This window comes from Vicia villosa, linkage group LG5 (assembly GCF_029867415.1).
Source record: "Vicia villosa cultivar HV-30 ecotype Madison, WI linkage group LG5, Vvil1.0, whole genome shotgun sequence".
In the NCBI taxonomy this organism is placed as follows: Eukaryota; Viridiplantae; Streptophyta; class Magnoliopsida; order Fabales; family Fabaceae; genus Vicia; species Vicia villosa.
The window spans coordinates 33,066,490-33,138,578 of record NC_081184.1 but is presented as its reverse complement, the minus strand read 5'-3'; the positions used below and the strand labels follow the sequence as shown (position 1 = coordinate 33,138,578).

The window sequence follows — 72,089 nt, the reverse complement described above, 5'->3', positions numbered from 1 at the left end:
TGAAGCTAATTTTTTTCATGAGTTTGCAGATTGATTGTGAGCCGTGTTTGGAGATGATTCACGAGGCGTTTTAGACAAAGCTTGTGTTTGGTTACAGGTTGTGTGGTTAGATCTTTTGTAATGGGTAATGGATGTAAAAAAAAAAGTTAGAAAGTTGAGAACAAATGGTCTTTTTCACGTGAGAAAATGCTGTGAATAAGGATTGGTTTGTGAAAGTTATTGTGAAAAATATTTACAAGTTGTTGTTGTTAACTTGGCTTATGGTAGCAACATGATGATACAATTGAAGCAGGGTTTGAGTTTATGAAATTGTGACAACCAAAAGCTCGTACGGGAAAAGGAGGCAGATACTATGTATACGGGTTATAATTGGTGGCCTCCCCTAATGTGTACAAAAAATGTTCCATTTATATTAGTCAAATTAGGGTTTTCTAATCTAATGGGCCTATTGCCAAACTAATTAATTTAATAAAAATAATAAAAGGATAAAAATCCTAATAATACTAATATTAAAATTAATAGTAATGATTCTAATTATATTAATATTAAATAATAATATTAGTTAGTTAATAGAATTGCAATGGATAATAACATTTAATAAAATTACCATAATAACCAAAAAACAAAAAAACAAAAAAAAAGTGTTAGTAAAAACAATTATATTCAAAAACAATAGAACCCTTGTGGTAATTGGGCCCAATTGTTTAGATCCCAAAACACCTGTTAATTACGCCCTTGTTTTAACTCAACCTGATTTATAAGAGAGCGAGTTTGACAATAGAAATGTCAAACCCTATGGCTCTTAATTCTGAACCTTGATGGGTTAACGGACGTAGATTCGATCGGGAAAATTTTGGGGTATGACAGCTGCCCCTGTTCAATCTTCTTAAACCTGAAGAGTTAGATAGGCACGTCTGCCTATCGTGATCTAAAAGGTGGAAGATGATTGAACACTGAAATGCCCTGAAATTTGCCTTTGTTGGGAAAGAATTCCGCAGGAAATGGGCTTAAAGATGCCATCCAAGGTAAATGTCGTTTTCCAGAGTGTGGAGCAAACGCTTTTGAAAGGAACCACTGTGTCTTGGTTGTAGCACGGCCTAGAAAGGCAACCTGAATTTTATGCAATGTTATGATGCATGCGATGTATGATGCAGTGAACTTCTCAAAATAAATGAGAGCGATGTATGTATATGCATTATGTATGAATGAGGTATGTTATTTAATGATGCATGACTGTTAGTTATGTTAATTGAAGTATGTTAGTAATTCTGAAAAGAAAGATAACACCTTTGATTGTTATTGATGATGTTTTGAAGAAGATCACTGTCGAGGGACTAACGTGATAAATCCAGTTGAGGAATAGTTTGAAAAACCTTGTGTGCCTGGAAAAGCTCCTAGAAAGGACGGAATACGTCTTGAAGAAGACTGCCTGGAAAGGTTCCTGAAAAGGACTGCACCATTTAGGATAATTTGCTATGCTTATAGCAACTTCACCTGCACCATTTAGGATAATTCGCTATGCTTATAGCAACTTCACCTGCACCATTTAGGATTATTTGCTATGCTTATAGCAACTTCACCTGCACCATTTAGGATAATTTGCTATGCTTATAGAAACTTCACCTGCACCATTTAGGATAATTTGCTATGCTCATAGCAACTTCACCTGCACCATTTAGGATCATTTGCCCTTGTTCGGACAAGTTTACCTGCACCACGGATCATTTGCCCTAGATCGGACAAATTTCACCGAGAAACATCAATCAGGTGATTGGAAAGAACATCTCAGTAAGGTTACTGGCATCGGTAAGGTTACCGGAAAACATCAATCAGGTGATTGGAAGGAACATCTCAGTAAGGTTACTGGCATCGGTAAGGTTACCGGAAAACATCAATCAGGTGATTGGGAAGAACATCTCAGTAAGGTTACTGGCATCGGTAAGGTTACCGGAAAACTCCAAGTTGTACGATTTAGGGAATGGACAATCAGTGAGATTACTGACAACGATAAGGTTACCGGGAAGTAGGTGGGTGGTATGGTTTAGTACCAGAGTGATGACTTGGATGTTTTGATGTACGGGATAATGCTTATGCTCATGCATATGTTGAGTGGAACGAAGTAATGTCTTCTATAAGACTAACTGGAAAGGTTTCTGGCATGGATATGAACATTTGTCTTGAAGAAGACTACCTGTAAAGGCTTTTATCAAGGATGAGGAATGTCTTAAAGAAGACTACTTGGAAAGATTGAACAATGTCTTAAATGACTACCCAAAAAAAAAAGGTTCTTAGAAAGTATAGAAATTTTATCTTAAAGAAGACCACCTAGAAAGGCTGAAAGATGTCTTAAAAAGGACTACCTAAAAAGGAATGTCTTGAAGAAGACTACCTAAAAAGGTTCCTGGAAAGGACAATGAATGTCTTAGGAAAGACCACCTAGAAGGGTTCGTAGAATGTCTTAAAGAAGACTACCTGAAGAGGTTCTTGGAAATGATGGTGATCGTCTTAGAGAAGACTACTTGAAAAGGTTGAAAGATGTCTTAAAAGACTACCTAAAGAGGTTTTTGGAAAAAGAATGTCTTAAAGAAGACCACCTGAAGAAGTTCCTGAAAAGGGTGACAATTTGTCTTGAAGAAGACTACCTAAAAAGGTCCTTGGAAATAGCGATGATTGTCTTAGAGAAGAGTACCTAGAAAGGTTCTTAGAAAAAGAATGTCTTAAAGAAGACTACCTGAAAAGGTTCCTAGAAATGATCGTGGGATTTGTCTTAGAGAAGACTACCTAAAAAGGCTGACAGATATCTTAAAAAGATTACCTAGAAAGGTTCTTGGAAAAAGAATGTCTTGAAGAAGACTACCTGAATAGGTGTGGTGTAATGTAACCCATGTACGTAATGCGTGATTTATATGTATTTGTATGATGCTCCAATGATAGGTTGTCGATAACCAAAGCGTATATAGCTCGCTGGAGTTGTAGGTTTGTTTGATGCCAGTGCGATTTCCCAATCCCCGTTTTTGAACTTTGAAGATCGTATTTAGGAGAAAGATTGGTTCGAGGTTATAAAGTGTGAGAACTCCTTTTCCTTTTGCTGTGTGCCTTGCCCCAGTTTGGCTTTGTCGTATGCTTCGACTCTTAGATTGAAGGGTATGCCCTTGATCTCCAGGATGTGGAGGAATATCCATAGTGTTCTATCCTTTGAATTTGAATTCTACCCATGTTTGACATGCCCCTGCTTGCTGTTGCTTCGAGGTGTGCCCCGAGTCGATTGAACCTTAGGAAGAATACCCCTAGTAAATAAGATGTTTGATTGTATGCCCCTGCGACGCTTGAAATTTTGCCCCTGTTAAGGGGAACCCCCTAGATGTGATTCCCCCCATTCCAGAGTCTTTATTAGAAAGGTCGCCTTTGATTAAACCAATTTCAAGATCTCCTCGATGCTAAGTGTATACTCGCAGATGACGTTGTACCATTTGAGAAGTAACTCCAATGCAATGTGTATGCAAGTTTGAAATCGAAGTCCGTTATGAATTAGGACTGGATGGTTTTGAAAAGAACGCTTGAAGAAGCGCAGTGGTTAGAAATAGTTTTAACAAACCTTAGGAGTTAGTGATAACAGAATCCTGCTTAATATGCTTTCATAGTTAACCTTGCCTCAATTAGGAATTTTGAATGTTGTAGCTTGGCCTGGTTCACGGTTTTAAGAAACAACGGATATAAGGCTCGAAATTTATTTAACCCACCCCTTTCTCCTTGATGTTCTCTAAATCCTAAAAATTCGCCTAATCCAACGGATGCGCTTTGTTTGCAAGAGAATCAGTTTTGAGTTGTTATGTTGAGCAGAAGCCATAGTAGAGATCCAAGCATTGATGAAAGTGTCGTGAATATCCAAGCATTGATGTGAAGCTTTGTTGATTTAGCAGTCACATGATCATCCTTTGTATTTTGCCTTTTTTTTATCCCTTATTTTTGCATGAACCAATTCCTTTGAATTTGATCCATCGGGCTGCCCTAATTTTTGCCTAAGTCGTTTTTTCATTTTGACTTAGCGGGCGCTTTTCTCCTTTTTCTTTGAATACTCCTTTGAAGATATTGCTTCTTGGATATTGCATGTTGTGACTGCCATGTTGATTCGCAAGCTTCGACTTTGATACGTCCTCGATCTTGAATGATATATTGAGGAAGAAGATTGTTGTGAATGTTATCTCCATTGCTTCCTCAATCTTGGATGAACGCGAGGAAGAAGACATGCTTGAACCTTTGCTTTGCCTGATCCTTTGCTTGAATCACTGCTTGACCTTTTGCTTGAATTGACTGATTCTCTTGACAACCAAAACACGCCATTGAATTAGTTGAAATCTACCCTGCCCCTGGTTAAAATCAAGGTTTATTTGAAAAGTAGAAACAAGCTCCAACTCCTGGCTCGAGGGGGTGACGAGGGATTAACATCCTTATGTCTCCACTGTTTGGGAATTGAAACAATGCCTGTACATCCTCGGTTCGGTCTTACCTTGAAAGCATATTGTTTAGCGAGACTTAGTTATTTGTATTCGTCATTCTCCCTTGAGTTTGTTAATAATCCTAAATTTGAAATTGAAAATTGTAGTGCTGAGCGAATGAATTGACTCCAAAACCTATTAATCTTAGGGACAATCTCCTTTGTAAATCCGTTGACCTTGTTTTACTCCTTAGTTGATGAACTTGTAGAAGTGAAGGATAACCTCGAATTCTCCTTGGACATGTCAAACCTGTCGGGAATAAAGTGTAAGCGGTGGGTTTTTGTCGTATCGGAACTTCATGAGTTTCCTTTGACTGAACCTCTTTTGCTTTTCCTAAGGATAGTATCACACCATTCGTAACCTCTAGAGTTTGTAGATTGATGGAGAGAACCTATGACCCTTTTTCCCTTGGTGTGGGGTTGACATATGTCGCATTCTCTCCATCGTAGTCATGCATCTTTGTTCAGGGTATTTCCCCAGTTGGACTGACCCTTGCCCCCAGGTTATCGTAGAGCGTCCTTGAAAGTTTGATATGTTCTAAGATGAACCCCTTTATGACTAGATACATCTTGAGTGCATCTATGAGGGAACTCTTTGTTGAACTAATCCTTGCTCATTGAAAACCTTTATTGTATTTATAATCTTGTTATGACAAGGCATGGACATGCGGATGGCATGGTGAAAGACATCCCTTTTTCTTAGTAAGGCTTATTCCTCCTTTCTCCATAGTTTATGATCCTCTTTGGTCTTCTTCGGGAATTTCGGGAAACCGGCTAGCACGGTAAGTATGGACGCGGGCGAAGATGCAAATGTAAATGTATGAATGCATGAAAATGCAAATGCATGCGTATGCGAAAGACTCCTTGTATTATAACTACTTGTATGCAATGCAGACGTGTGACGTATAATCCTAGGGATAGCCTTAGAGGCGACATTAGACCCATGTGGAATCTTTGCAGGATAGATGTCATGACACGCCAATGGAAATCCCTTAGATTAGGGAATATGTAGAAGGTAGCGGCTGGTGACCGTTCAAGACAATCACCAAGTCTCATGGTCATCGAGAGGCCAATCAACGTGTACCAATGAAGTTGTCCTTAGTGGGAAGGTTCTCTATGCGGAACACAACCTATATAAGGATGATATTGGATGAAATGAAATCCCTACAGGCTAGGGATGAAAGATGTACATATGGAAATCCAAACCCTACAAGTTAGAGGGTGCGCGGAAACAAAGCATGGAGTGACCGTTCAGGACAGTCACTAGATCGCATAGCCATCGAGAGGCCAATCGAACGCATGCTAATGAAGTTGTCCTTCGAGGAAGGACGCGTCATTGTGAAAACACATGGATGTAAAAGAAAATCCCTATAGGCTAGGGAATACGTAGGAGTAAGCAATGGTGACTGTTCCAGACAGTCACTAGATCGCATGGCCATCGAGAGGCCAATTGACGTATGCTAACGGAGATGTCCTTCGTACGAAGGATGCGATTTTGGAATTAGAATCCCTACAGGCTAGGGAACGCGTAGATGTAGGCACGAGGTGACTGTTCAAAGTAGTCACTAGATCGCATGGCCATCGAGAGGCCAATTGACGTGCGTAAATGAAGATATCCTTTGTGGGAAGGACACGTAGTTGTAAGAATACAAAGATTTAAGAAGAAACTCCCTACAGGTTAGGGAATGCGTAGATGCAGGCGCAGAGTGACCGTTCATGACAGTCACTAGGTCTCATGGCCATCGAGAGGCCAATCAACGTGCCTAAATGGAAGTGTCCTTCGTGGGAAGGACATGGTCTTAGAAATGGGGTCCCTGCAGACCAGGGAACATGTAGGAACACCTGCAAAAATAAAATTGCAAGACATCCGCAGTATATAAATTGCATATATATAATAAGCACGTAAGCACATAAGCCCTAGGTTCATAGGTTCGACGTAACGGCTTAGGGTGCCTACCCTTCCCAATGGTATGTTCTAGAAGGTCTCATGGGATCGTTCGTAGCCGCCGAGACTTTTTGTCTCTTTGGATTTTAGAACAACTCATTTATCCATGAGGTTCAAGTTTTAGGGGTAGGTTCCCAGAGAGATCAGCCAAATACCAAGTCCTGCCCTCAACAAGGTCAAGCCTCGTATCAGACATTTCCGGATATTCAACCCACTCTGAGTGGAATTATAATAAGACTCGTAGGCGATGTATTTCCCCTCTGGTCTTAAATATAATTCCCACGCTTAGGTTTGACAGCAATTTATATATCCCAAGAATGCGATAAAAATACCAAATATTCAATTAACAAAAATATTTAATCGAATTGATATAAATGAATGAAATTGTAAATGAATAAATAGATAAATAAAAATTTAAATATTTAAACATAAAACCCAAAATCCATAGAAATTATAAATAAATATATAAATAAATTTAAATATTTAAATATATAAAAAAATAAATAAACCTAAATCCTACTCCAAAACCCTAATTTTGGCAAATTAGCCAAACCCTAAAAAAAATTCGCCAAACCCTAATTGATTCGCCAAAACCTAAACCCTGCCAAAACCTAGGAGCATAACAATTCACCTATAGTGTATCCCCAGCAGAGTCGCCAGCTGTAGCAACCTGCCCTAAAAATTAAGCTTTTAGAGTCGCCACCTATTCTGAAGGGCGAATAGGAAACCCTACGCAGTTTAGAGATCGGGGTAAGTTATTATAATCAGGTTGAGGGAAGGTATTAGGCACCCTCAACCCTTTCCTATGGCTTTGAATCTAAGGTAACAGTCTTATGGCAAATTACAGAGGTTAATAGCTAAGGAAGTGAATAGGGGGAAAATTGAGATTTTAAGTGAATTGAGATTTTAGGGAGGGGGACTCGCCTTGGTTATCCAAGTGCCTACGTATCTCCTTAGGGAGAATCAGAGTCAACGTAGTTCGGGCACAGGGTTGTACGCCTTAGAATTGAATTTGATTATGGAGGTGTTTGAAGTTGTTTTGAAGTTGTTTTGAAATGCGAAGTTCGAAGGTATTTTGAATTACCTTATCGTAGTTGTGAACATCGCAGTGTTTGAAAGGATGTAAATCCGTAGTATCGTGGTTTAGTGTTTTAGATGTGGTTTTGGGCGTACAACCCTGCTTTAATATGGCACTGTTAGATGCGGTGATCAATAGATTTGATCAGTATAGCTAACAGATTAATGGGCATTGCTGGTTACTCAGATCGATAGATTGATCGTCGCGGGCAGCAAATTAAATATATTTTAATTTTTATATATTTTTCATCTCTTGTCTAATGCGACTAATAGATTTAGTCGGGTCGAGGAGAGAATTAATCGTTAATGTTTTATTCTTTTTATCTCTCGTCTAATGCGACTAATAGCTTTAATCGGGTCGAGGAGAGAATTAGTCGTTAATGTTTTATTCTTTTTATCTCTCGTCTAATGCGACTAATAGCTTTAGTCGGGTCGAGGAGAAAATTAGTCAAGAATTAATCGAATTTTAATATTTTTGCCAAAGGGCAATGGGATTGGACCAACCCTAATACTTATAACCTTTATAGGGTTTTTGTGATTTAATATTAATATTAATTAAATAGATTAGATCGATATAATCGAAATAATCGGAGAAAAATCCTAATTCCTAATATTAGTCTAATCCTAATTTTATCCTAACCTAATTTGTACTAATCCTAATTTAAATATTAATATATACATATTGCAATTTTTATAAATAAATAACAATCATATAAATAACATAAAAGACCTGGGTTGAGATCCTGTGTGTTGGCTCCCTGGGTGTCCATGGTGCTCCCCCAGTCCCTGATACGTTGGATATGCTTCCATGACGATCCAGTGGCTGTTGTATGACAGTGCACCGTAGGCTTATTCAGAACGCACGCGTCGGATCAATTTAAGGAAATTGAAGAAAAATATTGCAACCAGTGGGGAATCGATCCCGGGTTCTTTCGCTTGCCAGGGAGAGTTCTTGCCATCGCGCTGCAACCACAACCTGTTATCACATAGCGCCAACATAATTTTAATTCAAACAGAATCAAAGAAATCAACTAAGGACCAAAGACCCGTGGCCTTGTCTTTGTCTTTCTCATGGAGTTCCTTTTTTCAGAAAAAAAACACAGGGGTTGTTATCAATATATATGCTGGATAATTTATGAACTGAAATAAAATTAAAAGTATTTGATGCAGATTAGCGGACGGAATCGGGATCGTGAGTGTGCGAATCGGAATCGCGAATGGGCGGTGGTGTGGATCCGGCGGTGTGGGTTCGGCGGTGATGCGAGATGCGTGCGGCGGAGATCTGTGGAGTCGGTTTCCTTCTTTTGTATAAATCGCAAACCACAGCAACAAACCATTTTCACTTTGCATTGTTCTTGATTGTACCTCATTGAAATGCCATCTTTATTTTCCTGTAACAAACCAAAACAAGCAACATAGTTATAGAGGAAAATTCAATTTGGTACTTTGATGGCTTGCCACCATTATAATAATGATTGTTGTTGGTGAATTGTCAAGCTTGAAGCTAATTTTTTTCATGAGTTTGCAGATTGATTGTGAGCCGTGTTTGGAGATGATTCACGTGGCGTTTTAGACAAAGCTTGTGTGGTTAGATCTTTTGTAATGGGTAATGGATGTAAAAAAAAAAGTTAGAAAGTTGAGAACAAATGGTCTTTTTCACGTGAGAGAATGCTGTGAATAAGGATTGGTTTGTGAAAGTTATTGTGAAAAATATTTACAAGTTGTTGTTGTTAACTTGGCTTATGGTAGCAACATGATGATACAATTGAAGCAGGGTTTGAGTTTATGAAATTGTGACAACCAAAAGCTCGTACGGGAAAAGGAGGCAGATACTATGTATACGAGTTAGAATTGGTGGCCTCCCCTAATGTGTACAAAAAATGTTCCATTTATATTAGTCAAATTAGGGTTTTCTAATCTAATGGGCCTATTGCCAAACTAATTAATTTAATAAAAATAATAAAAGGATAAAAATCCTAATAATACTAATATTAAAATTAATAGTAATGATTCTAATTATATTAATATTAAATAATAATATTAGTTAGTTAATAGAATTGCAATGGATAATAACAGTTAATAAAATTACCATAATAACCAAAAAACAAAAAAACAAAAAAAAAAGTGTTAGTAAAAGCAATTATATTCAAAAACAATAGAACCCTTGTGGTAATTGGGCCCAATTGTTTAGATCCCAAAACACCTGTTAATTACGCCCTTGTTTTAACTCAACCTGATTTATAAGAGAGCGAGTTTGACAATAGAAATGTCAAACCCTATGGCTCTTAATTCTGAACCTTGATGGGTTAACGGACGTAGATTCGATCGGGCAAATTTTGGGGTATGACACACACACACACACTCTCTCTCTCTATTATTTTCTAACACCATCTTCTCCAATTACCATATTTTCTCCATTGATTCACCAAATACTTTGTGTATGTTCCAACATTTGGCATCAAGAGTCTTGATTACGATCCTTAATTCGCTGCAAATATGACTACTGTCTCCAATAATCGAGTTTCCACCGATCTTCCAACCCTTGATTCGAAGAACTATGATAAATGGTACAAACAAATGAAGGTGTTGTTTGACTATCAAGATGTTCTTGAAGTGGTTAACAATGGAGTTACTCCAGTTGAGACAGAAGCTACAGATGCTCAGAAGGCTACACACAAGGAAGAAAAGAAGAAAGATTACATGACACTCTTCTTGATTCACTCTTGTGTTGATGGTGATAACTTTGAAAAAGTTGATGATTGCGATTCGACGAAGCAAGGTTGGGAGATCTTGAAGAAAGCTTATGAAGAGGCTGATGAAGAAAAGGTGGTGAGGTTACAAACTCACAAGTAACAGTTCGAATTAGTTTAAATAGAAGAGAAGGAGACTATCAATGAATACGTAACGCGCATTATGCGTTTGGTGAATCAAATCAAGTCTTGCGGAGAAACTGTTATGGAGCATATTGTTGTGTCAAATATCTTGAACTCTTTAACATCAAGATTAAACAATATTGTAGTGGCAATCGAAGAATCGAAGGACCTTTTGACATTGAGCAATGAGAAGCTTCAAAACTCGCTTAAGGCTCATGAACAAAGGATGGATGAACGAGGAAACGATAAAGCCAAAGCGAAGATTGCGTTGCAAGCACGATTCAATGAGAAGAATAAAATATCGAAAGGAAAATGGACTTCGAGAGGGAAGTCAATTTTATTTTGGTGGAAAAGATTCACAAAATTCGAAAGTTTCAATGAGGAAAATAGGTGAGAGTAGCTCCAAAGGTAGTGGTCAAGGCAACAACATCAAGAGAATTGACAAGAGCAATGTGAAGTGTTACAATTGTCATAGGTGCGGTCATTTTGCAAGAGATTGTAACGCAAAACCAAGGAAAATCAAAGCGACGAAGCTAAGTTTACTCGATAGGAGATGATAACACGCTTCTGGTAATGTTAGAGTCATTTCATGTTGCTTTTGATGAGACTAAACTCCAAAAGTCAGGGGAAAGGTATTCTTTTTAATTTTGATGTTTCAGGTATAATAACATAATCATCAGTCAAAGATGACACTTCTAAAGAGGATCCTCCAAATAATAAAGATATAAAGGATGATATAGAAGATAGAAAGCACGAGGAAGAAAGCTCAACTCAGTAGCCTCAAAAATTTATTGTGGCAAAGAACCACCCGTTAGATCACATACTTGGAGATATCAAAAAGGGGGTAAGTAAAAGATTTTAGGTTAACAATTTATGTAAGTTTTCTGCTTTCATTTCCTAAATTAAAGATAAGATGATATCTAGTGCTTTACATAACGTGCTATGCAATAATAACTCATTCAATTTAATCATAATGATGTTAGGGATCTTGTCTCGCGCCCTACAAACAAAACTGGAACAGACACCAGATTTGTGTTTAGAAATGAGATGTATGAAAATTGCATAATTACTAGAAATAAAATTAGACTAGTAGAAAAAAGATACATTTAAGTTGAATGGGTTGACTGTGAGTAGATATATGCTCTTGTAGCCTGTTTTGAGGCAATTTGACTTTTTTTTTCAAATTTGTGAGCTACATGGATTTTAAGTTGTATCAAATGGATATTAATTCTACTTTTCTTAATGGTTTTATAAAAGAAGAAGTATACATGTCACAACCACTCGGGTTTAAAAGATAGGTTATGTTGCATCTCCGAAGACACCCATAATCAGATTTTCAATGATTTCGGATATGCATATCCAAAGTCACCAATAAGTTATTTCGGAGATGCATATCTGAAATATGGTCTGATCTGAGTGAGTCATTTTTTTTCCAAAACAATAACATAGTAGAAATAAAATTAAAACCTCCTACTATTTGATAAAATGTAACGGAAATAAAAAATACACAAAGTAGATTAAAAAACTGATACTATAATATGGAAGTAGTTGTTCGGATAAGTGAACAATGTAAAAATATTACAACACCGGATAAAAAGTCATAAATAAAACATAAATAGGCATCTACTACTGAGTAATGCCTAATGCGAACTCTATGCAACCTCCTCTGCCTCCTATACCCCATCGTAATGGACGTCTCACTGACCATCCTCTGCACTATGGCAACCACCTCTGGACCACCCTGCTCAATGATCCCTCTTTACAAAGCCTCCTGCCCTATCGAGTGTATCCGCAGGAAGATCGACAAGAGATTAGTGGCATGGTCATCCTCGGCCTGCTGGTTATCCAAGAGTTCCTCATGTGCTGGCCTAGGTGGACGCCTAGGAGCATCGAGTGTCTTGATAGGATGTGACACCTGAAAGAACCATGTAACATACTCATCTACACAGTTCCAGCTCTGGATGGCCCGTGTACGCGGATACTCCTATGGGACTAGATGATGCGCCCAATCATAAAAGATAACAGTGAGCTCTCGGCGAGTAACGGTGTCAGGAGAAACCTCAAACGAGGACCTCGGTATCATTTGTACACGTCTAAACTGTCTCATGCACCACTCTGCCAAATACCTGACCATGGTGTTGGCCCCACATGTCAACCATCTAGAATATAATGCGATGCGGTCGAATGGGACAACATCACCGTAATCAGTGAAGGGCGTCCACTAGATGTCATCGTGAGCAGTACGATCTAGGTATACCCAATATGGCCCCACTTTCTGATTCCCCTTCTAGAAGACATATCGTGCAGCCCTAGGCATGGCATCAATGTAAGCGGGATCAGGATCGTAGTCGTGGATGCGGTGGAAATAAGAGATGATCCAGCTATGAAACATAAATACGATAATATGTTAAAAAGAAATATGATATAATTAAATGTGAAATAATTAAAAAGAAATGTACCGTAAGGAGTGTGCAAGAGCCAGTCAACTGTCTGATCCTCCAGTTGGAGGCTTCATTCAGCTTCTGGTATAGGTATACCAGAATGGCGGCTCTCCAGTTCCACTCGTGAATCGTAGTCAGATCAATAAAGTACTAGAGATAAGTCATGTCCACGTAGGTTGTACTTTTGTCCACAAAGAGTGCATTGCCTACCAAGAACGTGAACTAACACCGCAGAGCGCAACCATAGTGACACCAAACAAAAAGCCCATCACCCTCCTACTCGAACTCCACTACCGACACCAAGTGGTTCTCATAAAGCTCTTTCAAGCTAGAGAAACGAATATGCGCCCCACTCGTTGCTCTGCACTCATAATCCGCCATAACAAGGTCCATACCCAGATAATCCACCATCCACTATATAGCCTCAACCCTTTGTATCCGGGAATGGTCCAATAACCTCCCTCTAATCGGCAGGTGGAGCATACATGCCACATCGTGTAGGGTGATCGTCAACTCCCCAACAGGAAAGTGGAAAGAAGACGTCTCCTTGTGCCACCGTTCAACAAAAGCCCCATGCATGATGTGGCTTATGGTACTATATTCGGTCATGCATAACCCGCCAAGCCCGTAGCCAGCTACAACATCATTAAACCATTGAGCCTGTGGTTTAAACAAATCAAATATTTTTTGCGCATGGTTCACGGATTTTATGGTAGGTCGTTCCTGTCACAACAAAAAAATAACAATGTTAGTTAAACCGTTTGAAGAAAGTGATATAAAAACAACAATAAAAAACAATTAAATTAGAAAGTGAAATAAAAAAAAACTCCGTCCTCCCAAACACGTCGAGCGACATTGTCATGATAGTAAATCAACACAAATGTGTCTGAAGGTCCTCTCTGGTAACCTTCCTCCTCCTCCTCCTCCGCGTCCTGAGCATCATCCTCGTCGTACTTAGGGTGAACCTCGAGTACCTCCTCCTCCTCATGTCACACCTCCTCCTTTTCCTCCTCACGTAACTTCTCCTCACGAGAGAAAGATGCCCGAGACAGCCGACTCCTCGATGCAGACGAAGTTTTTATGTGAAAACCGCAACAGTTTTCAGAGATGCATCTCCGAAAACACATTTTTTTATTTAAAAATGATTATTTCTGATATGCATCTCCGAAATAATTTTCTTATTTAAAAAAATGTGTTTTCGAATATGTATATTCGAAGACACATTTTTTTAAGAAAAATGTATTTTCGGAGATGCATATCCGAAATATAAAGATATTTTGGAATTTTCACCACATATCTCTAAGAAAGTGCACGAGTGTAAAAAGAAATTGTGAAATATTATCTAAAGAGGATATGGTTGTAGATATAATCTAAAAACCCAAGTATTATATTACCATCAAATAGTTGCGTAACGGTCTCAAATTTCTGTGTACCTTTTAAACTGAGACAATGCATAACAAATAAGAAATTGGAGGGGTCACGAAAGATAGAATATTTTGAATGCATGTGTAATTCTACCTTTTCTAAAGTGTGTTGTCTTGTTGCTCTTTCAAAAGAAATACATGACATAAGACATATATAGTGGATTTATTAGTTGCGTGTGCCCAGCCCATGCCATGATATGATATGGAGAACACAAGTCCAATTTGCCACACTTGAAAGAAAAAAATATATTACTGGTTGAATTATTGAGATTTCAACGAGTCCTTATTATACATATATATTTCATTAACCAATTTTATTTTATTATTAAGTTATTTTTAATATTTGAACGTTTATTAATCAACTTCATCAGTTAATTAACCAATATTTTATATTTCATTAACCAATTTTATTTTACTATTAAAATCATTTTTAATATCTGAGTTGTTATTAACCAAACAATAAACCATAGTATTAATCAACTTTTTACACTCAATTAATGAATTTTGTGTCATCATTATTCATGCATTGTTTATATTACCATTTACGACCACTCTTCACGTTATTATTCATGTCATTATTCACTCTTCAAATCACTGCTTACGGTATTTGTGAACAGTGAATTGAGTGTAGGTGTACAATATAATGTATGAATAACATACCTGATTATGTTAATGTAAAAAAAATCTCTCAATAGTGAATTTCATAATAAAGGATATATGAAGTAATTTGACATTAAAGACAATATGAATACAGTTACTTAAATTTTCAAGCAATTTTTCTAAAAGATACGTGAGTAAATTCGTACATATGCTATACTTATTATACAAATTAACACATCTAAAAATTATGAAGTCTATATTGTCATGTTAAAAAAATTAATTATTGTAGTTTTTTATGGGACATCGTATCATTATAATCATGAAACTGATTATTTATCATATCCATACAAAATATCATCCTTATTAGTGTGGATGTGTAGATTCAATCCTCCATTAACCCCGCCCTTCTACCAGGTGTTTGCCACTGGATGATTAAAAGGCCCATTAGAGAGAGAAAGAGTTTAGGATTATTGAAGGATTTTTATTATTAATAAGGGGTACAATTAGTATTATGCTCTAGCATTTTTTTTATGTTGTTTCTAAAAGTGGCACATGACTCATTTAGTTATTGAAAATCTTACCTATATATTGTAAGTTCAAAGTTGAATGAAGGGAATGAGAATCAAAAAGTTAGTTTTATGTTTTCTCCTTTTATGTAACCCTGAATCTAACATAGCTTTAGTATAATCTAACATTGGTGTTTTCATTTCTTGAATTTATGCCTTCTAAATTTACCAACAATGTATTATTTCACTGCATTATTTCAACACTGCATTTTCCAACACACAACCTTTAACATTCCTATGTTTCCACCATATCCTCTACCACAAATTCATTAAATCCACAATCAATCACCTTTTAGAATTCCTAAATTGGAATTTGATGTATTTGATGGTACAAATCCTTTAGAATGGTTATTTCAAGTAGACCAGTTCTTCAATTTTTATCAATTACCGCCTGAAAATTGTTTATCATTGGTTGAATTTTATATGAAGATTGATGCTTTATGCTAGTTAAATGGATGCACTAGAATCAATTGTTGTTGGACTGATTTTCTTTTACAAAAGCCTTAGAGTTACGATTTGGTCCCTCTACTTACCCTAATCATCAAGAGGAATTATTTAAGTTAAAATAAGAAGGTTCTTGTTGTGAATTCAATGCCAATAACAAAGTATAATAGGGAATTATAGGGGAGAAGAAGAACACAATAATTGGTTATAACCGTTATTCTTTTACTTTCTCTTAAAACAAGATTACAAGTTTACAAGAATAACAAATAACCTCTCTCACCCTAAATTAGGATTTGCAGCTTAGCAATGATGAGAGACTAGTATGATATTTATAATAAAACCTAACATACTAACTAATGGGCTTTTTCAGCAAGGCCCATTACACAAGCCAACTTAATAAACAAGCTAACTTAACAAATTAGGGTTTAAACACTAAAACCTAATTTAACATGCTAACAACCCTAGCATCTTCGACATCTGCATGCTAGACCCATCTTCGACTACAGCATGCACACTTCGACACCAGCATGTGAACAATCCTTCGACTTCATGCTTAACTCTGTCGAACTGTCGAACCAAGAAGCTACCCTTCGACAATACTAGAGTTCGATCCAATATCTCACAAATCTCCACCTTGGACCTAACTCTACAACATCAAGTAACAAACTAGCTTTCTTCATGCAGCTTTATCAACTGCATACAGTGGAAAAACTTGCAACTCGGCAATGTCTTGGTGATCATATTAGCAGCATTGTCTTCAGTCGAAACCTTCAGCACTTGGACTTCTCCACGCTCGATTACTCCTCTGACGAAATGCAGCCTCACATCAATGTGCTTAGTTCGCTCATGATAGGCTGAATTCTTCGACAGGTGTATTGCACTTTGACTATCACATTTAGTAGTGATACCTCGACCTTGAAGTTTCAGCTCCTTCGCAAAACCTTCAAGCCACAATGCTTCTTTCACAGCTTCAGTGAGAGCAATATATTCCGCTTTAGTGGTTGATAGAGCAACAACCTTCTGAAGAGTTGCTTTCCAACTAATTGCTGTGCCAAACATAGTGAAAACATATCCAGAAATAGACTTTCTAGAATCCATACAACCTGCATAATCAGAGTCGACATATCCTTCTATTACTGCTTTACTATCTTCACCCAAGGCTCCACCATAAATTAGGACTCTATTCAGAGACCCATTTATGTACCTTAAAATCCACTTCAATGCTTGCCAGTGAGCCTTTACAGGATTCGCCATGTACCTGCTTACAAGACTGACTGCGTAAGCTATGTCGGGTCTAGTACAGACCATAGCATACATCAAAGAACCAACTATATTAGCATATGGGATGCTATTCATATAGGCTATTTCGACATCAGTACTGGGACACTGATCAACACTCAGCTTGAATTGAGGGTTTGTTGGAGTCACAACTGGCTTCGAATTCGACATACCAAACTTTTCAAGAATCTTCCGTAGATATGCCTCTTGAGATAGACATAACTTCGACTTCTTTCTATCTCTTCGAATGTCAATTCCAAGAATCCTGGAAGCAGCTCCCAGATCCTTCATATCGAACTCCTTATTTAGTGGGACATCGTATCATTATAATCATGAATCTGATTATTTATCATATCCATACAAAATATCATCCTTATTTGTGTGGATGTGTAGATTCAATCCTCAGTTAACCCAGCCCTTCTACCAGGTGTTTGCCACTGGATGATTAAAAGGCCCATTAGAGAGAAAGAGTTTAAGATTGTTGAAGGATTTTTATTATTAATAAGGGGTACAATTAGTATTATGCTCTAGCATTTTTTTTATGTTGTTTCCAAAAGTGGCACATGACTCATTTAGTTATTGAAAATCTTACCTATATATTATAAGTTCAAAGTTGAATGAAGGGAATGAAAATCAAAAAGTTAATTTTATGTTTTCCCCTTTTATGCAACCCTGAATCTAACATAGCTTTAGTATAATCTAACATTGGTGTTTTCATTTCTTGAATTTATGCCTTCTAAATTTACCAACACTGTATTATTTCACTGCATTATTTCAACACTGCATTTTCCAACACACAACCTTTAACATTCCTATGTTTCCACCATATCCTCTACCACAAATTCATTAAATCCACAATCAATCACCTTTTAGAATTCCTAAATTGGAATTTGATGTATTTGATGGTACAAATCCTTTAGAATGGTTATTTCAAGTACACCAGTTTTTCAATTTTTATCAATTATCGCCTGAAAATTGTATATCATTAGTTGGATTTTATATGAAGAGTGATGCTTTATGCTGGTTTAAATGGATGCACCAGAATCAATTGTTGTTGGACTGATTTTCTTTTACAAAAGCCTTAGAGTTACAATTTGGTCCCTCTACGTATCCTAATCATCAAGAGGAATTATTTAAGTTAAAATAAGAAGGTTCTGTTGTGAATTAAGTTGGACAAATTGGGAAATCAATTGGTAGATTTTCCCCACGCAGCAATTTTGAATTAATTTTTTTCAAGATTAATCCTTGAAATTTGAAATGAAATGGCCATTCATAGACCAGTTTCAATTTCCTAAGCAATTGGTCTTGCCAAACTCATTGACTCTAAACTAAAAGATGCAAAGTCCAAATTCTCAAAGACCTTCACCATCATGTATCCTCGACCAAATACTAATTTCCAAAACCCTCAAACTTCAAAAACCCAAACCACAAAGTTTCCACAAGTGACCCCGCCTCCTAAGCCTTAAACCACATCCCTCCCACCCAAATTTCCTACTAAACTTCTAACCCAATCCCAATTACAAGAAAGACGGGCCCAAGGCATATGCTATTATTGTAATGAAAATTTGTTACCGGGCACAAGTTCTCTTCTAGTAGGTTTCTACTACTCTTGGCTGAGGAAGACTCTCAAGAACCATCCAATTTTGTGGAAGACAACATTGAACTAGAATCTACTAAGGAGGACCCTAGTGATACTTATTCCCAACTATCAACTCAGGCCTTGGCTGTTCAATTTTCCCCTCAAAGACTTAAGTTCAAAAGACTAATTTGAGGCCTTTATGTAATGTTTCTGCTCCACATGGGCAATACACATAACATAATACAACCTCGCATTACACAACAATTAAACCTAGCAACCACACCATACCCTCAATTTTCTAGTTATGGTGGGAAATGGCTCTCATTTACATTATCAAGGCATCAGCAATAATGTTCGAGTTATCCTACAAGACAAACCTATCAACCTCTCGTTTTATTTACTACCTATAGAAGGGGTCGATGTTATTCTTGATATGGCATGGTTACACACTCTTGGCCCAATTCAAGCATATTTTTCAATCCTCTCCATCACCTTTACACACAAAGACACATCAATGACATTGAAAGGAGATTTCATGTCCTACCCAATTCATACCACATTTCAATAATTGCGCTAACTCATACACACCACTCTATTTACTCATTCCATCTAATGACCTTCCAACCGGTAGACCCTACAACAACCACCATTAAACCCAATCCTTCTCCTTTGGAAAACTTACCCTCTAATCTTCACCTTGAAATTCAAACCTTTTAAATAACTACCTAACAATATTTCAACTCCAAGTGGACTCCCTCTAGCTAGACCTCATGACCATCACATTACACTTTCACCACATACACCACCTATCAATGAGAAATTATACCGTTACCCACGCTCACAAAAATAAGCTATGACCACCATCATATATGACATGTTAAGGGATGGCACCATTGTCCCTAGTAGTAGTCCTTTTTCCTCTCCTGTTTTACTAGTAAAAAAGGATGGTACCTGGCATTTCTATGTGAATTATAGAGCTTTTAATGTTGTTACCATCAAAGACAAATTCTTAATACCCATAATTGACAAATTGTTAGATGAACTTAGGTCAGCAACCATTTTTACCAAGATAGACTTACGCTCAGGCTACCACCATATCCGTGTTGCATCAAAAGAAACTCATATGACAACTTTTCAAACTTTCGATGGACATTACGAGTTTCTCGTAATGCCTTCAGGCTAATTAATTCCCCTTCTACTTTTTAATCCGTGATGAATTATTTGTTTCGTCCTTAATTAAGACGTTTTTTTAGTGTTTTTCGATGACTTACTGATTTACAATGCTAATTTCATAGATCACTTAATTCATTTGCAGGTTGTGTTTGATTTATTAAGATCACATTCTTTTGTTGCAAAATTATCAAAGTTTGTTTTTGTAGTGGATAAAGTTGATTATCGGCGCTTTGTGCACAATTACGCCACTCTAATCGCTTATTTACTGATTTGTTACATTCCAAAAAATTTACATAGAGTACAGAAGCTAGTTCATCCTTTATAAAGTTAAAGAAAAAGATGACCGACATGTTGGTTCTGGTCTTGCTAGACTTTACAAAAAAATTATTGTGGAAACAGACGCTTCAGGAGTTGCCATTTGTGAGTCTTATCACAGGACGGTCACCCCCATCTCATTCTTCAGCAAGAAAACGTGCCCACGAATGCAAGTCGCTTTCAAACCTTTCAAAATCATTAAAAAGGTCGGAGAGGTAGCCTATATGTTGGATCTTATGTCTTTTTCACGTGTACATCCGGTTGTACATGTTTCCTTGTTGAAACCATATTTTGGTGCAAATTTGGTTGAAGATTTTCATCCTTTTCACATTCAATAAAAAAAATTGTGAGACTGTGGAAGAAGGATTACACGAATATATGGAGCTAAATCAAATAAAGGAGCAAGTGTCGCACCGAAAAAATATCCAAGTGCATTGCACACTTGAAATATAACAGTCACTACCATATTACATTTATTCCTAAGGAATGATGAAATAACGTTAAAACCCAAAAGGAAGAGGATAATGTTAGAACAAGATTTGGTTCTGCAAGAAACCTATAACAGAATCCATGACAAGTTTTTCGTCTGGAGCTGGGTTACTAAGAGTGGCGACTAGAGTGTCTCATTTCTCATGTAGAGAACTTAGGAATAGAAGAGTTTGTAACTTATCATCTATCTTCATGTCAGCTTTCGTCAATTGATTCACAATACCTTTGAAGGTATTCAAATGCCCAATCATGTTTTGGCCATCTGAGTACTCCAATTTCACCAGTCGTCTAACAAGGTGGGCGTTGTTTCTCAGCTTCATTTGACAATGTGCAATGACACAAAAGAATTTTAGAGTGGAAAACCTTCTCAATGTAAGAAAGGAAAAAACCAACGGGACCCTTAGGCCTCTCAAACTTCCACTACAACGATAATGGGAATACAACAACTTCACCATTAGGTGGATATCACTATAATGTATCTCTTAATTTATAAGAAGCACTCTCAAAAATTGACTAACTATTTCTCTCACAAAGAAACTCTCTATGAGGATCACTTTTCTCTCTTGAGTAAGGCTCTCTTTCTCTCTTGCTTCTTGTTATTCTTCTCTTGTGTATTATGAATTGAATGCTTGCCCATGGTCCTATTTATAGGAGAAGCAAGTCAAAGGTTCCTTACATGCATGAAGACACTTGTCCTTTGACATCCATGCAAAACACCAAGTGTTCTTTGCAAAACATGGATTGTAACAACTGTTCTTTGCAAAACATGCACCATAACAAGTGTTACTCATGCACTACACCATGTGTACATCATCCAACTTGCTACTTGTCATCACATGCAACCTTCAATTTTGCCAAAAGTATGTTGGACATGTGGAAATGGTTGGATCCCACATTTCTCCTCCTCTAGCCATAGGAGAATGGCCTTGATTAGTTATGGGTTTAGCCAATGCAGCAGCTTGTTTACAAAACTCTCTCTTCTCTTTTGGTAGATGTTTTGTCATCATGTTTTCCCCATTCTTATTGGTGTGAATTTTCTCTACTTTCAACTGTTTACTCCCTAACACATCACGAATCCAGTGATACCTCACGTCAATGTGTTTTGATCTTGAATGATATGTCAAGCTCTTGCTGAGATGAATTGCGCCCTGACTATCATAATATAGAACATAACTTTCTTTATTATGGCTAAAGTCTTTAAGGGACTTCTTCATCCATAGAATCTCCTTACAACCTTCGGTAATTGTGATGTATTCATCTTTTGTGATACTCAAAGCAACCCACTTTTGTAATCGTGATTGACATGGGATAGCTCCCCTTAAAAAAAGTAACCAAATACCGAGAAGTATATTTTATTGATTATACATCTCCTGTCATATCTGCATCTACATACCCAATAAGTAGTTTCTTTTCAGTACCAAAGCACAAACATTGTTTGGCAGTTCCTCTTAGATACCTCAGTATCCATTTCACAACATTACAATGCTCCTTTCCTGGATTCGACAATAATCTACTCATAACTCCTACATCATAAGCAATGGGCACCTTGCTTATTTCTTCTTTTTCTTCTTCATTGTTTGGAAATTGTGTCTTACTGAGTTTTAGATGACGAGGTAGTGGGACATGCACATGTTTAGAATTATGCATGTTGAACCTCTCAAGGAATTTCTTGATATAATCTTCTTGTGACAACCATTACATTCTTTTGGGACGATCTCGAATGATCTTCATTCTAAGAATCTTCTTTACAACACCCAAATCTTTCATGGCAAAATATTTGCTCAATGCCTTCTTAGAGAATCTATCTTTGTTTTGTCTTTCCTAACAATGAGTATATCATCAACATAAAACAAAGAATGATGGGTTCACCATTATCATATTTCTTCACAAACACACATTGGTCTGCAAATTTCTTTTCAAATTTATGTTTGGTCATGAAGATTTCAAACTTCCTGTACCATTACCTTGGAGCTAGCTTTAACCCATATAAACCTTTTTTCAAGCGAAACACAAGGTGTTCTTTGCCTATAAGAATGTTATTTTAACATCATGTTGCTCTATCTTTAAGTCTAGCATTATGGATAGACCAAGGTTTTCTCTTATGGATGTCATCTTCACCACTGGTGAGAACATTTTAACTGCAATTCTCACTGATTCACCCCAAAATGATTTGGGATGTTTTGCATGAGAAAGCATGCTTATGACTTTTTGTGCAATTGTTATGTTCATCCTTTCAGCTACTCCATTGATTTGGGGAATCTTCGAAGATGTCTTCTCATGTCTTATCCCTTGAGCTTTACAATATGCTTCAAACGGACCTAGGTATTCACCTCTGTTGTCTCTTCTTAAGTATTTCAACTTTATTCCAGATGCTCGTTTTACATATGCGTGAAACTCCTTGAAAGCTTGTAGAACATGACCTTTCTTCTTCAATGGATACATCCACACCTTTCTGAAGTGATTGTCAATGAAGGTAACAAAGTATTATGTTCCACCAAGAGACCTTTTAGATGTGGAGAAAATATCCAAGTAAACAAGATCTAGGATTTTCTTCCGTCTTCTTGCATCATCGGATCTTTGAAAAGATACTATATGTTGTTTTCCTGCTATAAAGTCTTCACAAGATTCAAGTGGTTGTCCCTTGATATCTGAAATATGCTCTTTAGCAAAAAAATTGAAACCTTTCTCGTTCATGTGGCCAAGTCGTTTGTGCCACAATTATTTGGTTGCGTCTTGAGAACATTAGTCTCTCCCTTGTTTATTTTTCCCTGCATGATGTACATGGAGCCTTCCATATTTCCATGAGAAACCGTCATGGTCCCTTTGCTAAGCTTCCATCTACCACAGTCATGGAGCATTCCCACATCATCCAACTTTCCTACTGAATAAGGTTTAGACGCATTTCTGGTACAAGTCTTACTTCTTTCAACACGAGCTTATTGCCATTCTATGTGATCAGAGTCACTTCGCCAATGCCAAAAATCATGCTTGTGGCATGATTTCCCATCTACACCTTACCAAAATCTCCTCCTTGGTATGATGAGAATAATTCTTCATGAGGTGTAACGTGGAAAGATGCTCCTGTGTCAACTATCCAAGTGCAGTCATCGAATACAACATTTAGATAATTGTCATCTCTAATAAGGAAAATATTTTTGTTGTTTGAGGTTACTGCAGTTGTGATTCTTTATTCCTTATTCTTCTTTCTGTTTATCAAATATGAATGGAATGTTCCAACAAGTTAATCTCTCTTTAAGAATATGCACTCAGGTATTCTATAGGTTTGCCACAATAATAACAACTTAGTCTTGTGCGAGACTTGGATCTAGTTTGTGATCTCCCACGACCTCCTCTTTCACGATTCTTACTCCTTCCTCTATTATTAACAATTTTGGATTCAAACTTTTGGTTGTTCAAACCTCTTTCCCTTCGTCTCTACTCTTCATTTAGCAAGGAACCTATGTCAGAATTTATGACAAGTTTTTCGTCTGGAGCAGAGTTACTAAGATGGCGACTAGAGTGTCCCAACTTCCAGGTAGAGAACTTAGGAGTATAAGAGTTTGTAAATCATCATCTATCTTCATTTTAGCTTTCGTTAGTTTATTTACAATACCTTTGAAGGTATTCAAATGCTCAATTATGTTTTGGCCATCCAAGTACTCCAATTTCACTAGTCGTCTAACAAGGTGGGCTTTGTTTCTCGATGTCTTCTTTTGAATCAAGGATTCAAGTTTGATCTACAACTCATACACATTGATATAAGTTGATACATGCTCGAATATACTCCTATTTATGTATTTTATAATCATGGCAATTGCCTTCCGATTTTGGAGCTCTCACTCTTTTTCTTTCCTCTCCGCTGGCTTATCCTTTTGGGAAATTGGCTCATGCAAATCTTTTCAATATATGTGGTCTTCCATCTTTGGCTTACAATAGGTATAATTATCAGCAGTCAGCTTTAACATATCTCCATCATGAATGACAGAACCCTCCATCTTGAGAACACGAGAAAGTAGTTTCTTTAACTAGGAGATTTTGTAAAGAGTATCGTACACAAGACACACTTTCGTAATACTATGATTTAGTACCAACAATAATAGTTTCTTTCTAATGTGGAAGATCAAACAATGTTGCAACCACAGAGCATACTAAGAACTTTCTTATGAATACAACACCGTAGTATCTCAGAGCTCGGACAGTGCTCTGATACCACTATTGGAAAATGACCTATATATTTCCCCTCCTTAGTGAACTTAAAAATAGACACTAGGGGAAACGTGAAATATAAGCGCAATGACACAAAATAATTTTAGCGTGGAAAACCTTCTCAGTGTAAGAAAGGAAAAAACACGGGACCCTTATGCCTCCTAAACTTCCACTACAATGATAATGGAAATACAACAACTTCACCCTTAGGTGGATCTCATTATAATGTATCTCTCAATTTACAAGAAGCACTCTCACAAATTGGCTCACTATTTCTCTCACAATGAAACTCTCTATGAGGATCACTTATCTCTCTTGTACAAGACTCTCTTTCTCTCTTGCTTCTTGTTATTCTTCTCTTGTGTGTTGTGAATTGAATGCTTGCCCATGGTTCTATTTATAAAAGAAGCAAGTCAAATGTTTACATGCATGAAGACACTTGTCATTTGCCATCCATGCAAAACACCAAGTGTTGTTTGCAAAGCATGCACTGTTACAAGTGTTCTTTGCAAATCATACACCATAACAAGTGTTACTCATGCATTACACCATGTGTACACCATACACCTTCCTACTTATCAACCTTCCATTTTTGTCAAATGTATGTCGGCCTTGTGTCATCTACAAAACACTCTAAATTATCTAAAATTACATAAAATTGATATTAATTACTTAAAATTTAAGTGATGAATTTAACTCTTTAAAATTTAAACTTTGCGACATTAAAATTTGTATGATAATTATTTGACTGATTTGAACAAATAAATGTCACATATTTTATACATAAAGGTAGTCAAAATGGATGCTATGTTTATAGCTCCGCTTAAGAAAGCTACTGAATAATCATATTTGATTGTTTGGATTTTAGAATGATTCACTGCTGAATCCTCAAAAGTATAATTATTAAACTTTTAAACTCACTTCAATTTATAAAATGACAAATAAATTCTTGAATTTTAAAATTTACTACCAATCTCATACCATCTAAAAGTATTAAAAAAATTGAGATGATATGTTCTAGGATGGTAAAATAGGTCGTCGGCCCACATACTCGTCAAAAAATGACAAGTTCGATTGAGATTTTGGATCTGTTGTCTACCAAAGTATGCTATTTAAAGTTTGTTGTTGGTCAAAATTTGCTTTGTCAAAATCCTTCGTCCACTAAAACCCTCCCCGCCTATTAATTTAGTCTGTCTTGTTTTAAGTGTCTTGTTTTAAGTCTGTAATTTTAATTAATTCTAATTTTTGATGACTTTATTTGAATACATTTATTTATAAATATATGAAATATTTTTTAAAATAAAATTTATTTTATAAAAAATTATTTTAAAAAATAAATAAATAATTTAATTAAAAGATAAAAAAGTTTATTAATTTGTTAAAAAAATGAAAGAAATAATAAAGAGACATGCATATTATATTCTTTGCCTAAGACATGCGAAGTAAGAATATATATTTTTTATAAATTTATTTTAAAGATTTTCATTAATAAATATTTTTAAAATAAATTTATTTTTAAAAAACCTACAAAGTTAAATTGAAATTATCTTGCCATTATCATCATCCACATATTCCTTCTCTCATTCTTCTTTCTTTATTTTCTCTTTTCTTTCCAAAATGAACAATCCAATGCTAAAACCCCCAACAACACCTTACCATCATCCCCAACATCTCATCCCCCAAATCAAAACCTGCAAAAACCTCAAACAATTGAAGCAACTTCACGCCATTTTCATCAAAACAAACAAAACAAATGACCCAACAGTATCAACAGAGCTTCTCAAACTCTCAGCAACCTCAGATTTTCGTGACCCAGTTTATGCACTCTCTCTGTTCGACCAAATGTCCCAACCAAATGTATTTGCTTGGAATACTGTCATAAGGGCACTTGCTGATAGCAGTAGTAATGCTGATGATGCATTGTTGATGTTTTGTAGAATGTTGTCTGATGGAGCTGTGGAGCCTAATGGATTCACTTTTCCTTCTGTTTTGAAGGCTTGTTGGGCTGTTGCTGGGTTGGGAGAAGGGAAACAGGTTCATGGGTTGGTTGTTAAGTTGGGGTTTGTTGAGGATGAGTTTGTTGTTAGTAATTTGCTTAGGATGTATGTCATGTGCGGGAGTAGTGAGGATGCTAGTGTTTTGTTTCATAGGAATGTTGATGGAAATGGAATGGTAGTGAGAGGAAAAAGGAGGCAAGAGGGTAATGTTGTTCTGTGTAATGTTATGATTGATGGGTATGTGAAAATTGGGAAAATTGATGCTGCTAGGGAGTTGTTTGACAAAATGGTTGAAAGAAGTGTGGTTTCTTGGAATGCGATGATTTCTGGGTATGCTCAAAATGGGTTGTTTATGGAGGCGGTTGATTTGTTTCATAGGATGATGGAGATAGGAGATGTGTTGCCAAATCGGGTGACTTTGGTTAGTGTGTTGCCTGCAATTTCGCGGCTTGGAGCACTTGAGTTGGGGAAATGGGTGCATTCGTATGCTGAGAGGAATGGTGTTCGGATTGATGAGGTTCTTGGTTCTGCTCTTGTTGATATGTATGCTAAATGTGGGAGTATTGAGAAGGCTATTCAGGTCTTTGAGAGGTTGTCGAAAACTAATGTAATAGCTTGGAATGCTATTATTGGTGGTCTTGCAATGCATGGTAAGGCCAACGATGTGTTGGATTGTTTTTCGAGGATGAAGAGAAGTGGAGTATCACCTAGTGATGTTACTTACATAGCAATCTTGAGTGCTTGTAGCCATGCTGGTTTAGTCGAAAAGGGGAGATCGATTTTCAATGACATGGTTAATAGAGTTGGATTAGAGCCTAGAATAGAACACTACGGATGCATGGTTGACCTCCTCGGACGTGCTGGTTATCTAGAAGAAGCCGAGGAGCTTATAACGAATATGCCAATAAGACCCGATGATGTCATATGGAAGGCCTTGCTTGGTGCTTGTAAGATGCATAAAAACGTCAAAATTGGTAGACGTGCGGCCGAGGTTTTAATGAAACTTGCTCCTCATGATAGCGGGGCATACGTAGCTCTCTCGAACTTGTACGCCTCATCAGGAAATTGGGATGGGGTGGCAGAGGTGAGGTTGATGATGAAGGAGTTGGATATCAGAAAAGACCCTGGATGTAGTTGGATTGAAATCGATGGTGTTATACACGAGTTTCTTGTTGAGGATGATTCTCATCCTAGAGCCAAAGAAATACACTCAATGTTGAAGGAAATTTCAAACAAGTTGAGCTTGGTAGGTCATGTGCAAGATACTACACAAGTGTTGCTTAAGATGGATGAGAAACATAAAGAGAGTTTGTTGCACTACCACAGTGAGAAGATTGCAGTTGCATTTGGGTTAATTAGTACATCACCAAAGACAACACTTCAGATTGTCAAAAACTTGAGAATCTGTGAAGACTGTCATTCATCAATGAAATTAATCTCGAAAGTTTATGAGCGTAGGATAATAATTAGAGATAGGAAACGCTTTCACCATTTTGATAATGGTTTATGTTCTTGTATGGACTATTGGTAGCTTAGCACTCTGTCAATGAATGTAGAGCCTGTGTATTTATTCATTTGTACAGGTAAAACATTTGAGATAAGTGATCAATAAAGTGTTCTTTCCGGTTCATAAAGTATATGAATAAGTGATCAATAGCATGGAACCATTACATGCAAATCCATCACCAATGTGTCGATGTCAAAGTGTTTGAAAAAACTGTAGAATTAACAAATTTCAAGAATGCTTGGGACATTGTTGGGAAAAGCTATAGAGGTGATGTTAAGGTAAAAAAAGTGAAGCTTTAGACTTTGAGGAAACAGTGAGAGATGATGTAGATGAGATTGGTGAGAAGTTAGATGACTACTTCACAAGGTTTGTGACTAACCAATCAAATGAAGAACAATGGAGATTCCATGACATATTATGTGGTAATTGAGGTGTTGAGAACACTAACCATAAAATTTTATCATATCAAAATAATCGGGTGAAATCAAGATTGAAGATATGCGGAGCACACATGAAACCTATTGAAAGAAACAATGGTAAAGAAGAAGATTAAATTTTTCTTCCTCAATTCAAGAAGAGAGAAGTTAGTAAGAAGAAGTGGAAAAAAATAAGGAACAAAACCATTGAAAAGGAAAGTCCAAACATGAAGAGAAAGCTTATTCCTCTGATAGAAAAGGATGAGGGAATGATAAAAATCATTACAAAAATAACCTTTTGACAAGAATAAGGTTCAATGTTACAATTATGAAAATTTTATTCACTGTGTTGATGAATGTTAGCGTAGAAAGGGAAAGAAGTCTTAAAAGGTTAAGAAGAAGTAAAAGGGGCATAAAAGACTCTAGTTCTAACTCTGAACTATTGATTCTGATGGTGACAACAACTGAATATGCAATGGATTCTATGACTTGGTATCTTGACACAAGATGCTCAATAAGTGTGGAAACAATAAGTCATTCATTGAATTTGATCATAAAAAAAGTGTGGAACTATGTGTTGGCATTTTACTCAAAAAATGATTAAAGTTAAGCAAGACATGCATAAATCTGTCAAAATCATGGTTTTGATGATGACAAATCATGAAGATGTAACATGACCTTGATGACAACTCATGAAGATGTAACTTGAATTTGATGAAAACAAATCATAAAGACAAGCAAATTCTAAAACTGTTTTAAGCGGTCAAAGATGCACAAGATAGTTTGATCAAGCACTTTCTCCAAATAAAGTCGAAGAGTTAGGATTCAATGACCACCGTGATATCCCCTGATGATGACGCTCGACTTGAAGATATCTCAAACCTCATCTTCAAAAAAATTCAAGTGAAATGCTTATGTGATTGGTGTATTCAACAAAACACTTGAAGTTTTTGACTGTCGAAGAAAGAGTGTTAAAGCTCGTCTGATCGTGTTTGAGTAATTAGTGTTTTGTAAAAATACTAGGGAATTATCATAAAGTAACATGGCCAAATTATACGCTCACTAAAACTATTTTTGAAACTTTTATTTTTCAAATATAATCACCTAAAGTTGTTTTGGAGTCTAGTCAAATGAATTGGAAATTTTCATAATGATTAAGAATTTTTTTTAACTGTCTGATCGTTTAGACCATATACTTTCATAGATTAGATAAATGAAAAATGAGTCTATAATCGATTGTGACAGTGTCTTAATGATGGATAATATATCTGTATCAAATCTTTCCAAAATGAGATAAAATAATCGATTATTTAGATGATCTAATTTATTAAATTAAAGACCTAATAGATTAGATGATTAATTTTGCCCATGAATCATTTCCTTTTTTGAACCATCCTTTGACCTATAAAAAGAGGTGTTCCCTTTCAATTTTCACATTCGGAAACATGAGATATCTCACATTCCTCCTTCTCATTCTCTCTCTGAAAATATGTCTTCTTTCTCTCACATAAGTTTAGCCATAGCGCTTTAATAAAGATACTTGTGTTTAAGTGAGAAAGTTATTCTTGAATGAGTAATATTGTAAATTCACCAAGAGTTATTTTTTCTTTTGAATGAATATTTCTTCTTTGTGAAGTATTTTTTTAGGGTTTGGAGATAAACTCGGTAAAATCTCTTTTGGAGGTAATTAGTGTTAAGTCTCTGTTTGGTTCGTGAGTTCGGACACTTAAGGAAAAACTCACTAACCCTGGACCTCTTGAAGATAACCAGTGAAAAATCTTCTTATCAGTTCTTGAGCTTAGCCCGGTGTAAGATCTCAGTTGGTTCGAGATCAATATGATATAAAATCTCAGTTTGATTCAATATTAACCCGTTATAAAACCTCAGTTTGGTTCGGAGGATAACTAGTTAAAAACTCCACATTGGTTTGAGATAAGTCAGTACAAAATCTTGGTTTAACATGGAGATTAACCAGTCAAAGTTGTTTGTAGTTTGGCATGAAGACTAACCGATTCATTCTAGTGTTATCTATTTGGTTGGAAGTAAACCTAAAACTTCATTTTTTTTCTTGTATAAGGGATTTCGTGATCTTGACCTTCTATAAGCTCAAAAACATTATTGAAATCTCTAAAGATCAATTCTTTAGAAGAGAACTATGTCATATCTTTTAGATCAAATCTCTATTAATCACTGATGGAATCTTTGTTCTCTTATCTCTTCATTTTCCACATATTTTTTTACATTGATTTTTCGTTGCATTACTCAAGCGTTTCTTATAAAATATTTTTAAACTCTGATTTTAAAAATAATTTTGTTTCAAACAGTCGTTTTTCAAACCCCCATAATTCACCCCCTCTCTGTTATGTATGGAATCACATGTTCGAAAAGTGGCATCAGAGTCTAACTCATGTTCAAAGACTAATCGTCTCGGTAAGAGGATGACTTCCAACGCCATTATTAACAAGAGATATTTCCTAAACAAACCTCCATCGATAATGGTTATAAGTGTGAACAATGGAAAATTAGATTTAAATTATTCATTCAAAGTTTTGATTTTGAATTATGGGAAACGATAATTAAAGGTTAGTTTATCCCTACTCACCACATAAAGAGAGAAGTAGCAGATAAATCCGATTTCCTTTGGACGTGTGTTGATTAAAAATGAAGTAACATGTTTGCATGAAACTCTAAGTAAATTTACTAAGGGAAAAGAAAACCTTGACTTGATTTTATCAAGTCAACGACCTTATGTAAATAAAACAAAATTACAGTTTAAGTTTTGTAGAACACATAGTAAAAAATTTAATAGGAAGAAAGTGAATCGACATGTTTATAAATTTTTTCACTATACTAGATTTGGCCATTTAAAACCATTTTATTTTGATAAATTGAAAAGTTTTAAAGATATTAACCCTAGACCTCTTAGAACTACTAACGCACTGGGACTTAAGAAAATCTAGGTACCAAATGTGAAACCCTAATATGTTTTCGTAGGGATGCTTTGCAGCTTATATGAAGCCTTAACGCATATTAAATGAAGTTGTACAAAGAAAAGTGTATGCCTTAGAGTATATTTCTGTGTCTATTTTGATATTTAAGTTTATGATCCCAAGATGTTCGCTGATGGTGTATATTAATGATCATGATCAAAGCAATTTTTCATCGAGAATGGTCTCAACATCTATGATCTATGATGATATGCTAACCTTATAGAAAACTTATTGTCTCATACAATGGAATCATACAAGTATTGTCTTGTTTTTATATTTTAATTTTATTCATCTTCTGCGAATGGTTTTAATTATAGATTATGACAAAAACAGGTACATACTTGAACCCAAAAATTGTGAGGAGACAACCCAATTATGAAATTAATTTATTGAGAACTGAACAAGAATATTCATTAGGATGTTGTGAAGTGAGATTAATTTGGAAATTATTTGCTCAGTAGTGATGGTAGAGATAGTAGTCCCAATAACGACTCAATTAGGGATAGTGATATAATTCAAACGAGCCAGCTGAGAGAGCCTCTGATAGTCAAAAAATTCCATCTTCAAGTTGGGGACCATAGTTTCATAGTCGAATGACAAATGCTGCAGGAGCCCAAATTGCCTCGTAATACAATGAAAGTTGCATGAGTCATAATTTAAGCCACATAAGAGGTATGATTATCCTTTACCATACTTTGGACCATGAGAGAATGGTCGACATCCACTATGTGGGTAAGCCATACATATGGCCATAAGGCAAACAAAAATTTTCAACGATTGAAGTGGTAGTGCAAGGTTAGATATGGTACATAATTAAGGAATCTCATTGAACACATGCATCCCATGGTATGAAGTAGGGATTAAACTTATTCTTTAAGAGTTTTGGGAAATTCACTATAAATCCACAATTAAAGAAATGATAACTCTATTTGTGTGTTATCTAAGCCCCAAATAGTCAAATTCATGGTTTGCAAATAAGGATTTTAGTCATACTTTAATTAGAAAGGTAGACTGTTGCATAATTGAGTTGAGCATTCTAGGTACTCTATTATGTGAGTTTCACTTATGTTTTCTAATGCGTAGTTAGTGAGGTGATGTTTAGTATCATAATGGGATATATCTTTACTATTACGACAAACTTAAACGTTAGAGGATACTGGAGAGAGTTGCGACAATGCATTAACAACTAAGAATTAGAGGATTTTCCAACGAATGATTTTATTGTTGAGTTGGAAGATATAGGTAGGAATGAAATTCGCACATAAAAGAACAAAGATCTTTCACACCATATGCAAAGTTGTAGTATCTTGGTCCACACAATAGAAAATGTTTTGCTCTTTCAGCTAAACTTTCATGGACAATTAAGGTTGACCTAATCACAAAGGGAGCAGCTATTTAAGAAAAAAAGAAACCATTTTCCAAATAAGAAACAAATTCTAGAGACTTTTTTGGGCCACCTTACACACTTTGCCCCTATTTCCATTGTTTTTGCAAAGATGAAGTTGAGATTCGTTACTCTGAAGATCACCAGCATTTGAAAGATTGTTCATGAATTTATTGATTTCTTATGTTTATATTTTTATTACTTTCTAATTTTAAAAATGTATAATCTAAGTTCTTTGTTTTTAGTTATTGTCATACCCACCATGAACAAAACTTCTTTGAATTAGAACACGTGAAGTCCAATGATAATGTGGTCTTTTTAATGTGATTATTTTGTTGTGTTTATGCGTGTTTAGTTCTTATTTTCTTTAAGATATATGTTTTATTCAAAGGCTGATAGACTTAGGATTGAATATAAGTTTATTAAGTTGCGGTAATGCTTAGTAAATGATTCTTGGCAACTAATCTGGATCTTGTAGACATGTCATGCTTACTTAATCAACTTATACATAAGTGCTGACGCTCGTAATGGTAAAAAGGACAAGTTATAATCAAAGTGTGACGGTGTTAATGAATGGTTAGACATAAATGAATCTTAAAGAATCATTGCATATTTACACATTGTTGACAACAGTACAAGGTTAAGTATTGGTCACCGATGTCATGTTACCACACTACATTGCAACTAATTGCTAAACCAATGAATAAATCATATTTCAACTTTCTATCCAAATCTGACGTGTACTCTTTATTAATTTTGATTGTTGCATAACCATTATACATGCCATTACTTTTTTATTTTTTTCTCTTGAATTAATTTTTCATTTTGAGTGTTTATTGGTATTTATCTGAAACAAAGCTAATAGAAATTATATACTTATTATCACTTGCTAGCTATTGGAATGTTTATCTTTGTACAACTTTTAAAGTAACAAGAAACTAAAGAGGACAAGTGATAGATTTGAAATCTTTATACTTGGTAAGTCAATCCAAAATATTGAAGAGTGGGCAACAAAACAAAGAAAGTAAAAGGCTCGGGTGGTTGTACTTCTCTCATCATTTTGACGGGTGACAATGTATAATTGTTGTTCCTATACAAAGATGCAAAATTTGGTGCACACAAAGAACTTTTTGCATCATTACAACAACAAAATCATGATACTCAACATCAGTGATGTTGCTTTAGAATTTGGCATTGACGATTAAGAATTTGGAATACCCGGGGTATTCTTAAAGAAGTTGATGAACAAGTGAGGGATAAAAGCATCATGAACAAATGGTGCCTCATTTTCAAGAATTTGTTGGCAATGAATGATCACCACGTCCAAAAGAGTATGAATGATGATTCCATATGGAAAGATGAATGAGTTGATACTCATAACTAGTTTCCAAGAACCTAAAAAGGTGTTCCATGTTAAACTTCCTATATTTGGATGAGTGATGGATAATATAAAATACTCCTTATTTATGAAACTTTTGGGCCTTAGATATCTTTATTCGAACCAACCAAACATGAAGTATGAAATTCGGATGAGGAAAGGTTATGAAGTCACCCGACACCCCTTCAAAGAAAAACATAATCCTTTGAAACTGGTAGGTTATAATATTTGACAAGGCACAAACAAGATTCCAAGAACATTGTACTATCATCGAGAAACAAGGTACAATGAACCAAGGTGAAATGATCCTGAATTGGTATCAGAGTGTTGAGGCAAGTATATGTTTCTTGAAAAAGAAATCTGGCCTATTAGGTTATCTAACAATTGATTTTAATATTAATGGTTATCTAACAACTGATTTTATTAGTCTTGCCTTACAAACCTATTAATATACATCTAACAGTTAATATTTGTACAGAAAATAAAGTGCGGGAATTAAACCTAAGCTATTAGATCCCATAAGCAGATATATTTATTTAGAAAAAAATACAAGGAAGTAAAACCTAAGCTTTAGAAAAAATAAAGTGTCTTTTTATTATAATTTTGTCTTTGATTTTGTTTGGTTGAGTTTTAAATATCCCTAACTTACCATTATGTGTTGTTTCGTAATAACGTATCAATTATGAAAGAAAACTTATGAAAAGACACCAATGAAAAATTTGTTTTCAAGCTTTAAACACAATGATTGATATCAAAGAATTCACATTTTACTTTTATTTACTCCTCTCTTTTACTTTTTTGGGAAAATCTAGCCATTCCAATTTAATATATGTTGGTACATTTTGGGTAAGGAATAATTGAAAAAAATTATGAGTATCACAGCTACGTGTAAAAATTAACGGAAAATTTATGAAAATGCATCAATGAAAAATTTGCTTTCCAACCCACTTCATTCACAATTTGCTTTTATTGTATTTACTCATCTCTTTTATTATAATTTAATTTGTGCTGGTGTTACCCTAGGATTTCGACTTACTAAATAAACGGGCAACTAAGGCCCAAAATTGGCAATTGGGCCTCAATTTGGTAAAAAAGGCCCTAAGTTGGTAATTGGGCCTCAAGTTAATATCTACATTACCAGCTGGGTCGAAGCGATTCGACCAAATAATGTTTAGTAGTCGAAGCTGTTCGACTAGGAAGGTCATCTGAGGCTTCAACGTTCGACCAGACCAAAAGGATGCGAAGACTTAAGGATTTTTGGCTGCAAAAGCTGAAGTGGAGGTCGAGAGGCAGTAGAAGTTAAGAGGCAGTTCCAGGCAGTTTTTCTGGCAGTTCTCACAGGACGCGTGGAAGTCTCACAATTGAGGATCTTGCATGTCGAAGACACGTGTTGAGTGATAGCCAGTCGACCGTTAGTAGTAGTTATTTTATTTTTTCTATTTAAGCAAGTTTCATAGGAATAGTTAGAGGTCCGCATTGTCTACATAAACACAAGTAAAACTCTAATCTCTGCGCAATGAGTAACGAGTGCAACCTTGGAATGTACGTATGCGTACCAGTTTAATTAAATGCAATCATTTTACATTACATTTTACCTTTCAGTGCACATTTACTGCCCTTTTTATTGCTTTGATTTACTTTAAAGCCTTTAATTTCAGTACTTACTTTTACGTTAAAGTCACTATTTACATTTAATATAAATCATATACGCATAATCTAATAAAATAAAGCAATCAGTCCTGGAGTATTCTAGTTGACTCCGCAAAGTAACCTTTAAAAAGGAAACTAGCGCTTGTTTACCATTTTTCTGGGTAAACAAATTGGCACACCTGGTGGGACCCGTTGATTGTTCTTTATTTTTCTTTAGTTATGAATGATATTAAGAAGTGGTCGGAAATTAACTAACATGGCTGAAGTTAATACAAATAATTCTGATCTTTCTGGAAATCAAGGAGGTGTTCTGACCGGAGGAACACCACAAAATGCCGCAGATTCATCTCCAGTTGGAGCAATAAATACTGGTGGATCGACGGCAGCAATAATGGTATCATCACCAACGAATGTACGGTCACCGTTGAATCCATTACGACCGCCGTTTCATGGAATGATGCCTCCACCAGGTTTTAACCCTCAGTTTGGAATGCCCACGTCTATGATGCAAGGTTTGCATACAAATCCTTCATTATATTCTGACAGCATGATGGCTACAAGCACATCAAATCCAGGGGGTCGACCTATAGGCATAGGATATAATCACCAGGTTTTGCCATCTCTAAGTACTACGTCAATGTTGTCAATTCGACAACAAATGGACGAAAGTAATCATGAAATGGTGAATGCCCTTACTCAACAAATGGGAACTGTTTTTACTCCCATGATAAATAACACGAATCAAAGTTATGAAATATTGGCGGGACAAATGGCCAGAATTGCAGATTTCTTTGGAGCGCCCCCACAACCAAACCTTTCGACTACTCAAGGGTCGAATGTGAGAGGGGTCGAGCCTATAGGACAAGGAGATCAATTTGAGCAAGAGATCCCTAGAATAGTACAAAGGCATCAAGATGCTGACCAGGTTCTTAGGAACATCCAGCAAGATGTCAATGTTGGACACAATAATATCTCTAGTGTAGTCGAACAAATTTTAGTCCAAAATGGGATAAATGTAGGTTTGCATAGACCAAATTTCATTTCCCCGTTGTCAGAATATGTAAGGCAAACAGAATTGCCTAGGGGGTGGAAAGTCCCAAAATTCACCAAATTTGCTGGTGAGACTGGTGAGTCGACGGTCGAACATATTGCTAGGTTCCAGACAGAGGCTGGAGAAATAGCAAACAATGAAAATTTAAAGATGAAGTATTTTCCAAGTTCTTTAACGAAAAATGCATTTACTTGGTTCACGACCTTATCTCCCCAATCTTTGTTCTCATGGAACCAATTAGAACGATTGTTTCATGAACAATTTTATATGGGGCAGTCGAAAATTAGCTTGAAAGAATTAGCAGGAGTTAGACGAAAGGGTACAGAACCAGTCGATGACTATCTAAACCGTTTTAGGTTACTGAAAGCTAGATGTTTTACACAAATTCCTGAACATGAGTTAGTCGAAATGGCTGCAGGTGGGTTAGATTATTCCATAAGGAAGAAATTGGACACCCAACATTTGAGAGATATGGCACAACTGGCAGATAGAGTACGCCAGGTCGAAAGGCTAAAGGCTGAAAAGGCTAGGGCTAATAAGTATCATAAGAAAGAAAAAATAGCTTATGTTACTACAAGTGAGTTCGACTCTAATAGCGACAGTGAATACGAAGAGGGAGAGGTCAACGTGGCTGAATTAAAGCCAGGGCCACCATATATCTGTAAATTGCTTAAACCTTCAAAAGATAAAAATCTGGTTGAGAGTAAGAATGAAAAATTTTCTAGTAAAACGTATTCATTTGATATAACAAAATGTGATGAAATATTTGATTTGTTGGTTTCTGATGGGCAAATCATAGTACCCCCGGGACTTAAAAATCCTCCTCTTGAACAAAGGAAAAAAAGAGGATTTTGTAAATTTCATAATTTCTTGGGTCATAAAACTTCTCAATGTGTCCTTTTCAGGGATTTAGTGCAAAAAGCTTTGAAAGAAGGAAGGTTACAGTTTGGAGAAAAGCCAAAGTCATCAATGCAAGTTGATACTGATCCTTTGCAAGTCGAAGAGGCTCACTATACTGAGCTTGCTGATGTGATGATGGTCGAGACTACTGATGGTTTCGTTAGAAAGCAAAACGGTGCTACTGATGGCAAAGTTTTAAACATGGTTTATCCTGAACCAAAAGAAAGTCTTTTGAAATTCCTGGAGAGATGCTACAATAACAACTCTCAAGTTGGATTATGTCCAAGGTGTGATGCTGTTTTCAATGTCGATGCTGCAAACAAAGTGAGGTTCGACCCTCGTCGAGGCAAGAATCGTCAATTCATGTATACAGGAGAAAACAGTGGTCGAAAGGCTGGAGAATACAGGAAGATGTTTGAAAAACCAAGGACTTTCCGTCACAAGAATGGACAAGAGGGTTCAAAAATGGTGCAGGCAGGATTTTCTCACTATCAGTCAAAACCCTTTCATAGGAAGTTGACTGAGGAGCAGGCTAAAATAGCAAATGAAAGATTAGCTGCTGGGATGGTCCTAGGAAAGAAATTGATCAAAGAATTGGTCGACGACGATGCTTCGATCCCCAATACAGAAAAAGAGCCTGAGTATTCTCCATTATCAGACGTAGAAGTCGATGATAACTTTGACATAGAGTCAGATGAATTGCTAATCGACTGTGGGATTGTTTCTGTGCTCCCGGCTGAGTTCGACAGAATCTCTGAGGTATCTGAGAATGAAGATGATTTTCTTCCTGACGAGAATGTGGAAGAAACACCTGTTTGTTACTATGTGATGGGAAAAGGAGTGGTAGAAGAGCAAAAGGCTGTGTTTGAGAGGCCAGGTCGAGGAATGATGTATCATTTGAAGCCTTTATTCATAAGGGCGAAAGTGGATGGTGTTCCAATAAACAAAGTGTTTGTCGATGGTGGGGCTGCTGTAAACTTAATGCCCTATTCTTCACTTCAGAAAGTAGGAAAGACTGACAAAGACTTAAGACCACATAATATGGTACTATCTAATTATGAGGGTAAGACAAGTGGAATACTTGGAGTAATTCAAGTAAAACTAGCTGTTGGTTCGTCTGTCAGGTCAACCGTATTCATGGTGATTGCATCTCAGGCAAATTTTAAACTGCTGTTGGGTCAAGAATGGATCCATGGGATTGGAGCAGTTCCTTCCACTTTACATGAGCGTGTAGCTATTTGGAGGTCAGATGGTATAGTGGAAAATATTGAAGCTGACCAAAGTTATTACAAAACTGAAAGTGGTCGCAGACATTTCGACCAGCATTTGGCAAATGTAGCTCCTTGCTACAAAGCAGAAGATGTATATCCTTCTGATGAAAGTGTGTCTAAGTATCTGAACTTAGACCCAAATTATGGTTTCATTTGGAATAAAGAAGATCCTAATGAACCATTGAACCAGGAAAGTCCTCCAGAGCAGAGGACGACAATCAAAGACGATGACCACTGAGTCAGAATACCTGGCTCGAATAACGGCCTATTTGGCCGAGAACAAAGAAAAAGCGGCTTTAGAAGCCGAACTAGAGAAAAATATGACGATTGAGGCCATGATAGTAAAAAATGAAAACGATCAAGAAGTCGATCACCAAGTCGAACGACTCGACGGGATATACGATGACGAACCTTTGGGTTTCGAAATGGATCCATCAGGATCAGTAAAAAGGATGCAAGCTCAAGATCCTCTTGAGGAAATTGACTTAGGTGATGGAGTCATTAAAAGGCCTACTTATGTAAGTACAAGGCTTACAAGTGACCTAAAGACCAAGTTGATTCGACTTTTGAAAGAATACAATGATTGTTTTGCATGTGATTACAATGAAATGCCTGGTTTAAGTCGACAGGTGGTGGAGCATCGACTACCATTAAACCCATGGAAGAAACCTATCAAGCAGCTTCCTAGAAGATTTGCGCCAGAGGTTATGGAAAAAATCAAAATAGAAATTGAAAGATTGCTGAAAAGCAGGTTTATTCGAACTGCGAGGTATGTCGAATGGTTGGCTAATATAGTACCTGTCATAAAGAAAAATGGTAGCCTTCGTGTATGCATAGATTTCAGAGATTTAAATAAGGCTACTCCTAAAGATGAATATCCCATGCCAGTTGCTGAAATGTTAGTCGACTCTGCAGCCGGATTTGAATATCTCAGTTTATTGGATGGATATTCAGGCTATAACCAAATTTTTATAGCTGACGAAGATGTACCTAAGACGGCGTTTCGATGCCCAGGTGCTTTAGGAACTTATGAATGGGTGGTAATGCCCTTCGGTTTAAAAAATGCTGGAGCTACATACCAACGAGCCATGAATTCCATGTTTCATGATTTTATTGACAAATTTATGCAGGTTTATATTGATGATATTGTAATGAAATATAACTCTGAAAATGGTCACTTAGACCATCTTCGACAATCTTTTGAACGTATGAGGAAATATGGACTCAAAATGAACCCTTTAAAATGTGCTTTTGGTGTACATGCAGGGGATTTCCTAGGCTTCGTAGTTCACAAGAAAGGCATTGAGATAAACCAAAATAAGACGAAAGCAATCTTGGAGATAAAGGCGCCAGAAACAAAGAAACAACTCCAGTCATTGTTGGGGAAGATTAATTTCTTGAGGAGATTCATCTCAAATCTAAGTGGCAAAACGAAGATATTTTCACCACTTGTGAAACTCAAGAACCAAGATCAATTCAAATGGGAACAAGAACATCAACAGGCGTTCGACCAAATAAAAGCTTATTTAACTAAGCCTCCTATTTTGTCACCCCCCAATAGGACAAAAAGTATGAAGTTATATGTAGCTGCATCAGGCTCGACAATTGGGAGTATGTTGGCCCAAGAAGATGATAATGGCGTCGAAAGAGCCATATATTATCTAAGTCGAACCCTAGTAGATGCTGAAACTAGGTATAATGATATTGAAAAATTATGCTTATGCTTGTATTTCTCATGTAACAAACTTAAGCAATATATAAAGCCTGTTGATGTGTATGTGTCCTCTCATTTTGATATCATTAAACATATGTTGTCTAAACCAATTTTGCATAGTCGAATTGGTAAGTGGGCCTTAGCGCTAACTGAATTCTCCTTAACATATGTTCCTTTAAAAGCTATGAAAGGACAAGTTGTGGCTGATTTTATAGTCGACCATGGGTTAGTCGAATTGTCTGTAAATCAAGTCGAGCAAACTAACTGGAAATTGTTTTTCGATGGTTCTAGTCACAAAAATGGTTCAGGCATTGGAGTCCTATTTATTTCCCCTAAGGGACTTCCAACTAAGTTCCATTACAGAATGAAAGAAGTATGCTCTAATAATGAAGTCGAATATGAAGCCTTGATTACTGGTTTGAAGGCCCTAATAGATTTAGGGGCAACCCGGGTTGAGATTCGAGGTGATTCTGAACTAGTGATTCGACAAATCAAAAAAGAGTATAAGTGCATTAAAGAAAATCTAATAATGTATTATGCAATTGTGATACGCTTATTAGAAAGCTTCGAACATGTTGAGATCTTGCATGTACCAAGATCCAACAATTACATTGCCAATGAATTGGCACAAATTGCTTATGGGTATAGAGTTTCTAAAGACAAGTTGGAAGATATGGTCGAGATTAAGAATAAAGAAACTCATGAAGTATTAAATAAATTGGGTCAATTGTCGACGTCAAAATTCGAGGGGGTAGATGATGATGTTGAAATTGAAAATTTGTATGCATTGGAAATTTTTGCCATCGACAATATGACTGATGTTGATTGGAGAAACCCATTGGTCCAATACCTAAATAATCCAGTCGGAGGAACTGATCGAAAGATTAAATATAGAGCTCTAAACTATGTGATATTAGGAAATGATTTATACAAGAAAACAGCCGAGGGTGTATTGTTGAAATGCTTAAGTGAAGCTGAAGCATATTTGGCTGTGTCAGAAGTTCATAGTGGTGTTTGTGGAGCTCATCAATCAGGCCATAAGATGAAATGGTTGTTGTTTAGACAGGGTTTATATTGGCCAACAATGCTAAAAGACTGTATTGAATATGCAAGAGGATGCCAAGAGTGCCAGAAATTTTCAGGCATTCAACATGTTCCAGCCAGTGAATTGCATGCGATTATTAAACCTTGGCCTTTTAGAGGATGGGCTTTGGATTTAATAGGAGAGATTAAACCTGCATCTTCCAAGCAACAAAGATTCATCTTAGTAGGAATAGATTATTTTACTAAATGGATAGAGGCAATCCCACTAGTTAATGCTGATCAAGAAGCAGTGATTAGTTTCATACAAAAACACATTATCTACAGATATGGGATTCCAGAAACTATCACTACTGATCAAGGAACAATTTTTGTTGGTAAAAAAATGCAAGCTTTTGCAGCAGAAACATGGTTTAAATTGTTAACATCTACTCCATATTATGCCCAGGCAAATGGTCAGGTCGAAGCTGCTAATAAAGTTATCATAAATTTAATAAAGAAGCATGTGGGAAAAAAGCCAAGAAATTGGCATCAAACGCTCGACCAAATCCTTTGGGCTTGTCGAACGTCACCAAAGGAAGCAATAAAAACTACCCCATTTCGTTTGACTTTTGGGCATGATGCTGTATTGCCTGCAGAGATTCATCTACAGTCGACAAGAATTCAACGACAAAATAGTCTCTCGTCTGACGAATACTGGAATATGATGTTAGATGAGTTAGTCGAATTAGACGAAGAGGGGCTAATAGCGTTGGATAGATTAATAAGACAAAAGGAAAAGGTGGCGAAGGCCTACAACAAGAAAGTCAAGGAGAAGACATTCATGGTAGGTGACTATTTATGGAAGGTTATTCTACCCATGGATCAAAAGAATAAGTTATTGGGTAAATGGTCCCCAAGTTGGGAAGGACCGTTTAAAATTTTGCAGGTGTTTTCAAACAATGCATATGAAATTGAAGAACTAAATTCAGATAGTCGAATCTTGAGGATAAATGGTAAATATTTGAAAGAATATAAACCTATACTTCAAGAAATTCGAATAAGAGAATAAAAAACTAAGAGATTATATTAAAATGGCTAAAAGTCTTGGCCAATCATTACAAAAAGTGCCTTCATAAAAGGCGCAGTCATTACAAAAAAAAGAAAGAAAAACTGGCAAACCCTAAAGCCACTAAAATATCCAATATTTAGTGAACTCTTTGGTCGATGTCCTCCAGAGATAGTAGAGGTAGGCTTTCGGCCTCGAACATCTCTACGCGCTCGGCCTGGCGCATTTTCCTCACTACACCTTGCTTGAGAAATAGGTAAGACAAGAATCTTCCATAAGGAAGACAAGTCACCATTCCTTGACGAGAGGCCGTCGAAGAGACAGCTTCCACGAGTTGTTTAAAAATCAAAAGAGGAAAGTTGATTTTCTTTCCTTGAAGAGCACAAGAAATGAACTCCAAGTCTTCCACCATGATGTTATTTTTATTATGGTTGCGCGGACGAAAGTTGCCTACCAAAAGTTGGTGCCAAATTTTGATAACTCTGGCACTAAAGGGGTCATTGTCCATGAGATCCCTTAACATGTTAGAAGTGTTCATGTCGAAGACGTTGTCAACAAACGTTGTACCGGTATTGCTGCATTTCAACAAATCAGAGATTGTTGAAGGAGTGATGCTGACATGAGCCCCTCGAATGGTGGAGGTTATAGTAGTCCTCCCTTCTGGATCTATGCGCAAAGATGCAAATCTCCAGAACTCAATCAGCATGCAGGGATAGATGTTTCCATCTAGAATTTCAGGATAAAATGCAAGCCCCTGGCTAGCGTAGAGGGCACGAACATTGATGTGATTCGCGTCAAACTCTTCTGCAGAAAGCTTAAATTCTTTCTTAATGCAGGATCTTATGTTGGCATTTGTTAAAGGTTGTGCCATAGTTTGAAAAGATTGAAAAGATGAAAGAGTTTAAGGTGTTGTGCGTAAAGAGATGTAAAAAAGAAGTGGAAGGAATGAGGCTATATATAGAGAATGTGTAGTTACTTCAGCAAAACAAACATGGGGGAGGGAAGTTAGAAGATCAAAAATCGTATTAAATATCTTGGAAACTGACACAAGCAAGCTGGAAGCAGTTATAGCCCACTAACCTAGCGTTTAGGTAATAATTAGTGCCTGGGAAAATGAAACGTAACCATGGCGTAATGGGAATTAACAAAATTCGAAACCCAAGAAAGAACTGAAACGACATATTTCTCTTTCCTAAAGTCAGTCGAAAGAAGTCGCTTGGAGGGGCAATTTGTTACCCTAGGATTTCGACTTACTAAATAAATGGGCAACTAAGGCCCAAAATTGGCAATTGGGCCTCAATTTGGTAAAAAAGGCCCTAAATTGGTAATTGGGCCTCAAGTTAATATCTACATTACCAGCTGGGTCGAAGCGATTCGACCAAATAATGTTTAGTAGTCGAAGCTGTTCGACTAGGAAGGTCATCTGAGGCTTCAACGTTCGACCAGACCAAAAGGATGCGAAGACTTAAGGATTTTTGGCTGCAAAAGCTGAAGTGGAGGTCGAGAGGCAGTAGAAGTTAAGAGGCAGTTCCAGGCAGTTTTTCTGGCAGTTCTCACAGGATGCGTGGAAGTCTCACAATTGAGGATCTTGCATATGGAAGACACGTGTTGACTGATAGCCAGTCGACCGTTAGTAGTAGTTATTTTATTTTTTCTATTTAAGCAAGTTTCATAGGAATAGTTAGAGGTCCGCATTGTCTACATAAACACAAGTAAAACTCTAATCTCTGCGCAATGAGTAACGAGTGCAACCTTGGAATGTACGTATGCGTACCAGTTTAATTAAATGCAATCATTTTACATTACATTTTACCTTTCAGTGCACATTTACTGCCCTTTTTATTGCTTTGATTTACTTTAAAGCCTTTAATTTCAGTACTTACTTTTACGTTAAAGTCACTATTTACATTTAATATAAATCATATACGCATAATCTAACAAAATAAAGCAATCAGTCCTGGAGTATTCTAGTTGACTCCGCAAAGTAACCTTTAAAAAGGAAACTAGCGCTTGTTTACCATTTTTCTGGGTAAACAGCTGGTATGTTTTGGGTATATAATAATTGAAATAAGGCATAAAGCACACAATAACTGTGGTTTGGAAAGTGATAAACACTATCATGTGCTGTTGCAATGTTGTAAGTACTCTACTTTTTTTTCATTCAACCATAATTGAGTACGTAGTATTTTAATTTCTCAGAAATATGAAATATTATTATATGTATGGTTTTCTCATAATTGATTTAATGGAATTCATTTTCATAAAATTAATTTTAACTTAAAGTAAATTTTGTAATTTAATTTACGTTTGGTTCTACTCATGTAAAAGTCATTAGGATTGATTGATATTGTTTGAATAGTTTAGATCAAAATTGTTCTTGGACATATTGTAATTACCAAAAATGTTCTAATTGCATTTAAAACTATATATTTCATTTATATTATAAATTTTTTTAAAATAAAAATATTAAAAATTACAAATTTTTAAGTATTACAAAAACAATTTTTTATTAATCTAATTTTCAAATCATATTAAAATCAAATCATTATAGTGAAACATATTCTAATATTTTATTAATTTAATATTTATAATTTTTGAAGAGTTCCAAATTTGTTTACAACAACATTATATATGAATAAAATAGTTAAAATATTTTTTATCTTGGCAAAATAAAGTTTTCTAGTAAACGAATAGAGATATGATAAGTTAGGATTAGTTCATTATTAAATTATAATTCATAATTATACAAAAATAATCAAGTCACTTCTTTGGAATAGGTCCACCACAAATAAATATCATTGATATAAGTAAGTTAAATTAAAGTTGTGTAAAACATATTTTTACGCACTTGATTGAAACAATAATTTGTATGACTGCCTTCTCAGCCAATCAACATATGAAACGTGCTAGAATTTGAGACATTATACATCCCACTATTAATAGGTAGGTATTTGAATAAAGTGACAGGTAGGCCAGCTGGCATTAAATAAGAAAAGCGATGAAGCCTTTTTATTATAATTTTGCCTTTTTATTATAATTTTGTCTTTGATTTTGTTTGGTTGAGTTTTAAATATCCCTAACTTACCATTATGTGTTGTTTCGTAATAACGTATCAATTATGAAAGAAAACTTTTGAAAAGACACCAATGAAAAATTTGTTTTCAAGCTTTAAACACAATGATTGATATCAAAGAATTCACATTATGCTTTTATTTACTCCTCTCTTTTTCTTTTTTGGGAAAATCCAGCCATTCCAAATTAATATATGTTGGTATATTTTGGGTAAGGAATAATTGAAATAAAGTTATGAGTATCACAGCTACGTGTAAAAATTAACGGAAAATTTATGAAAATGCATCAATGAAAAGTTTGCTTTCCAACCCACTTCATTCACAGTTTGCTTTTATTATATTTACTCATCTCTTTTATTATAATTTAATTTGTGCTGGTATGTTTTTGGTATATAATAATTGAAATAAGGCATAAAGCACACAATAACTGTGGTTTGGAAAGTGATAAACACTATCATGTGCTGTTGCAATGTTGCAAGTACTCTACTTTTTTTTCATTCAACCATAATTGAGTACGTAGTATTTCATTTTCTCAGAAATATGAAATATTATTATATGTATGGTTTTCTCATAATTGATTTAATGGAATTCATTTTCATAAAATTAATTTTAACTTAAAGTAAATTTTGTAAATTAATTTACGTTTGGTTCTATTCATGTAAAAGTCATTAGGATTGATTGATATTGTTTGAATAGTTTAGATCAAAATTGTTCTTGGACATATTGTAATTACCAAAAATGTTCTAATTGCATTTAAAACTATATATTTCATTTATATTATAAAGTTTTTTTAAAATAAAAATATTAAAAATTACAAATTTTTAAGTATTACAAAAACAATTTTTTATTAATCTAATTTTCAAATCATATTAAAATCAAATCATTATAGTGAAACATATTCTAATATTTTATTAATTTAATATTTACAATTTTTGAAGAGTTCCAAATTTGTTTACAACAACATTATATATGAATAAAATATTTAAAATATTTTTTTATCTTGGCAAAATAAAGGTTTCTAGTAAACGAATAGAGATATGATAAGTTAGGATTAGTTCATTATTAAATTATAATTCATAATTATTCAAAAATAATCAAGTCACTTCTTTGGAATAGGTCCACCACAAATAAATATCATTGATATAAGTAAGTTAAATTAAAGTTGTGTAAAACATATTTTTACGCACTTGATTGAAACAATAATTTGTATGACTGCCTTCTCAACCAATCAACATATGTAACGTGCTAGAATTTGAGACATTGTACATCCCACTATTAATAGGTAGGTATTTGAATAAAGTGACAGGTAGGCCAGCTGGCATTAAATAAGAAAAGCGTTGAAGCCTTTTTATTATAATTTTGCCTTTTTATTATAATTTTGTCTTTGATTTTGTTTGTTTGAGTTTTAAATATCCCTAACTTACCATTATGTGTTGTTTCGTAATAAAGTATCAATTATGAAAGAAAACTTATGAAAAGACACCAATGAAAAATTTGTTTTCAAGCTTTAAACACAATAATTGATATCAAAGAATTCACATTATGCTTTTATTTACTCCTCTCTTTTTCTTTTTTGGGAAAATCCAGCCATTCCAATTTAATATATGTTGGTACATTTTGGGTAAGGAATAATTGAAATAAAGTTATGAGTATCACAGCTACGTGTAAAAATTAACGGAAAATTTATGAAAATGCATCAATGAAAAATTTGCTTTCCAACCCACTTCATTCACAGTTTGCTTTTATTATATTTACTCATCTCTTTTATTATAATTTAATTTGTGCTGGTATGTTTTTGGTATATAATAATTGAAATAAGGCATAAAGCACACAATAACTGTGGTTTGGAAAGTGATAAACACTATCATGTGTTGTTGCAATGTTGCAAGTACTCTACTTTTTTTTTCATTCAACCATAATTGAGTACGTAGTATTTCATTTTCTCAGAAATATGAAATATTATTATATGTATGGTTTTCTCATAATTGATTTAATGGAATTCATTTTCATAAAATTAATTTTAACTTAAAGTAAATTTTGTAAATTAATTTACGTTTGGTTCTATTCATGTAAAAGTCATTAGGATTGATTGATATTGTTTGAATAGTTTAGATCAAAATTGTTCTTGGACATATTGTAATTACCAAAAATGTTCTAATTGCATTTAAAACTATATATTTCATTTATATTATAAAGTTTTTTTAAAATAAAAATATTAAAAATTACAAATTTTTAAGTATTACAAAAACAATTTTTTACTAATCTAATTTTCAAATCATATTAAAATCAAATCATTATAGTGAAACATATTCTAATATTTTATTAATTTAATATTTACAATTTTTGAAGAGTTCCAAATTTATTTACAACAACATTATATATGAATAAAATATTTAAAATATTTGTTTATCTTGGCAAAATAAAGGTATCTAGTAAACGATTAGAGATATGATAAGTTAGGATTAATTCATTATTAAATTATAATTCATAATTATACAAAAATAATTAAGTTACTTCTTTGGAATAGGTCCACCACAAAATTATATCATTGATATAAGTAAAATAAATTAAAGTTGTGTAAAACATATTTTTACGCACTTGATTGAAACAATAATTTGTATAACTGCCTTCTCAGTCAATCAACATATGAAACGTGCTAGAATGTGAGACATTGTACATCCCATTATTAATAGGTAGGTATTTGAATAAAGTGACAGGTAGGCCAGGTGGCATTAACTAAGAAAAGCGTTGAAGCCTTTTTATTATAAATTTGTCTTTTTATTATAATTTTGTTGTTGATTTTGTTTGGTTGAATTTTAAATATCCCTAACTTACCATTATGTGTTGTTTCGTAAAAACGCATTAATTATGAAAGAAAACTTATGAAAAGACACAAATGAAAAATTTGTTTTCAAACTTTAAACACAATGATTGATATGAAAGAATTCACATTTTGCTTTTATTTACTCCTTTCTTTTTCTTTTTTGGGAAAATCTAGCCATTCCAATTTAATATATGTTGGTACATTTTGGGTAAGGAATAATTGAAATAAAGTTATGAGTATCACAGCTACGTGTCAAAATTAACGGAAAACCTATGAAAATGCATTAATGAAAAATTTGCTTTCCAACCTACTTCATTCACAATTTGCTTTTATTATATTTACTCAACTCTTTTATTATAATTTAATTTGTGCTGGTATGTTTTTGGTATACAATAATTGAAATAAGGCACAAAGCACACGATAATTGTTGTTTGGAAAGTGATAAACACTATCATGTGTTGTTGCAATGTTGCAAGTACTCTACTTTTTTTTTCATTCAACCATAATTGAGTACGTAGTATTTCATTTTCTCAGAAATATGAAATAATATTATATGTATGGTTTTCTCATAATTGATTTAATGGAATTCATTTTCATAAAATTAATTTTAAGTTAAAGTGAGTTTTGTAAATTAATTTACGTTTGGTTCTATTCATGTAAAAGTCATTAGGATTGATTGATATTATTTGAATAGTTTAGATCAAAATTATTCTTGGACATATTGTAATTACCAAAAATATTCTAATTGCATTTAAAACTATATATTTTATTTATATTATAAATTTTTTAAAATAAAAATATTAAAAATTACAAATTTTTAAGTATTACAAAAACAATTTCTTATTAATCTAATTTTCAAATCATATTAAAATCAAATCATTATAGTTAAATATATTCTAATATTTTAGTAATTTAATATTTATAATTTTTGTAGAGTTCAAAATTTATTTACAACAACATTAAATATGAATAAAATATTTAAAATATTTTTTTATCTTGGCATAATAAAGGTATCTAGTAAACGAATAGAGATATGATAAGTTAGGATTACTTCATTATTAAATTATAATTCATAATTATACAAAAATAATCATGTCATTTCTTTGGAATAGGTCCACAACAAAATTATATCATTGATATAAGTAAGTTAAATTAAAGTTGTGTAAAACATATATTTACGCACTTGATTGAAACAATAATTTGTATGACTGCCTTTTCAGCCAATCAACATATGAAACGTGCTAGAATTTGAGACATTGTACATCCCACTATTAATAGGTAGGTATTTGAATAAAGTGACAGGTAGGACAGCTGACATTAATAAAATTTCCTGAACCAAACTGTAACACGGGTTTGATGTACTACTTGCATTTCAGTATATATCAACTCTAGTACTAGTAGGCGTAGCATATATTAACTGTGATTGAGTTTGTGGATACGGAGAATTCACCTTTAATAGCAACAATTTTGTTATTCTTGCATGATTTTGCAGATGCCGCATAAGAAATCACCAGCATATGTTGTTGCTTCCGATCATGCAAAAGGGTTATAACCATTTCAGGGACAACTTCATTGACTCGTTCCACAACAAAAGCTTCATGAAAATAAGTCTCTTCAATGAGTTTTCTTGAGTCTGGATCAGATGATTCTTCTAGGTCCTCTTCAGTAATACAACTTTTCTCTATCATGAATTTAGTTGGTTCCAGATTTGACTCCAATTTTTCATCTAAATCCCTTGATGATAGTGATTTATCCAAAGAACTTTGATGGTAATCCAAACGTGAAGAGAAGTTATGTGTGTTGGTTGCAGAAGCCTCAAATAGTGGTGTTGAAGAATGTATCCGAAATGAACGATGTCGGATTTTTGGTGGTCATCTCCATTGATTAGTTCTCACTTGAGAATATGGTGGTTTTGGGATTTTTTTGATGATTTCTTAAAATAGGGATGAACCACTCGAAAATGTTTCTCAAAATCTCTTCCAATATTGTAGTGGTTATGATATTTATGACTAATTATGAAAATGTTTGTTGGTTGGAGTAGTTGGTGATAATTATTGTAGAGGTATGAATAATGAGATGTTGAATAGGATGAATATGGGTTAGTATTAGGTGGATGTGGTGAATACCCATGATTTAGATACAAACTTGATGATGATTCAACATGAGTGTAACAAGGTGTAAAGAGTTCCCATGGAAAAGATGGAAATGAAGATGTGGTAGGAGATGGAAAAGAATGGTTTGTGGGATAGATAGGAGGAATATTCCACGGATGATATGAAGGTGTATGATAAAGATAATCCATAGGAGGATTTGTGTACATGGATGAAAGCACCAATTGATAGGAAGATTTTCCTATCAAGACTATGAACTATGGGTACAAAGAAAGAACAACTATAATCTAGTGATCATCCTCTATCAATTTTCCAATGAATGATTTTATTGTTGAGTTTGAATATATAGGTAGGAATGAGATTTGCACAGAAAAGAACAAAGATCTTTCACACCATATGCAAAGCTGTAGTATCTTGGTCCACATAATAGAATATGTTTTGCTCTTTCCGCTAAACTTTCATGGATGATTAAGGTTGACCTAATCACTAAGGGAGCAACTATTTAAGAAAAAAAAGAAACCATTTTCCAAATAAGAAACAAATTCTAGAGATTTGGTTGGGACACCTTACACACTTTGCCCCTATTTCCATTGTTTTTTCAAAGATAAAGTTGAGATTCGTTACACTGAAGATCACCAGCATTTGAAAGATTGTTCATGAATTTATTGATTTCTTATATTTATATTTTTATTAGTTTCTAATTTTAAAAATGTATAATCTAAGTTCTTTGTTTTTAGTTATTGTCATACCCACCATTAACAAAACTTCTTTGAATTAGAACACGTGAAGTCCAATGATAATGTGGTCTTTTTAATGTGATTATTTTGTTGTGTTTATGTGCGTTTAGTTCTTTTTTTTTGACACAAACAAACTTAACTCATATCATTAATCAAAAGATGTTCAATACAAGGAGGTATCAAATGAAAATTACTACGCCTAGACCAAGAATTGGCCGCCTTCGCTAACGAGTGGGCAACCGAATTCGCTTGGCGCTTAATAAACTTCACCTCAAAGTTAGGGAAAGAAAGCAATAAGTTTTGTAAAGAAGACACAGTAAGACTAAACTCGGAGCTACCCGAATGCTTCGTTCGAAGAGCTTGAACTACCATTTGGGAATCACTTTCAAAAATAACTTGTCGGAGATTCAAGTTTATAGCTCCAAGGATTGCTTCTTTAAGTGCCATGACTTCCGCTTCCAAAATAGAGTAAGTACCAACATCCCAGGCAGCACCTGCAAATATAAAGTGGCCAAAATTATCACGAACACACCATCCTCTATTCGTGGTGCCTTTTTGAGAATTGAAACCCGCGTCAACATTACACTTGAACCACCCAAGATTCGGAGGATCCCATTTCGAAAGGTGTTGGGGGTGGTTATCTGTAATCTGGACCTTCTGCGCCGCCAACCAAGCCTGCCAATTACTAAGCGATATTAAACCAAGAGTTGTAGCATCCTCCTGCTCATTATTCCATAATTTATTATTTCTATTCCTCCAAATCACCTCTAACATAACAGCCACTCTCCCGACAATCTTCCTATCCTCCCTACTACATATGTCAAAAATAAGAGCTCTGGCATCATCAAAAGAAGTTAATCGAGATTCAATTATGGAGTACAAACCTGCTGCCCTCCAACATTGGATAGTAGTGCTACAAGCAAACAAAATATGCCAATCATCTTCAATATTGGCATCACAAAACTGACAACCTGTCGGACACTGAACATGATATTTTTGGAGTCTTAGTCGAGTTGGTAAACAACCCTTGCAAATTCTCCACAGGAAGTGCTTAACTCATGGGGGGGCCTTGATGTTCCAAAGGCTACACCAATTCTCCTCTTCTCCCCTCCTCATATGTTTCACCTGGTCTTCCCTCCACAGCCTATACCCAGATCTCACACTATATATTCCATTCTTCTCCTCCTTCCATATCAACTTGTCCTCTATCACATCCTCAACCAACGGGACCTGTAAGATAACTTCCGCAACTGTATTATCAAAAAGATCTCTTATCAGTCGCACTTCCCATTATTTAACATTAGGAAGCATAAGATTTTTAACAGTAATATTATACGCACCTTGTCCTTGAGGGCCATCCACAAACCCATCTTTCTTCCCTCGAAGCCAAGGTTCGTTCATTGCCTTAATGTGACTCCCATCCCCTATACTCCACCTGCAGCCAAGCGTTAGGACATATCTGGATTTCCAAATACTTCTCCAAACAAAACTCGGGTTACTACCCAAATTGGCATCAAAAAAAGAACATCAAGGAAAGTACCTTGCTTTAAATATCCTGGATACAAGGGACTTTGGTTTATTCAATATTTTCCATCCCTATTTAGCCACCATAGCCATATTAAACGATCTAAAGTCTCGAAACCCCAAACCTCCTTCCTTCTTACTACAAGACAATTTATCCCACGCCAACCACTTGATACCTTTATTATTATTATTACCTCCTCCCCACCAAAAGGAATTCAACATTTTCTCAATATCTTGCACAACATTATCAGGGATGATAAAGATACTCATGATGTATGCCAGAATTGATTGAAGGAAGGACTTTATCATAACCTCTTTACCCGCTTTGGATAACGATCTACCTCGCCAAGAATTAATTCTCTTCCAAATACGATCCTTTAAAAATGCAAATGTAGCTTTTTTACTCCTCCCAATCATAGAGGGAAGGCCCAAAACACATGACGAACCCCCATAATACGTGCAAGATCCTCCTGGGCAGCCATACTTAGGTTATGGCTGAAAAACACTTCTGATTTGGCCAGATTAATTTCCTGACCAGAAGCCTCCGCATAAGTATTAATCAACTGCATAAGATGGCGCACCTCGTCTAAATTGGACCTGCAAAACTAAAAACAATCGTCAGCAAAAAGTAGATGGGACACACTAGGTGCCCCTCTGCATATCTGGACTCCATGGATATCTCCCTCTGCCACCGCCCCTCTAATGAGGGTTGAAAGGCCTTCAGTTATAAGAATAAACAGGTAAGGGGAGAGTGGGTCCCCTTGCCTCAATCCTCTTCCTGGTTTAATAGGTCCAACGCTGTCCGAATTCACAAGAACAGAATAGTGTATCGATGTAACACACATCATCATCCACTGAATCCACTTCTCTGCAAAACCCATCTTCTTAAGAATACCTTTCAAGAATCCCCAATCCACTCTATCATAAGCCTTGCTAATATCGATCTTGAGGGCTAAGTGGCCAGTATTCCCTTTAACCTTCCTCTTAAGCGCATGAATGATCTCAATGGCGATCATAGCGTTGTCAAGGATTGACTGACCTTTAACAAATGTCGATTGTTCTTCCGATACACATTTTGCCAAACAACTTTTCATCCTATTAGCCAGCATCTTTGAAACCAGTTTGTATACCACATTGCAAAGAGAAATAGGCCTGAGGTTCTTCATATCATTAGGATTAACGGTTTTAGGAATGAGGCAAACATTAGTTTCATTAATCGATGACGGAAAGAAGCCCCTATCCAACCAATGCGTAACTGCCTCAAATATGTTATCACTATACAACTCCCAGAATTTTTGGTAAAAATCCGGATTGAAGCCATCCGGTCCCGGAGATTTGTCAGGATGCATCTCAAGTAACGCCGCATGTAATTCCTCCTTCGATACAGGTCGTAACATTTTGTCATTATCTTCCTCCGTAATCGAGGCCTGTATAAAATTTAAAACCGGATCATAATTACCTTCCTTAGTTGTGAACAACTCAGTAAAGTAATTTTTAGCAACCTCACAAATTCCCATATGATCTCTGACTTCTTCCATGTTTTCATTCATAAGCATATCAATTTTTTGGGAATTTCTTCTAGCTGTAGCTGACAAATGGAAAAACTTGGTATTGAGATCTCCCTCGCGAAGCCGGTGCATTTTCGCCCTCTGCTTCCAGTAAGTGTCTTCAAGGATAAGCAATTTGTTGTATTCAACTTGAGCATCACAGAACTGTTTAAATGATGCAGGGTCATAGTTGCCACGACAGTTTTCCATAATTGCCTTATAAACCTCTAACTCCTCTTTCTGTTTCCTACTACGTTTCTTGTTCCATTTCTCCAGCTCCTCTGCACACAACGAGATGCGATGAACTACGTCAGGACTAATCCCATTTGTCCATCCTTGATGCACAACATCTCTGATACCTTCCTCATGTAGCCAACAGTTTTCAAATTTAAACCGGTGTTTTGAATTCCTCCGCTGCACCGGGTCACAACAAAGGAGAATTGGGCTGTGATCCGAGTGAGATGCGATAAGATTTCGAAGTCTAACATTAGGAAAAAGACTCAGCCAGTCCGAGTTAGCAAGGGCTCTATCCAATATCTCTTCAATCACATGATCCGTGCCTCGACTTTTTATCCACGTGAATTGGTGTCCTTCTATTGGGATATCAGTAAGGTGACAATCATTCACAGCTTGGCGGAACCCTACACACAACCAATTAGGATGTTCATGATTCCCTCTTTTATCTTGCTGAGATAAAAGATCATTAAAATCACCAATGACGCACCAAGGAACATTCGACATATCACGAATATCGCGTAACATGTCCCACGCTTGTTTCCTCCTACCTCTCTCAGGAAATCCATAGTAGCAGGTTAATCGCCAGTCTCCCTTCGATTCATCTTTAATAAGAATATTCACAAAGTTTCTCGTAAAATTTATGACACTGCATTGAGCACTATCTCTCCACAGAACCGCGATGCCTCCACTTCTCCCCTCAACATCAATAGATAAGCAAGCTTCGAATTTAAGTATCACTCTAATGTGTTCCAACTTTTGAGATTTAGCCAAAGTTTTAGACAGAAATAAAACGTCGGGACGGTGTTCGTGAGCCAACTTTTGAAGGTTAGGAATTGCTCTCGGGTTGCTCAGTCCCCGGCAATTCCAACTAAGTATTTTCATTAGTCCCGGAAGTCCTGGCTGCCAGGACTTGCCGATAAAAAATGCTGAGATGAACCACTTTCCTCCGCTTCAATACTTTGGTCTGTCGCTCTTCTTCTCTTCTTCTCAGATTGATCAGCATCACTGTGCATGTTAGCACTGCTCAGAGCATTTGGTAGCATGTTTAGCTTAATTTCATGGCTTGGTGGTATAGTTGTTTGGTTAAGCTTTATGAGATTCAAGTTTGAATGCAATAGGTTCTGTTTGAGGTGGTTGGATTTCTGGTTTATGGGTTTTGTTTTGAATTTGTAAGGCTTTGGATTGAGAGAAGAAAGTGTTTGGAATGGTGTAATATTAGTGTCAATAGTGTCTTGGTTATTTTGTGAATGGGGGCGTGGGGTATGGTTCATGGAAGGATTTGCATGGTTTGCATGTTTTTGGATTTCTTGGGCATTCACGTTCAACTGGCAGGTTAACAAATGGTGTGTAGGTTTAGAATTACCTAGTGTGGGTCCCCTAAATGTGTTCTTTTCTAGTACCGTAAAAGTGGGAACGGTGGGTTTTGTTGTTAGGCTCAGTATAGGTTGGTTATTATTTAGCATTGATTGCTGAGATGTGGTTTGAATGGCACTAAAATGAGGTATGACGTGGCCACTAATAACAGGGTCATCTTGATTGAAATTGTGCTCATTAATATTAATAATGGTACCAGGAAACCTTGACATTAAATTGGAATTATTATCAATAGGGAGCTTCTATGGTGCAGTCATCAAATTGACTTCAGTGGTGAAGTCACTGCAATTGACCAATAGAATTAAAGCCCTAACAACCCTAATTAATTCTAAGTTAAACTAAGCCACATCAGCTCTATGGTAAAATAACTTTACTGTGGGACCCATTTTAAAAAAAACTTTTGATTATTGCATATAAGTCCCCATTCATTTAATAATATTTTACAAATTAAAGTTAACTTTTATTTTTTTTATTTTATTAGATGATAATTTATTTTAAACACAAATTATATTTTTTCTTCAAATTCTTTCTTCTCGTTCTTTCTCCCAACTTCCCAATTCTTTCTCCCAACTTCCCAATCGAAGAAATCAATTTTGAAACCCTAAATCTCTAAATTCCTCCACTGCGATGTCGCTCTCCTACTCCAACTTCTTCCTCGATGATGATCTCCTATACAACGAGGAAACCTCCAGCATCTTATCCGGAGATTTGCCGGCGGAAAGCTTCTCTGATGTTGATTTGTCTCCGCCGTCGTAGGAAGAGTTATGCACTTTCTATTAATTTTACGTTATTCTATAATCTATACTATTGTTAAAGCTTACATTTTGAAAATTGTTCTTAGGTAAACTGGGTGTTCTTGAACATGACAAGGTTGAGTTGAATAATATGCATAGACGTGTACTGTGCATGGTTTTATAAGGAGCAAGAATCAACCTTCGCAGTGGATCCTGACTGAATATACTTTCGGTCATGAAAATTTGCAAACATGTGAAACGTGGGTAAATCAACTAAATGAATTGTTGAAACTGGAAGCCGGTAGACCGCGGAATCTTCTGGTATGCTATTGGACAAACACTTGCTTTATAATTTTGCTTTTTATTTTCATTGATTAGTTAAAATGAACTTTTCCCAGATATTGTTTCTGATTCACTAGGTTTTTGTTCATCCAAGGAGTGGGAAGAGTAATGGCCGTAGAAACTGGGAAGCTGTGGCTCCGATATTCTCACGTGCTAAAGTAGAAACGAAGGTGAAACTTTAGCATCTCGTATGATTTCCTGAATGGATAGCAACTGATAAAATGTTGAAATATGTTTTTAAGTCCAATCAGTTGTATTTGTCTACGACGCTCATATTGAGGGGCTGTTTGGCCTAGCTTTCTTTGGCATTAAAAGGCCTACTTTCATGCCGCTGAGTATAATAATTGGATAACATGCTTAATTCATTCAGTACATGATATTAAGTAGTAAGTAATGATCAAATAAGATTGTTGACGGGATCCAAGTAATCGATTTTTTCTTTTTTCACCAGGTGATTGTGACTGAGAGAGCAGGACAAGCATATGATATGATGTTATCTATAACAAATAAGGAGCTTAACTCATATGATGGTGTTATAGCTGTTGTAAGAACTTAAATCCAGTCTCTTACATTGTACTAAATCATATATTTTTCAAAATGTTGTTGATATGTTTATGACGAGGCTTCATGTTATTGAAGTAAATCATATATATTTCAAAATGTTGTCGATATGTTTATGACGAGGCTTCGTGTTGTTGAAGTTTTAAATCATGGTTTTTTATTTAGATGTCGTTCGCTTAACCGCTTTTGAAATTTCCTTGTTGCTTTCAAGTGATTTTCTTATGTTCTTTTGAGTTATTGTATTTTTCTAATCGAGGTGGTTTCATGGTGGTGATGGATTTTTCAATGAAATCCTTAATGGGTTTCTTTCTCCCAGGCTTAAACTCCCTACCCACCAACTCCTCCCGGTTTTGTTCATTTGGCTAAAGATAAAGGCGATTCCTTGGCTGCGGACGAAGATGGAATATTTGAAAAGACTCCAAGTCAAATTGAAGACCACCTTCCTTTGATTTCAAGTCCAAACCAACCTCGGTCTAGAATATTGAATCCTAGTGAGTTCAGTTTATCTGAACTTCATTAAGTTAGAAAATAATTTGCATCAGCACGTTGATATATAGGAAAGAATAGTAAAGAACAAATACAGTTGCAAGTTAATTTCGTAGAAATATAAAACCACAGAAAAGAAAAGGAAATAAATATTATCAATTTTATGCTTGACTTGTTTTTATGGCTTCTGAAGATTCGGAAGATAAAGCTCCCGGGTTTCCTGTTCCTAATGAATGGTTTAGATTTGGGATCATTCCCTCAGGTTCAACTGATGCCATTGTAATCTGGTATTTTTTTTCTTCCTAGTATTCTTGAATTTTCAGTTCTACTTCAGCATAAACCGAAGATATGAATGTAGTCTATCCTTGTAGTTTTCTAATACAATTTTGGGTTTTGTGAAATTTTGAATATTTTGTAGTACAACTGGAACCCGAGATCCTATAACTTCTGCATTGCATATTGTACTTGGTAAAAGGGTGCACCTTGACATAGCTCAAGTTGTACGATGGAAAACAACTCCGAGATCCGAGGTTGAACCTCTTGTGCGCTATGCAGCTTCCTTTTCAGGGTAATTTCCTTATGTTTTGTTACCCGATGTAAATGTCTACCTTTTGACACATGCTAGCAATGTCATCTTGCATATGCTACACACCAATCCACGGTTACTTTAAAGATTTATTTAGTAATCTTATATTCTGCATACATTAATGACAACAGGTATGGATTTTATGGCGATGTTATCACAGAGAGCGAGAAGTATCGCTGGATGGGTCCCAAACGTTACGATTATGCTGGAACAATGGTGTTTTTAAGACACAGGTATTGTCCAAGTGGATATGACGCGGTGCTTATCATCTCAACTTTAAATATCTTTTTTTGAACTGCGTGTTTTTTTCAGGTCATATGAGGCAGAAATATCATACCTAGATGTTGAATCAGAGGAAACCATTCCAACTCCCAAAAGGAATCGTGATAGTAGCATGTTATGGGGATTGAAAGTTCCACGCAGATCAGAAAGATGTATCTACCGTATTAACTGCAAAGTTTGCAATGAAACGCCAAAGAATGCAGCCACTGAAATTAGCAGCCTAACGCCTCATTTAAATTCAGAAACGGGAAAATGGGTGAAATCCAAAGGTCGGTTTATTAGTGTTGGAGTTGCGGTAATCTCTTGCAGAAATGAAAAAGCTCCTGATGGTTTGGTTGCCGAGGCACACCTTTCAGATGGTTTCCTTAATCTCATAATGATTAAAGAATGTCCTCACGCTTCTTATTTATGGTAAGCATTGTCTGGCTATCTTTCCATATTAGACTATGTTTGGATAAATAACTTACTTAAGTGGTTATAGCATAAGTGCATGTGTATAAGCTCTTTTCTCTAACAAAAGATAAAATAAAGTCTAACTTTTTTTATTTAAGCTATAAGCTGTTTAGCAGCTATCCTAGAAAGCTTATTAAAGTAAGCTGGAAGGAACTTATGGACATGTCATAAGTTATTTCTGTAAGCTCTTTCAAGTCGTCTTTCTATGCTTATGTCAGGAGATAAGCTCAAATAAATCAATCCAAACAGATCTTAAGTCTCTTGATAATCTTATCGTCTTTGTTTGTTTGTTTAATGATACAGGCACCTGACTCAACTTACAAGAAAAGGGGGAAGCCCTTTGAATTTCAAGTTTGTTGAACATCACAAGGTTAGTTTTTTTCCAATCCACGCCACCTTTTTCTATTGCGAGCTTACTAATTTTACTGAGCACTCGCAGACTCCAGCATTTACTTTCACTTCTTCTGGCAACGAGTGTATGGAATGTGGACGGCGAGATGTTTCAGGCACATCAACTCTCTGCTCAAGTGTTTCGCGGTCTCGTGTGCATGTTTGCAACTGGTCCTGAAGTATAATCGAAGAGTTTTGTCGAAGATATTAAACGGAACAATGATAAAGCTTATTTAGTACCAGCTACATAGAACTTTTGTGTATATATATAAGCATGGAGAGAAGATTTTGCTACATTTAAGTATATATATGTAACCCTTGGTTCACAATTTAATGTTTTTATAAGGTGAATTCTTGTATCTTGAGGATCAAATGCAAGTCACCTTAATATGGATGTTGTAGCTATTTTATTTATATATGTAGCAGTGTCATGATCTATGTCATGGGTTTTTTGAATATAGCCCTGAGTAACTAGGTCTTTTGGATCTTGTATTATATATATTTTCTAATATAGTCAATACTTAATATAGATGGGTAAACCATGTTGTGCTTTTCATAATCGCACTTAAAGAATCAAAATTGCAATTAAACCTGAAACTATGGCATAAACAAATAATTGTACATATGTTTTAGTCGAGCTCAGTGTGCCTTGAGTTCCAAGTAACAGAAGATGATGGAAACTTCAACGATATGATAAGGACCAGATTTGATTGATCGCTAAAGTACATACACAATCCTACAATATAATCAAATTTATTTACACTTGAAATCCAATATTTTTTCATGTATCCAAACAGAATATCTGAAACCAGGTAATCATCACATGTGAACTCTTTAGTTAGTCTAGCTACATTAAAGGAATCATTTAACTAAATATTAGCATTGAGGAAGATAATGAAATATGCAAGTATCATATTTTATCAGGTCTTCCACTCCAAAATTGCTGATAAAAGCGTGTAATTAGGAATTAGATACTTATGAGGTAAAGCCATATTTGTCATTGGTGATTTGTCGTGATTTTCAAGCCACTTTTCATTGCTTTGCGATCGTATGTATATCCGTCCGCAGCAACACAAGGATCATCCATCACATCCTGCATCAAATCAAATCAAATACGATGAGCATCTTCAAAAGCATTATGAGCTATGTTAGAACAAGATTTGTTCTGATCAATTATCTTAGTTTTGATGATAACAATAATATGAATTTTGCTTAAGATAATATGGTACTCTAATCCAATGCAATTTCCCTTTCAGGAAATATATATAAAGAGTACGCATAATTCAGCGTTCAGAAGCTTTGTCTCAAATGGTTCAGCATGCAACATCAGAACATGGTCTGGCAAGACATCAGAAGATGGTCGAAGCAGAATCAGAACATGGGTCTATGGAAGCATCAGAAGAACAAGAGATCAGAAGCACTGAAGCTCAGAAGATGGTATCACGCTCAGAAGCACTTCAAGGTCAGAAGATCAGAAGATGCTATGCACCAAGCTGTTTGACTCTGATGATATTCAAACGTTGTATTCACAAACATCAGATCAGAAGAAAGTACAAGTGGCAAGCTACGCTGACTGACAAAAGGAACGTTAAAAGCTACTAAAGGCTACGTCAGTAGACACAGCGTGAACAAGGCTCGAGGTAGTTGACAAAAGCGTATAACATTAAATGCGATGCTGTACGGAACACGCAAAGCATTAAATGCATTCAACGGTCATCTTCTCCAACGCCTATAAATATGAAGTTCTGATGAGAAGCAAGGTTAACCATTCTGCACCAAAACAACTTATATCAAACTTGCTGAAACGCTGTTCAAATCTAAACTCAGAATCTTCATCTTCATCAAAGCTCACTACATTGCTGTTGTAATATATTAGTGAGATTAAGCTTAAACGATTAAGAGAAATATCACAGTTGTGATTATCGCTTTTAAGAAGCATTTGTAATACTCTTAGATTGATTACATTAAGTTGTAAGGAACTAGAGTGATCGTGTTGATCAGAATACTCTAGGAAGTCTTAGGAGTGAACTAAGCAAGTTGTAACTAGAGTGATCGTGTTGATCAGTAGACTCTAGAAAAGTCTTAGAGGGTATCTAAGCAGTTGTTCCTGGAGTGATCAGTGTGTGATCAGAAGACTCTGGAAGACTTAGTTGCTGACTAAGTGGAAAACCATTGTAATCCGTGCGATTAGTGGATTAAATCCTCAGTTGAGGTAAATCATCTCTGCGGGGGTGGACTGGAGTAGTTTAGTTAACAACGAACCAGGATAAAAATAACTGTGCAAATTTATTTTTATCTGTCAAGTTTTTAAAGCTACACTTATTCAAACCCCCCCTTTCTAAGTGTTTTTCTATCCTTCAATTGGCATCAGAGCGCCGGTTCTAAGGTGCAAGCACTTAACCGTGTTTAGAAAAGATTCAGGAAGAGAAAAACGCTTCAGTAAAAGATGGTTGATGAAAGTGAAAAGTCTACACCTACACCTGCATCTACATCTGGCTCTGCTGAGCAATACAACGGTAACAATGGTTATACTAGACCGCCGGTATTTGATGGTGAAAACTTTGAATACTGGAAAGATAAACTGGAAAGTTACTTTCTGGGTCTAGATAGTAATCTATGGGATCTTCTGATGGATGGTTACAAACATCCTGTAAATGCCAGAGGCGTAAAGCTGACAAGGCAAGAAATGGATGATGATCAGAAAAAGCTTTTCAGGAATCATCATAAATGCAGAACTGTTTTGCTGAATGCTATCTCTCATGCTGAGTATGAGAAGATATCTAACAGGGAAACGGCCTATGACATATATGAGTCCTTGAAAATGACTCATGAAGGAAATGCTCAAGTCAAGGAAACTAAAGCTCTAGCTTTAATCCAGAAGTATGAAGCCTTCAAGATGGAGGATGATGAAGACATTGAAAAGATGTTCTCAAGATTTCAAACTCTTACTGCTGGATTGAGAGTTCTTGACAAGGGATACACCAAGGCTGATCACGTAAAGAAGATCATCAGAAGCTTACCCAGAAGATGGGGTCCTATGGTGACTGCATTCAAGATTGCAAAGAATCTGAATGAAGTTTCTCTGGAAGAGCTTATCAGTGCCTTGAGGAGTCATGAAATAGAGCTGGACGCAAATGAGTCTCAAAAGAAAGGTAAGTCTATTGCATTAAAATCCAATATCAAGAAATGCACTAACGCTTTTCAGGCTAGAGAAGAAGATCCCGAAGAATCAGAATCTGAAGAAGAAGATGAACTGTCCCTGATCTCCAGAAGGCTAAATCAACTCTGGAAGACCAGGCAAAGGAAGTTCAGAGGCTTCAGAAGTTCAAAGAAATTTGAACGTGGAGAATCTTCTGATGATAGAAGATTTGACAAGAAGAAGGTCATGTGCTATGAATGCAATGAGCCTGGACACTACAAGAATGAATGTCCAAATCTTCAGAAGGAAAGTCCCAAGAAAAAGTTTCATAAGAAGAAAGGTCTTATGGCAACCTGGGATGAGTCAGAAGATGATTCTGAAGACGAGCAGGCCAACTGTGCGCTGATGGCGACAGAAGATGACGGATCAGAATCTACATCAGAATCAGATTCTGAAGAGGTATTTTCTGAACTTACTAGAGATGAGTTAGTTTCCGGTCTAACTGAACTTCTGGAACTCAAGTCTCAGATTAGTCTCAAATACAAAAAGCTGAAAAAGCTGTTTGAATTTGAAACAAAGAAGCTTGAGTTGGAGAATTCTGAATTAAAAGAAAAACTTTCAAAATTATCCAATAATGTTGGATCTCCTTCTGATTCAGAAAAATCCACTCCTAGTCTAAACCATATTCTGAAAGAATATGATTTAAGTTTCAGGAAGTTCTTATCTAGAAGTATTGGCAGAAGTCAGCTAGCTTCTATGATATATGCTGTGTCTGGAAACAAAAGAGTCGGCATTGGTTTTGAGGGTGAAACCCCATACAAACTTGAACCTGTTAATGAAATGAAAATCACATACAAGCCATTGTATGATCAGTTCAAGTATGGCCACTCCCATGATATTAGGCACACTTCACATGCTCAAAGTTTTCACATAACACACACCAAAAAGCATGTGACACAACCTAGGAAATATCATGAAACTCACATTAAGAATTATCATGCTGTTCCTCCTATTGCTTACAATGTTAAACCCAAGTTCAATCAGAACTTGAGAAAATCTAACAAGAAAGGACCCAAGAAAATGTGGGTACCTAAGGATAAGATTATTCCTATTGCAGATATCCTTGACTGCAAAAAGGACAAAGCACAACATGTCATGGTACCTGGACTCTGGATGCTCGCGACACATGACAGGAAGAAGGTCTATGTTCCAAGACCTGGTGCTTAAGTCTGGAGGAGAAGTCAAGTTTGGAGGAGATCAGAAGGGCAAGATAATTGGCTCTGGAACTATAAAGTCTGGTAACTCTCCTTCCATTTCTAATGTACTTCTTGTAGAAGGATTAACTCATAACCTCTTATCTATCAGTCAATTGAGTGACAATGGTTATGATATAATCTTTAATCAAGAGTCTTGCAAGGCTGTAAATCAGAAGGATGGCTCAATCCTATTTACAGGCAAGAGGAAGAACAACATTTATAAGACAGATCTGCAAGATCTTATGAGTCAGAAGGTGACTTGTCTTATGTCTGTTTCTGAAGAGCAGTGGGTCTGGCACAGAAGATTAGGTCATGCTAGTTTGAGAAAGATTTCTCAGATTAACAAACTGAATCTGGTCAGAGGACTCCCTAATCTGAAATTCAAATCAGATGCTCTTTGTGAAGCATGTCAGAAGGGCAAGTTCTCCAAATCTGCATTCAAGTCCAAGAATGTTGTTTCTACCTCAAGGCCATTAGAACTCTTGCACATTGATCTGTTTGGCCCAGTCAAAACAGCATCTGTCAGAGGGAAGAAATATGGATTAGTCATCGTAGATGATTATAGCCGCTGGACATGGGTAAAATTCTTAAAACACAAGGATGAGACTCATTCAGTGTTCTTTGATTTCTGCATTCAGATTCAATCTGAAAAAGAGTGTAAAATCATAAAGGTTAGAAGTGATCATGGTGGTGAATTTGAGAACAGATCCTTTGAAGAGTTCTTCAAAGAAAATGGTATTGCCCATGATTTCTCTTGTCCTAGAACTCCACAGCAAAATAGGGTTGTAGAACGAAAGAATAGGACTCTGCAAGAAATGGCCAGAACCATGATCAATGAAACCAATATGGCTAAGCATTTCTGGGCAGAAGCAATAAACACTGCATGCTATATTCAGAATAGAATCTCTATCAGACCTATTCTAAATAAGACTCCTTATGAATTGTGGAAGAATAGAAAGCCCAACATTTCATATTTCCATCCTTTTGGATGTGTATGCTTTATTCTGAACACTAAAGATCATCTTGGTAAGTTTGATTCCAAAGCTCAAAAATGTTTCCTTCTTGGATATTCTGAACGCTCAAAAGGCTACAGAGTATACAATACTGAAACATTGATTGTAGAAGAATCAATCAATATCAGGTTTGATGATAAGCTTGGTTCTGAAAAACCAAAGCAGTTTGATAATTTTGCAGATTGTGATATTGATATATCAGAAGTTGTTGAGCCAAGAAGCAACGCATCAGAAGCAGAGCTTCTCAGAAGCAAAGAATCTGAAGATCAAGTATCAGCTTCTCTGGAGGATCTAAGCATTTCTGAAGAACCATCTGTCAGAAGATCATCCAGACTCATCTCTGGTCATTCAGAAGATGTCATTCTTGGAAAGAAGGATGATCCAATTAGAACAAGAGCATTCCTTAAGAACAATGCAGATTGTCAATTAGGTCTTGTATCTTTGATCGAGCCAACTTCTGTTGATCATGCTCTAGAAGATCCAGACTGGATAATTGCTATGCAAGAAGAACTGAATCAGTTTACAAGGAATGATGTTTGGGATCTTGTTCCTAGACCAGATGGATTCAATATAATTGGTACAAAATGGGTCTTCAGAAACAAGCTCAGTGAGAAAGGTGAAGTGGTAAGGAACAAAGCCAGACTGGTGGCTCAGGGTTATAGTCAGCAAGAAGGGATTGATTATACAGAAACCTTTGCACCAGTGGCCAGGTTAGAATCTATTCGTCTATTAATTTCATTTGCCACTCAACATAACATCACTCTTTATCAGATGGATGTCAAGAGTGCCTTCTTAAATGGTTATATAGATGAAGAAGTTTATGTCCATCAACCTCCTGGTTTTGAAGACTCTATGTCTCCTAATCATGTTTTTAAACTTAAGAAATCATTGTATGGATTGAAACAGGCTCCCAGAGCTTGGTATGAACGCTTAAGTTCTTTCCTTCTGGATAATGGTTTCACTAGAGGAAAAGTGGACACTACTCTCTTTTGTAAAACCTTTAAAAGGGATATTTTAATTTGTCAAATATATGTAGATGATATTATTTTTGGAACATCTAATGCTACACTTGGAAAGGAGTTTGCTAAGTCTATGCAGGCTGAGTTTGAAATGAGCATGATGGGAGAACTCAAGTATTTCCTCGGAATACAAATAAATCAAACATCAGAAGGAACGTATGTTCACCAAACCAAGTATGTGAAGGAACTTCTGAAGAAGTTTAATCTTCTAGACTGCAAAGAAGCCAAAACTCCTATGCATCCAACATGCATCCTAGGTAAGGATGAGGTAAGTAAGAAGGTAGATCAGAAGTTATACAGAGGTATGATTGGATCTCTTCTATATTTGACTGCTTCTAGACCTGACATTCTGTTCAGTGTTTGTTTGTGTGCTAGATTCCAATCAGATCCTAGAGAATCTCATTTAACTGCTGTTAAGAGAATTCTAAGGTATCTGAAAGGTACTACTAATGTTGGCTTAGTTTACAGAAAATCTAAAGAATACAACTTAGTAGGATTCTGCGATGCTGACTATGCTGGAGACAGAATTGAAAGAAAAAGTACTTCAGGAAGTTGCCAATTTCTTGGAAGTCATTTGATCTCTTGGTATAGCAAGAAGCAAGCAACTATTGCTCTATCAACAACAGAAGCAGAATATGTCGCTGCTGCTGGTTGTAGTACACAGATGCTCTGGATGAAGAGTCAGTTAGAAGATTATCAGATATTTGAGAGTAACATTCCTATATTCTGTGATAATACTTCTGCTATATGTTTATCTAAGAATCCTATTCTTCATTCAAAAGCTAAACATATTGAGATTAAACATCATTTCATAAGGGACTATGTTCAGAAGGGTGTTATATCTTTAAACTTTGTTGATACAGACCATCAATGGGCTGATATCTTTACAAAACCCCTGGCTGAAGATAGGTTTAAGTTCATTCTGAAGAACATCAGTATGGATTTATGCCCAGAATGAGAAGATGAGAAGTTCTCATGTATGAGTATCTTCTGAAATGAATGTGAATTATTTTTTTTATCAGAAGTTCTGATTAAAATCTTTTAGAAATCATGATTCGGTTATTACTAACGTTTCAGTGTCTAAGTTGATTCAGAATCTCTATAAAAGCAAAACAGCTGTAACTGGCTATTCAGATGGTAAACACGTGTTCACTATTCCTGGACAAGCGTGCGTGCAGTTGAGGGGACGTCTACTTAGGTAACTGTGCAAATCACGTCTTTTGTCATTATTACCTCTCCTCATGTCACGTAACATTAAATGCTTTTCATCATTTACTCTCTTTCAGTTTTCTTTTTATACTCTTCAAACGTTTCTTTGCCCTCTCATATTTCTCTCTCTCTGCATTCGGTTTCTTTTTCGTCTCTCTCTCTTTGCATATCATAAACCCTAGCAGTTTCCAATATCTGAAAATTCATCATGAATCCATCGTCAAGCTCTGGGAATCAAGACAATGATAAGAAACAAAAGAGAAAGGCATCTGCTGAACCAGAAACCAAACCTAAAAGAGTTAGGATCTCCTATGACCCTCTCAAAGTGTATCAACCCCTTGACGGTTCCCCTCAATCATCCCCCTCTTCAAAGACCTCCACCACCTCTTCCTCCTCATTCATCCTCTCGGAACCACCTTCTTCACCATCTGATATCTCCTCTCCTTCAACCCTTCCATCAGATATTTCTTCATCTCTCTCATACCCTTTTCCCACCAGAACACCTAATCCCTATAGTGTTGTTCTTCCCGACTCAAGGTTCACTGTCAACCCTCCAACCCCTACCACTCAAACATATCTGGAGCTTTTACATGCTGATGTAAATGGCTGGTTGGAGATTCTAGGTGCTGCTCACCTTAATCATCTGGATGAGTATGCTACAAACAACCTTTGGAATACCTTTCGTCAGGACTTTCTGGATAAGGCTACAGACACTCAGAAAAGGATTATGTCTGAAGCTCCTGGTGTTCGTGGTCTCCGGTTGGAAGTTGGTGAGAGCAGCCATCACCATCTCATCAGGAACAGAAATGTTCTTGAGAGGAAGATACCAGCAGATGAGTTGGAAGAAGAAAATCTCTGCAGAGACATTGTGGTGTGGAGACCATGGTTTCCTGTGCTGACTGGAGATTTTCAGTGGCTGTTCAACTGGTTCAGAATGAACCCTTCTGAAAAAGCACCTCACATGGTCTTTCCAGTAGTGGTTTATCATGCTGAAGTTGCTGGTCCTACTCCTCCAACAAACCTAGCAGCTATTCTTCAAGCATTGGAAGATGGAACTTCTGAGCTGCCTGAACCAGAATATGCTAAGGCTACTTCTGAGTCAGACTCAGATGAGGAAATGGAAGATGCACAAGCTGAAGATCTTCCAGAAGATCACCCTGCTGAGATTGCTGTCCCTCTGGGCAGAAATACTGGTGCTTCTTCTTCTGGTGAAACCTCAGCTCTGATGGAGACCATGGAAACTCTTCATCAGAATCAAGCTATGCTGGCTTCTCGTTTGGACGCGCAAGAAGCAGCCAATGCTGAGTTTCGTTCCTTCATGACAAGGCAAGCTACAAGCACTGACAGGATTCATGATGTTCTGGCGCGGATTTTGCGTAGGCTAGGATCTTAGTCTTTTGGTCTTTGTAGTTTCCTCTCCTTGTTGCATCTGTTTTCCTGCATTCCTTTCTTGTAATCCTTGTTTTATTATCAATGAAAAATCTTCTTTGCTTTTACTTTCCAGCGTTTTTTTTTTTTGTTTTGTTTTATGCATCTAATTCTTTTGAAATATTGCTTTTTGATGTTATGACAAAAAGGGGGAGAAAGATAAATGATAAATGATTTGATTAATCTATCAGTTGCTGGGTAAAGCTCCCACACATTCACTAACAAGAACTGCAAGTTCTATATGGTTTAAGTGTTTTGCAGGTATACTGAAGAGAATCTTCAAAGCAAACACAAGAAGCAAAACCATGGAAACTGAAGCAAGCTGAGTGCTGTCAAGCTTCAGAGATCAGAAGCAAGAAAGAAGAATGAATCAGAAGCACTGATAATAGAATTATGATCCATATTTGTCTATTTATTCTGACAAAATTCTATTTGCTCTGATACATATAATGTTATGGCTCTGATACATTATTTGCTCTGATACATTATTTCAGCCTATATGGCTCTGATTCATATAATGTGTTCAAACATACATTTTATGTTCTAACTCGTTCATGCTGACTTTTGTCGTTTAGTTTTTGTTCTGTAACATTTCAGGATGTAGAGATGCTCAGATGATGCTCTGGTACATTCAACAATGTTCTGATACAAATCTAGCATGAAGTGATATTGGTAGAAATTCAAAGCTCTGAAGCTATCCGAGGGAAGCAGAAATCAGAAGCTGCGAATGTTCTAAAGATCCAGAAAACTCAAGTTCTGAAGCTGTCCTGAATGGAAGCAGAAATCAGAAGCTGTGAATGTTCAGAAGATCAAAGAAATTCAAGTTCTGAAGCTGTCCTGAATGGAAGCAGAAATCAGAAGCTGTGAATGTTCAGAAGATCAAAGAAATTCTAGTTCTGAAGCTGTCCTAGATGGAAGCAGGAATCAGAAGCTGTGAGTGTTCTAGGGATCTAAGGAAATTCTAGTTCTGAAGCTGTCCTATGGAAGCAGAAGTCAGAAGCTATGAATTTTCTAAAGACAGAAGCTTATATGATCGTCTCTACCGAAATAATCAGGGAAGTCTTTTATTAAAGTTCTTCGAGTATTTATTTCAGGGGGAGATTATTTATCTCAGGGGGAGATTGTTAATCTCAGGGGGAGACATATTCATATGCTTATGCTATAGCTGTGTAATTTGTCTTTTGCCTTCTATTCTTTCTGATCGCAAATTCATATCATTTATATATGTTTTTGTCATCATCAAAAAGGGGGAGATTGTTAGAACAAGATTTGTTCTGATCAATTATCTTAGTTTTGATGATAACAATAATATGAATTTTGCTTAAGATAATATGGTACTCTAATCCAATGCAATTTCCCTTTCAGGAAATATATATAAAGAGTACGCATAATTCAGCGTTCAGAAGCTTTGTCTCAAATGGTTCAGCATGCAACATCAGAACATGGTCTGGCAAGACATCAGAAGATGGTCGAAGCAGAATCAGAACATGGGTCTATGGAAGCATCAGAAGAACAAGAGATCAGAAGCACTGAAGCTCAGAAGATGGTATCACGCTCAGAAGCACTTCAAGGTCAGAAGATCAGAAGATGCTATGCACCAAGCTGTTTGACTCTGATGATATTCAAACGTTGTATTCACAAACATCAGATCAGAAGAAAGTACAAGTGGCAAGCTACGCTGACTGACAAAAGGAACGTTAAAAGCTACTAAAGGCTACGTCAGTAGACACAGCGTGAACAAGGCTCGAGGTAGTTGACAAAAGCGTATAACATTAAATGCGATGCTGTACGGAACACGCAAAGCATTAAATGCATTCAACGGTCATCTTCTCCAACGCCTATAAATATGAAGTTCTGATGAGAAGCAAGGTTAACCATTCTGCACCAAAACAACTTATATCAAACTTGCTGAAACGCTGTTCAAATCTAAACTCAGAATCTTCATCTTCATCAAAGCTCACTACATTGCTGTTGTAATATATTAGTGAGATTAAGCTTAAACGATTAAGAGAAATATCACAGTTGTGATTATCGCTTTTAAGAAGCATTTGTAATACTCTTAGATTGATTACATTAAGTTGTAAGGAACTAGAGTGATCGTGTTGATCAGAATACTCTAGGAAGTCTTAGGAGTGAACTAAGCAAGTTGTAACTAGAGTGATCGTGTTGATCAGTAGACTCTAGAAAAGTCTTAGAGGGTATCTAAGCAGTTGTTCCTGGAGTGATCAGTGTGTGATCAGAAGACTCTGGAAGACTTAGTTGCTGACTAAGTGGAAAACCATTGTAATCCGTGCGATTAGTGGATTAAATCCTCAGTTGAGGTAAATCATCTCTGCGGGGGTGGACTGGAGTAGTTTAGTTAACAACGAACCAGGATAAAAATAACTGTGCAAATTTATTTTTATCTGTCAAGTTTTTAAAGCTACACTTATTCAAACCCCCCCTTTCTAAGTGTTTTTCTATCCTTCAAGCTACCACCAGAGTCTAGTGCAAGTGGTTGGTGCACATTGCGTG

The 72,089-nt window shown here is 35.9% G+C and overlaps 2 protein-coding genes and 1 pseudogene across 2 annotated transcripts; 2 read left to right on the top strand and 1 right to left on the bottom strand.

Annotated features, from left to right (window-relative positions):
- The first annotated feature begins 26,474 nt into the window (after positions 1 to 26,474).
- On the top strand, positions 26,475 to 29,842 carry LOC131606481 (pentatricopeptide repeat-containing protein At5g48910-like). The gene has a single exon (XM_058878705.1). It carries the CDS (start codon positions 26,523 to 26,525, stop codon positions 28,431 to 28,433), a length of 1,911 nt encoding a protein of 636 aa, XP_058734688.1. The 5' UTR covers positions 26,475 to 26,522; the 3' UTR covers positions 28,434 to 29,842.
- Positions 29,843 to 52,130: 22,288 nt separating this feature from the next.
- Positions 52,131 to 53,396, bottom strand: LOC131604482 (uncharacterized). Its single transcript, XM_058876918.1, has 3 exons — positions 53,336 to 53,396; positions 53,121 to 53,245; positions 52,131 to 52,976 (listed from the first exon to the last, which is right to left on the bottom strand). Exons 1-3 carry the CDS (start codon positions 53,394 to 53,396, stop codon positions 52,131 to 52,133), a joined length of 1,032 nt encoding a protein of 343 aa, XP_058732901.1.
- A 3,908-nt stretch (positions 53,397 to 57,304) lies between these two features.
- LOC131604481 (ceramide kinase-like) lies at positions 57,305 to 61,293 on the top strand (annotated as a pseudogene).
- Positions 61,294 to 72,089: the final 10,796 nt, after the last annotated feature.

What these genes read in the sequence shown, in the direction of transcription:
- LOC131606481 (XM_058878705.1), top strand. Translation starts at nt 26,523, where the DNA reads ATGAACAATCCAATGCTAAAACCCCCAACAACACCTTACCATCATCCC.
- LOC131604482 (XM_058876918.1), bottom strand. Translation starts at nt 53,396, where the DNA reads ATGAACGAACCTTGGCTTCGAGGGAAGAAAGATGGGTTTGTGGATGGC. An exon ending in GGATGGCCCTCAAGGACAAG is followed by an intron (nt 53,246 to 53,335) that starts GTGCGTATAATA and finishes TTGATAATACAG; the next exon opens with TTGCGGAAGTTATCTTACAG. An exon ending in GGCTGTGGAGGGAAGACCAG is followed by an intron (nt 52,977 to 53,120) that starts GTGAAACATATG and finishes TATCATGTTCAG; the next exon opens with TGTCCGACAGGTTGTCAGTT.